At 34.7% G+C, this 72,089-nt stretch overlaps 2 protein-coding genes across 2 annotated transcripts; one reads left to right on the top strand and one right to left on the bottom strand.

Moving 5' to 3' along the window:
• The first annotated feature begins 23,765 nt into the window (after window positions 1-23,765).
• On the top strand, window positions 23,766-24,239 carry LOC120075904 (secreted RxLR effector protein 161-like). The gene has a single exon (XM_039029649.1). The coding sequence runs from the start codon at window positions 23,766-23,768 to the stop codon at window positions 24,237-24,239; it is 474 nt and encodes a 157-aa protein (XP_038885577.1).
• A 1,782-nt stretch (window positions 24,240-26,021) lies between these two features.
• LOC120074442 (endoribonuclease Dicer homolog 1) lies at window positions 26,022-60,216 on the bottom strand. Its single transcript, XM_039027565.1, has 20 exons — window positions 58,441-60,216; window positions 58,227-58,340; window positions 51,729-51,939; window positions 51,216-51,610; window positions 50,907-51,138; window positions 32,991-33,163; window positions 32,783-32,905; window positions 32,536-32,696; window positions 32,014-32,247; window positions 31,780-31,930; window positions 31,511-31,693; window positions 31,087-31,248; window positions 30,897-30,992; window positions 30,167-30,795; window positions 29,820-29,920; window positions 29,531-29,730; window positions 28,529-29,449; window positions 27,008-27,172; window positions 26,513-26,886; window positions 26,022-26,429 (listed from the first exon to the last, which is right to left on the bottom strand). Exons 1-20 carry the CDS (start codon window positions 59,608-59,610, stop codon window positions 26,252-26,254), a joined length of 5,973 nt encoding a protein of 1,990 aa, XP_038883493.1. The 5' UTR covers window positions 59,611-60,216; the 3' UTR covers window positions 26,022-26,251.
• Window positions 60,217-72,089: the final 11,873 nt, after the last annotated feature.

Genomic DNA, 72,089 nt, shown 5'->3' with positions numbered 1-72,089 from the left:
TCAAATCTCAATATATCCTTTAAGTGAGAAAACCTACTATACCAATCTTGATATTTTTCTCAAAAAAAAATGTCAATGTTATTCATTCTATCTCCCTCAAATCATCTCCTAAACAAGACTCATAGATATGACACTACTTAAATGATGGATCATACAATGTTAAGAATGGTTATCGTTTAGCCTACAACAACAAATTTCCTGCATCTTCTTCCAACCATTTTACCCATTTCATCTTGGAACCATTTATGGAAGATCAATATTCATAATAAAATAATGCTCTCCATGTGGAAAGCTCTCAGAAACTGTTTACCTACTAGATATCGGCTTTGTTGGGTTGTATGTCCTAAAACTCGCAGTTTGTAGAATTGAACATTTTCTATTATCAATAAAGATGTTATTCAACATTTATTCAATAAAGTTGTTATTGAATTTGTAAATTGCACTTGTAAAGATTAAATCCAATAAACTAGGATCCATTCCTATTATATGAATACTTGAACTTTATGTGGAGACATAAAAGTAGATCAGGTTTGAGTAAATAGTCAAAATGATCTATAGTATACGAATAAGGTTGGGTGCCTTATTTTGGTAACACTATCGGATGCGGCCCACTCTATAGTTGTTACAATTTGTTGTGAGGTACTATAAACAAAGTGATCCTAATTCGTTCATGTATTGACATGAGAAATGGGGGCATCCTATGCAAGGAGTTTACGTAAGATCAAAACTAGAAATAAGTCACTCTTACTTTATAACGTTGTTCACTGTTTAAGACTGATTATTTCGCTTAGATGATCTAGATAATACGATCTTAATCCTAAACTAACTATGAACTCCAGTTTATTAGGGATTATTCTTAGATTTGCATAGGTGAGGGTTGGCTCAACAGCGTCGACTCAATAAGTCTCTATTTCAAGGGTAAGACCGGATAGATAGCTGGGGACATAGGATGCAAGACAAAATTCATGCCTACCCAATTGAGGGATAGGAGAAAGATTGTTCTTTTAAATGCTGAATTCGGGTCTTGAATAAGAGGTCCCACCCTCTCATTAGCCTGAGAGGAATCTGAATTAGTGATTAGATCACAAATTAATTGTTCATTAGAGAATCAGTGGAACTTAGGGAGTAAGACGTAATTTCGGGAGTAAAACAGCATTTGACTCAACCGTTATTATGAACAACTTGTGAAGGATCAACTTACTGATTATGATTAAATTAAGTGGATACAAGTATATCTACAGTGAGGAGAGTGCAACTGTCGAGTTATAGTGGTGTGAATTGATAGTTAACGAATTCTGGTTGATTTGGTCTAAAGAGTTTTAGCTAATTAATCTTTAATCGTTAGAGCTCATGAACTGTAGGTCCATAAAGTTCCTCTACTAGCTCGTAAAACATGAACACCTTGAATTAATGAATTGAGTGAATTTGGAATGATATCAATTTGAATTGTACAAATTGTATTTCAATTTGAAAATTTTCAAATTGAAAATAGGTTTGAATTTGAATAAATTCACATTCAAAAATTAGGGTTTGCATAATTATATTTGATATAATTATTTAACGTTTAATTTATCGAAATTAAACGAAATTGGAGAGTTAATAATATTTAAATATTGATTTAAATATTAATTATATGAATAAGATTCATGTTTAAAATTAGGTGTGCGATTAATTTAATATTTGATATTAAATTATTATTTAATTAATTAAATATATTTAATTAATTAAAATTAAATTAATTTTCAATTTCATTTCAATTTGAGAAATTGGTTTTTGATAATTAATTTTGAATTAATTAAAACCAAATTAAGTTGGAAATTAATGGTTGTAGTGAAAATTTCCATCAAAGTTGGAAATTTGATGTGTTTTGTCAAAAACCATTCACTTAGCCCACTCCAATTGTTTCTTTGAGATGTCATTGAAAGCTTTTAGTGCATGCATGCATTTGGTGAATAAAAGCTTTGAAATTGGAGAGGAGGATTTTTCTAAGTTTTTAGAAAACTGTTGCAGAAATTCCTCCTCACCCAAAACCCACTTCAAGCCCTATTTAAATTCACTTCAATTTGAAGTTCCACCACTCAAATTCAAGACTGAGAATAGTAGAAAAAATCTCTTGGTGGTTCACTAAAGATTTGAAACTGAGAATACGTGAGGAGCGGCTTGGATCGGAGAGGAATTCTTCAAAGGCATGTGTTTCTTGAAACTATCTTATTACCCTATAAACATGCTTAGTTTTAGTGTCAAAATTAAGGAATTAGAATGCTTAATGATCTTGTTTTCTTCCGTTGCATGTTTCTGAATTCCAACAGGCTTATTGACAAAGGAGTATCCTACTAACCCATTTATCCCTGTTGTAATAAAAAGTCAGAATCAATTGTGCACGCTCTCATACTTTATTCTCAAACTAAGGAAATTTGGTCTTTTATCATTCCTAAAGCCTTTAATCTTCTCCTTTTCAGAAGCTTCATAATTGACATATGGGACTTTTGGTGCTCCATTCTTAGGTTTTCTGAACTCACATTAGCTTGTACAATATGCTGGGCTATTTTGAATGACAAAACCTCTGTTCTTCATGATAATGCAACTTCCCCTTTAACAATCAAACCAAGTTAGATTTCTTCTTACATTGAAGAATTTCAAAATTTTCATTCTCATCGTTCGTCTTCGGACCAAATTAAGGCCTCTCAGAAAAAAACTCTAACCTCTCGCTCTCTTCATCCACATGATTTTTATAAGCTCAATACTGATGGTGCTTGGTACCCTGACACATTGTCTTCTAGCTATGGAGCACGTTGAAATGCCTTAATTTATTTGTTGGCGCTTCAAATTTATGTGTAGTTATTTACGATTATGACCCTAGGGTTTAGAGTAGTGCACTATATAAACTCTCTAACCTAGAAGTGCCGTTTTGATGTAATTTCTAAAAACATTTTCTCTAATAATATTGTTCTCCCTCTGCCCATGGACATAGTAACACACTGTTAGTGAACTACGTATATCTGTGTGTCGATCTTCTCTATCTCTACGTTTCTTTTTGTATTCTTTAATTGTCGATTTCGTAATAGAGCACTTATATGTAACTCTAAATGCCCCATTATTGTTACTGCTTTCGGTCAAGAATTGCGTCCTCTTCAAAACCCTACCCACGTTGAATTTGCGACTGTTACCAACAATCTTTCAATGGCTTGTAAGCTTGGATTCCAAAATCTCATAATTGAATCAGACTCCTTGACAACTATTAATTCTATCCAATCTAAACTTGTGTTTAGAAATGAAATTGGTGTATGGATTGATGAAGCTCAAGCATCTGTTACTAAATTTTCTTCTTATGTTTTATCTCACACCACTAGAGTCTGTAACTTTCCATTTCTATTGATCGATTCCTTTACCTCCTGACTTTCTTCGTTAGCCAAAGAGGATATTTGTATTTTTTTTCTTTTTGTCTCATTATCTTCATAGAATCGGCTATTTCAAAAAAAATAATGTTAAATTAGGGCATTTAACATAAACATTAGTAAACTTTTGGGCACTCTAAAAACTATTTGTAAAATTGTTGTAGAACTTTTGTCCTTACCATCCAAAATTTGTGTTGGGTTGTGTCACTTCTTTTTCTAAAATAAAAAAATATATATATTTTCTTCAAATGATTTTTTCTTCTTTTTTTTTTTTTTTTTATATTTAAAATTTGAAATTTTTTTCTCAATTTTTCATCCATTTATGTTTTGTTTACTTATGGTGAAAAGTCACAACTTTTTTTTTTTGTTTTTCTTTAAGATAAATTAGTTTATTTTTGGGAAAAATATATTTTTGGCCCTAAGTTCTGGTCTAGTTTCTATTTCGTGCCTAGGTTTCAAAATGTTACACTTTTAATTCTTAAATTTTGAGTTTCATTTCAATTCAATCCCTAGATTTCAAAGTATTACAATTTTACCTTTGAAGTTTGAATTTTATTTCAATCTGATCTTTAAATTTCAAGATTTATATTTTAAACATCGATTCTTTTATTACATACTCACTTTCAATGTTGAATGTTCATGTCTATTAATTGATTTAAAAGAATTAAGAGAAATATAGGTCATGTTTGGTAATCATTTGGTTTTTTTGTTTTTGTTTTTGAAAATTAAGCATATTTCATCCACATTTCTTATAATGATTTGCATTTTTCTTAAGTACAATGGTTGAATTATTAGCCAAATTCTAAAGCAAAAATAATTTTTTGAAAGCTACTTTTTTAGTTCTCAAAGTTCGGCTTGGTTTTTTAAACCGTTGGTAAGAGTAGATAACAAAGGGAAGAAATTTGGAGGTGGAAGTAGTGTTCATAGACTTAATTTTCAAAAGAAAAAATAAAAAAATAAAAAAAAAAACAAAATGACTACCAAATGGCCATAGTTAATCAAGTTTCATTATTCTATAATCATTATTAAAATCAATTTTAGAATTTCACTTTATAATTGTTTAAAATTAATTAACAGGCATTGACGCCAAAGACTAAAAGTGAGTATTTAGTGAAAATTTGATGTTAAAAGTGTAAATCTTGAAGTCAATCTTCTTTATCTTCAAGACAAAATACAAGAACATTTTTTTATCTTAAAAGACAAACAAAACAAACAAACAAAAAATGTTGTGTCTAAGTTTTGGATCTAGGTTTTATTTCGTACTTAGATTTCAAAATGTTACACTTTTAGGGGTATTTGGGGTAAGAAGTAGAATAGTGAAAATTGAGAAGTTATGAAGTCTAAAAAATCGTAAGAAGTTAATAAAATATAAAATCGAATGTTTTTTTAGTCCTGAGATCCACCAATTTCTTGGACCAAATAAGGAGTGGAGTTCACAACTTTTACTTTCCAATTCTTACTTCCTAATTCTTTAGGTCAAATACACCCTTAGTCTTTTAAATTTTGAGTTTGATTTCCATTCAAATATTAAATAAAAAAAAATAACAAAAATAACGACTATTCGAAGAAAATAATGTTTTCAAAAGATATTGGATTGCATCAGGGCAACCAATCACGAATTTTATATTGTATGGGTCTTTTCAAAAGACTGGATTCAATTCAATACACTAATTTGGCAAAAAGTTTTCCAAGTGTTCGAACTTTTGCTAATATATATATATTTATTTGTCAAATATCCCATTTTAGCATTTAATTTAAGAAACAGGAAAGCTGGTGGTAAGTCGCAGCTTCTCTTTTTTCGAAGTCTGTCCCTAAACAAACATCATGCATATTTTTTCTGGCAGCTTACTTGTCTATTTGACTACGTGCCTCGTTGTGAAGAGAGGGACGATATCGATAAAATTGGAATTATATTGTAGTTTCGGGAAATATTTATGAAAATGTGATGCTTTTAAAAATATTTAGAAAAATATTATAGTTTTACAATAATTACATTCTCTCTTCTTTTCTCTCCCAATTTTCAATAATCTTCACTCATGACTCACGTTTTTTCTTTCTCTTTCTTCTTTTTCTTTTTTTTTCTTAAACCAATAGGTTAAATCAAAAATTCAAATTGAATCATTTCATTTATATATTTTTTCTTATATAATGGTAACTTATATACTTTCAAACATAATGTGAACACAATTAAAAATTATAGCAAAATCTAAAACTAATCAAATGTTGTAAATAAAGCAAAGGTTACGGTTTGATGCAATTAGAAATAAAAGCTAATATATAATTCAATAATTACTAACTATTAAATTAAATTGGTATCACTTATACTTATACACATAAAAGCTCAAATTAATAATATTATAATTTTACATTTAAGATTTGAGTTTTGTTTCAATTTGGTCTCTAGACTAAATGATTTACATTTTTAATCACAATTAATTTTAAATGATTATGACGTGAAGTTTTAAATTCAATTTTAAAAGTGATGAAAAATAGTGAAAGTTGATTAATTGTAATTCGTTTAATTAATTAAATTCATTAACATACATTAACACTAAAGACGAAAAATAAGTATTCAATGGAAATGTTAAAAATATAAATTTTGAAAACTAAGGACCAAATTGAAAGAAAACTCAAATGTCAAAGGTAAAATTGTAATATTTTGAAACCTATAGACTTATTTATTTTTTTTTATTTCAATAAATTTTCAAACTTTAATTTTAACCAAAATATCATTATTTACTTTCAATGATAAAACAAAGTATTTAATATGGTATTTTTTAAAAAAAACTTATTTAATAGTTTAAATGTGAAATTACCTACGATCTCCCTATATCCACCGTCAACTAAAAGGGGTAAGAGAGGAAATCAAATGAATGGTAACCCTATAATCAATCACTAAAATAGGCTAAAAGAGAAATCTAATGTTTCTTCTCCATAGCCTCTTTTAGATAGCATAGATAGATAAAATAGATTATTATTATTTTATTTCCTATAGAATAAGAAAAAAAAATGCAATGTTAATTAAAATGTATTATCAATACAATAACTTAATGTTTCCCAATGGTTCAGGTTGGTGTGGGTTATTTGAACTAAACCCATAAAGTTTTCATCTAATTTAATTAATAATTTCATTTAAATCATATTTAGATGAGCATCTCTCACATAACCTATAGTTTTAATTCAATTAAATAAAATTAAAGTAATAATGAATTAATCTTTCGATTAATTAATTACTAAATTAAATATCACAATTTAATTTAACCTACATATGAGTCATATTCAATTATATTTATTAGGTAGATATTTTAGTATATAAAACATTGAGTCTCTATTTGTTCATCGGTTTATTTATACAAAAAAAAATCTGATTAAATCTTAATACTAATTTCTACGATAGGGACTAAACTATTACAAAATTTAATATACAAGAAACTAAACTGTTACATAGTAAAGTTTAGGACCTAAAACGTTACAAACCAAAGTCTATTGACTAAATTATTACTTTTACAAGAGTTTATAGATTAAAAATGGTTTTTAATCTTTTGTAAAATTTGGAGATCTATTAAATATAAACTTAACTGCTTTATATATTTATTTGATACAAATATAAAAGTTGAGAGTGTAATACATATTGCTTGAAACCAAAAAATAAATAAAGTTTTTTATGGTTGAAATTAAGTTAAAATATAGTTATCATAAACGACAAAGAAAATAAGGATATTTAGGTCATTTCATTCATCAAGGTTTCCACACATGAACCTCATCCAAAAATTTATAAATAAATTTAAAAATTAAAAAAATTAAAAAAAAAAAAAAAAAAGAGGTAGGTCGCAAGTTCAACTTGCGCTCTATGCAGCAACCAGTTTTTTTTTTTTTTTTTTTCAGATCTCTCTTATCAAGAAAAATATCCATATTTTCATAAATATTTTGTAAATAACTATATTTTTCTAAATATTTTTTTGAAGTACAATATTTTTAAAAAAGATCTGACAATCAAACTCTAATATAAATTCTACTAAAGCTTACTTTTTTTTTTCTTTTTCCTTTTAGATTAAAATATCATCTTAATTTCTGTAATTTAGAATTTGTTGCATCTAGATCTTACTCCTCAAATTTTCAATTGTTCAATCTTAATTCTTATCTTTTCGATAAATATTAAATATAGTCCCTCAAAATTAATATTTACTGAAATGGTTAAAGAATAATAATAATTTTCATTTAAAAAAATACGATACGTGAGTATGTTTCTAAAATTTATAGTCAAAATGCTAATATATAACAAAAAGGTTTTTAAAAAATAAAAAATAAAAAATAAACTTGTAATGAAACTAAATTTAGGATTTATTTAAAGTATGAGACTAAAATTAGATTATTAAAAGTATATGGACTAAAATGAACAAGTATATAACTAAAATGGTATTTACCTTTCTTTTCCTTCAAAAGCTAAACTTTGAATGTATTACCTTCTAATTCCCACTTTGTCGATTAATAGGTGGCCCAATCTTATTCACTTCAAATCCACTCTCCTTCCTACCGGAAGAGATATTGTTAAAACCATTCTGTTGATAGCTTGATTAGTAACAACAATTGAAATGGCAAAAAGATTGTGGATCTTTTCTTACAGGAGGATGCAACATTAATTTTGAGCATTCTTTTAGCTCACACTCCCTTCGTGGATTGTTTTTTCTGACACTATGATTAGAAAGTGGATACAAGTTAGTTTAAGATCTTGCTTATGGGGATTCTACATCAACGGAGCATCATAGTAGAAAAATGTGATGTCTATTCCGTCCCTTCAAAAACAAAAGTCTTCTATGGTGTGCTTGTATTCGAGCCCTTCTTACTAAGGTAAATCTATTTGAGAAACGCTCTTGAAATAGAGCTCCATGTTATCTGGGATTGTAAACAAATTAACGAGGGAAGTTTGGAGAAGTTGGTTCCTAGTGCTATTATATATGAACATAAAATATGCTAGCTTTGCTTCTAGCTCCTTTTTATAAGTTCTCAAAGACACAGTCCAATGGAAATGTGGATCATTGCATTGGCTATTGTTGTCATCTAGAACAAGCATAGCTCAATTGTGTTTGAAATGGCCAATGATAGGCAGTTTTGTTGAAAAATAAAAGTAGCTTTCATACCACTATTGAAAAAATCAAAGAAAATGAAATTGATGGAAAAAATAAATATTTGTGGAAGCAAATGAATGTCTCAATATTTGTTAAACAAAGAGAATAAAAATGAAAAATGAGAGTGAAATTCAAACTTTTTGATTGAAGGAGGAAAAAGATTGGTGATAAATAAAATGTGATACCAAAAATTATGATACACCGAATGTTGTATAAGAAATGTGATACAATAAATATAATAGTCAAAATGATGATATACAAATTGTGGTACTCAAATTGTTGTACACAAAATTGTGATACTCAAAGTATGGTATACAACGTTGTGATACATATTTTGCATGAGACATCACCCTTTTGTAGGGACAAAGGGTAAACTTAATAACTTACAAATTAAAGGCATATTAAAAGCAAAAACTTAAAAACTTAAAAATAAATAAAACAATAAATTAAATAACTTCAAGCATTAAAATCTGAAACTAAAGGTGAAAAAGAAAAAAACTCATAATTCAACACTCCTCCTTGAGGATTTTCTTTGTCACAACCAACTTTTGGTGTGGAAACATGTTGAGTCTTGTATGCGAAATAAAGCCCAAGAACTTGAAGAAATCTAATCCAGTTTGTTTGAGAGTTTGGTAAAATGTAAGGACGAGAGAAGTCCATGTTAATGTGAAGAGAGGATGGCACGTGCGTTGGTTTTACACATCAAGCGTTAATTTGTCGATCTCAAATTTTGCTGACATCTGCGAACAACACTAAGAATGAAAAAGGGTGATTAATAACAGAAACGAGAGGAGAATCGAAGCGATTAGCTAGGATCCTTTACCTAGCAAATGCTCTGATAAAAATTTTGAAACAAATTGAAAACAGAATGAACATGAAAAGAAGTAGAGAAGAGAGAAAATGCACAATATTTATAGTGGTTTGACGATTCCATCTACATCCACTTTATCAAATGATAAAATCAAAGAGGGAGAATATTTCATTATTAAATACAATTTGAAGATTACAAGAGAGAGGCAAAATATTTATAGAGTCCCTAGCTCATAGCACTCATCAAAAAATCGTGTAAACCAAAACAAATCTTCAAAGAGGCTTCAAATTACAGCAATAACCCTGAATGAGAAAAGTAAAGTGAGGATAGGAATGTAAAATTGCAACAGATATGAAGTCACTTAAAATCCACAGGTACTGTTGAGCTCATCAAGGCTACTACTCTATTGAAGAAATTATTACAGTTGTAGAAGCAGGGATTTATCCTTTATGGGTTGTAACAAATTTGATGATTCTTTGGAACATATCTGAAGACCTGTCACATAAGTAAATAACCCTGGGTTAATGACATTAGCTCTCTTTTGAGTTTACTTACTTTATCTGACCTAATACTTTAGGCCTCCTTTTGAGTTTACCCTTAATATTAAGTAAGACTTGACACTCCTTAAGGACTCCACTTAACTTACCAATGCTTAGATTCCAAGACTAGGTGCAATGTTAGTCTTTGGTGAGCTAAGTACACTATGCATGCAGATGGGCACACGCACACCCTTAGGCGTTGGACACTTCCTCTACCACTCAACCTCGTACGTCTCGCCTATGCGGAGGTGTACACACACCCTAGCGCTAGCTCAACGCCCACCTTCAAGCTACCCGGTCAGTTTCTTGCTTCTTCAACCGTTTCAGCTGCCTACTTGTTTTCAGTGTATCAGAAAATAATAAAATAAGTCTACTATTGTGGTTTTTTCTCCCTGGCCTAAGATTTTTCACGTAAACATCTATGTTCTTTCTTCTTCCTTTTTCATCATGGTTTCAGAACATGGCGACGAAACCCTAGACATCAATGATGAGAATCAACCACAGTCTTCTTCAGAAGCCACGAGCGTCGATATTGCTACCACAATACAGGCAGCAGTTGAAACGTATCTCCAGAATGCCCAACCTCACCTTCTTCAGACGACTACAACAAGTGGAGCTACCCAGCAGATTGACTCAAGTCGCCCAAGCGAAGTCATCCAGACACTCCAGATCTATGCCGACTCAGCCCGCGTCGCCCACCAGATCGACGTCCATCCAACCATAGTACTCCCGCAGATCGACATCGATCCAACCGGTCGTTCATCCAGCTCGTGCCTGATCAGCTTCGTCCAGCCATAGACGCTCCAACCGCTAACCGCTGCACTTCCTCATATCGGCGTCGATCCAGTCGGTTCTTTCTGTAGCTCGCATCCGATCGATGTCGTCTAAACACAGATGCTCCAGTCGTCGACCTTCAGTCAACAGATTGGCCTTCCGACAGGCACAGCGGCAGGCGATTCCTCCAGCCGACCTACGCATGCCTCCAGCTGCACCGATTGAGTAGCCCTCCGTGCAACCCGAGCAGCTCAACCAATGGAAACTTTCTTCATTCGAGTCGTGGGGTCTTCCTCGACCAGCAAGGTCTTCCAGTCATGCCAAGAGGCAGTGGCGTAACTCACGGTCTTATCCCAGTGACTTCCAATGGCGGTGCAAGTACTAGTCAGTCAATGGACTTTGAGTGTGGGTAATCTTCTTCTCAGTTTCTTGGACAGAAGCTGGTTCCAGGGAATTAGGGCAGTGCAGGACCTGTCAAGTTTCTCCAAATGAGGTCCAACACGAATTTGCCCACCTTCAGCAGCAGATTGCAGCACTCAATGCAGTTCTTGGTATAAACCTACATCCAGTCCAACCAGATTTCTCTGCCAACCTACCGATGTATTCAAAGAATCTGATAAATTCCTTCCCTGCCTTACCCACAACAAATATTTTGTCTGAAGCAATGTGTAACTCTGCAAGGTTTATGATTAGAGCAAATCTAAATGGACAGAACTATTTTTTCTGCACCCAATCAGTCAGAATGGCCCTAGAAACACGTTATAAATTCAGATATTTAATGGGAGAGATACCGAAATCGAGGCCGGGGGACCCTCAAGAACGCATCTAGAAAGGAGAGGACTCTCTGTTGCGCTCGGTTCTGGTTAACAACATGGAGCCTCAGATTGGCAAGCAATTACTTTATGCTGCAACTGCCTGAGACATTTGAGATGTTGTGCAGAAGCTATATTCCAAAAAAACAAAATGCATCTCGATTGTACACATTACGCAAACAGGTCCATGAATGTAAACAGGGATCGATGGATGTGACATCCTACTTTAACAAATTATCCCTTCTGTGGCAGGAAATGAACTTGTGTCAAGAGGTGGTCTGGGATTGTCCCTGTGGGGGAGTCCAACACTTCAAGATTGAAGAAACGAATCGAGTGTATGATTTTTTAGTTGGGTTAAATTCGAAGTTCGATGTTGTTCGTGGTCGAAAATTGGGCCAACGCCCCATACCCTCCCTCATGGAGGTTTGTTCGGAGATACGTCTAGAAGATCAATCCAACGTAATGAACAATCCAGTGATCCCCTCAACAGATGTCACTGCTTTTGTTACGAAGTCTTTCGGGTCTGACAGTGATAAGCAAAGTATCAAACCCCATCCTTTCTGTGAACACTACAAGAAGCCATGCCATATGAAAGATCAGTATTAGAAGTTGCATGGGAAACCTCCAAATAGCAGACGGCGACAGTCACATAACAAGTCAAATCCTGGGCATGCCCTTGTAAATGACTCAACAGGTGGCAACACTTAGACTCAACCTCCAGCAGATGGTCAGAATAATTCACGTGTCGTTGGTGTCAATGCAATTGTACAGTCAGGTACGTTTCAGTCCTTTGGCCTTATTAGTGTCAATGGTAAAAAACCATGGATTGTCAATTCGGGAGCCACGAACCATCTAATCGGCTCATCTGATCAGTTCATTTCCTACTTTCCGATTTCATTTCCTACTATTTGGATTCCAAGAACATATTGTTCTTCTCCCAAATCTTTCATTTGAAATTGTGAAGTCAGTAATCTCTTAACATCAGCTAGATATTCTACCTCATTCCCAATTAGTAGAATATCATCAACATACAACACCAGAAAAGTGACAATTTTGTTAATGATTTTATTGTATACACAGGGTTCGTCAACATTTTGTTCAAAGCCATAAGATTTGATCACAACGTCAAATCTCATATTCCAGGATCTAGAAGCTTGTTTTAATCCATAAATAGATCGATTAAGCTTGCAAACATTTTCCTCTTGACCCTGCTATATAAACCATTCTGGTTGAGACATATAGATACTCTCTTCAAGATAGCCATTCAGAAAAGTTGTCTTGACATCCATTTGTCATATTTCATAATCATAAAATGTGGCTATGGACAAGAGTATTCTAATAGACTTTATCATGGTAACAGGAGAGAAGGTTTCTTCAAAATCTAACCCCTCTCTTTGGGTAGACCTTTTTGCCACAAGTCTAGCTTTGTAGGTATGTATCTTACTAGCTTGGTCTCATTTTCTCTTGTAGATCTATTTGCAACCGATGGGTTTTACCCCATCATATTGATCTACAAGATCCCAGACAGAATTGAAATACATAGATTCCATTTCAAGGTCTATGGCTTTAATCCATTGGTCTTTGTCCACATCGTTCATTGCTTGATTAAAAGACAATGGATTCTCTAAACCATCATCTGGTATGATGACTTGAGTTTCAATTAAATCCATGTACCGGTTAGGCTGTTGCACAACCCTCTCACTACGACGAGGCATTCTCAACTCTTGAGAAGGATGTGAAATATCAGTTTCATCAACAACTCTTGTTGACGAACCTGCTCTATTAACAACTCTTGTTGAAGTGTTTTTCACTAGACATTTTTTCTATTACTAGCTTACTGCGAGGTTGATGGTTCTTTATATAATCTTCTTCCAGGAAGGTTGCATTTGTCGATACAAATACTTTATCTTCCTGAAGATCATAAAAGAGACCACCTTTAGTTTCTTTTGGATAGCTTACAAATAAGCATAATTTTGAACGGTGTTCCAATTTTTTAGGATTTTGCACCAACACATGTGCTGGACAACCCCAAATCCTTAAGTGATATAAATTTCCTTTACGTCCTCTCTAGAGCTCGTAAGGTGTTGCAGAAACACTTTTCGAAGAAACCATGTTCAAAATATATACTGCAGTCTCAACTGCGTGTCCCCAAAAATAAATTTGGTAACTGAGCATAATTCATAATGGAACGAACCATGTTCAACAAGGTTCCGTTTCTCCTTTCTACCACATCGTTCTGCTGATATGTGCTAGGGGCTGTGAGTTGAGACTGAATTCCATGTTCTATCAAATAGTTCTGAAATTCTATGTCCATGTACTCACCACCTCGATCCGATCAAAATGTTTTAATCTTTTTACCTAATTGGTTCTCAACTTGTCTTATACTCTTTAAACTTTTCAAAAGTTTCAGACTTTTGGTGCATTAGATAAACATGCCCATACCTGGAATAATCATCCATAAAACTGATGAAATATTCATACCTTCCTCTTGCTCTAACATTTAGAGGCCCACAAAGGTCTGAGTGAATCAGCTCTAGGGTTTTTTTTTTGCTCTAAGACCTTTTCCAGAAAAAGATTTTTTTGTCATTTTACCCTAGACAGGACTCACATGGTGGTAATGAAATGTCTTCCAAATTGTTTAGAAAACTGTCCTTAACCACTCTCTCAATCATGTTGAGATTTATGTGACCCAATCTCAAGTGCCAAAGATAGGCACTTGGAGAAATCTTCCTCTTCTTATAAGTCTCATCTCTATGTTAAAAACAACTTTTACCTAGTTGGTTTTAACATGTACAAGTTATTTTCTAATTTTGCAGGGCAAATCTGTTTCTTTCCCATTTTGATGAACACTTCACCATTTTCAAAATAAACTTTATAATTTTGTTTTAGCAAACAAGAGACAAAAATTAGATTCCTTTTCATAGAAGGAATATAATATACATTTTTCAAATAAATGTACTTATCTCCTATAAATAACTTCATATCTCTCATTGCTTTAACTGAAACAATCTCCCCAGTCCCTACCTTAAAGATTGTTTCACCTTCTGTCAACTGTCTCTAGGAACTTGTTTCTTGTGAGATAGTACATACATGATTATCGGCACCTGAATCAATTATCCTAATTTTATCGTTTTCCACTAAACATGCTTTGATAACAAGTAAATCATATTTATCACGTTGTTCGAATTCAGCAATCTCATCTACATAATTCATAATTTTAGATGAGCTGGGAGATAGAGGATAATCCTTTGTTAAAACTCTTTTGGTGCAATTAACCGCTAGTAATTTATTTGTTGATTTGATTTTATTGTTATGTACATCAGAAGTGAGTATTCTAGAATTTGACATGCTAATAAAATTCAAATAAATTCTAATTAACAAATTGTAACTAAATCCAAAATCAAGTTTTTTCAATAAAGTAATAATGTACCCATAACCATTATTTATTTGCAACGATATTTTAGTGAGTCAAAATATGTGCTACCGAGAGGCAGTCAGATACTCTTTCATAAAACAAACAATTTTGACCAAACACTATCCCCAGAATAACTCTTATTCTTATAGTCATTTAATTATCGTTTTTGGTCAAGATTTTTACTAACAACTTAGTAATTCTTGTAAGTGTGACCCGCCATTTTCAGATCTTATAGAACGGTATGAACTTACCTCCGAAATTGAAGACAATATCCAAGACAAAACTATAAAACCCTATTCATTTTACTGAAGCCTAGGTTATTCCAAATCCTATGTTACAACCCTCCGTAGAGATAGTCGTCGTTAAACGACTAGCAAAGGGCCACTTAAAGCTAACCAGCAGGCGCAACATAGGAATCTCACGGTTCAGAGTAATAGAGAAGACCATAGAATATATTGACACATATCCTTCACCCACTTACTATGAACTACTTCCTTCGTTTACTTTGATATTGACTCATACAAAATACTTTCCGAATGGAGGTCACTCCCAAGGTGACACGAAGCGTCGTATGAATCTCACAATGTAAACTATGTGGAGACGTGGCAGTTGAAATCTATATATCGTATAAAAGACTTATATTTGAAAACTTCCTCTTATTCACCGAAATCTAGATTTAAGATAAAAAAAAATACTTTCTGAATGGAGGTCACTCCCAGGGTGACACGAAGTACTGCTTAAATCTGGATTGTGAACTCTTAGAGACGTGGGAGCTAAAATTAACGTATCGTATATGTTATTAATCTCCTACTGAAGTTTTCTAATAACTCTATCATATAGAAGTTATTAAACTGCCACTGAAGTGTTCTATTCGGTAGATTTATACTTGGTAGATTAATCTATCAAAGAATCCAATTTCTAATAACTCTATCAAAGATAGGCTTTTGGAGAAATCTTCCTCTTCTTATGAGTCCCATCTCTATGTTCAAAACAGCTTTGACCTCAGTTGGTTTTAACATGTACAAGTTATTTTCTAATTTTGTAGAGCAAATCTGTTTATTTCCCATTTTGATGAACACTTCACCATTTTCGAAATAAACTTTATAATTTTATTCTAGCAAACAAGAGACAAAAATTATATTCCTTTTCATAGAAGGAATATAGTATACATTTTTTAAATAAATGTACTTATCTCCTATAAATAACTTCATATCTCCCACTGTTTTGGCTGAAACAATCTCTTCGGTCCCTACCTTAAATATTGTTTCACCTTCTGTCAACTGTTACCAGGAAATTGTTTCCAGTGAGATAGTACATACATGATTATCGGCACCTGAATCAATTATCCAGATTTTATCGTTTTCCACTAAACCTGCTTCGATAACTAGTAAATCATATTTCGTCTAATAAAACAATCTTAAGTCTATGCGGTTTATCCAAGTATAACTCTTATAATTGGATTTTAACCTATGATGTCTAGGTGATAAACCATTTTATTACCTCACATCACTCACGTATTCTCATAAAATCGGTTACTAATGCTTAATAATTCGGCCATAATCCCTATAGGAGATGTTCCGTAAACCGTCAACTTAAATACCCAACCTTAGACAGGATTATATATCGGTTGAGTTTATAACCAGGTTTTATAAGTTTTAACCATTAAAACAGGTAGTCAACCTTCGTGAGCATGCAGTTGTTATTTATGAATTTTAAATGTCTAACTCAATTTTATAATAACTTATAAAACTTTAGATATGCTAAACATCCATAACATACATAAGGCATTCAACATTTTAATATAACATTTATATTAAATACAAGAAACCTTAACATGCATATTATATATTATAACAATTATAACATACTTTTAATGCATGTAGCATGCTTCCTATGGTGGGATTTTAAATCTAAATGGCATACTATATGCACATACAAGATTTATTTAATTGTAATATACATCAAATGCATAAATAATTAAACACGGACTTATATGGTTTTAGTTTTGGCAAAAACAAGCAAATAGAAGTCTAACTATTACAATCAGCTTCAAAACCGTCTTTGAACCACTCGAACTGCTCCAAACCGAACCCAAACATCTTGAACCGGACTGGATGAGTCTAAATCAAACCATCAAAGTCTGAACCTGACCAGTCAAAAATACTTTAAGGCTAAATCGGATTGGACCTTGAGAAAACCAATCGAACCGGTTACTCTCGATCCAACCTCAAAGTCTTGCAAAGGTCGATCGTGTAGCGTTGAAGGCTATCATCTAGCTCCATCGCCTTGTGTTGTAAAAAGGCTACATGATCGCTTAGTGTTTGCCTCAACTAAACGATCGTTTAGCTTTATCGCATAAAACTAGATGATCGCTTAGTGTCTGCTGAAGATAAACGATCGCTTACCTCTATCGTATAGAACTACATGATCGTTCAACTTCATCGTTTAGCTACCGCTTAGCTATCGCATAACTATCATTTAGTTCTATTGTATAGAACTAAACGATCGCTTAACACCATTGTCTAGCGCTTCATGTCATAATGATCACTTAGCTCCATCGTATAGAACATCATCGCGTCGTTCAGCATCGTAGGTAAGCGATCGTTTAGTTCCATCGCATAGAAACTTCAATGTATCGCTTAACACATCGTCTACACGATCGTTTATCTCCGCATCTAAATGATCACTTAGTACTATCGCGTAGCACTTCATCGCATCGCTTAACGGGCATCGTTCCTAGATGATCGTGTAGTACCATCGTATAGTAAATTCAACATATCGTTTAGTTCCCACGCCAAAACTAAATGATCGATTAACGCTATCATATAGCAAATTGAACGCATTGTTTAGCTCCTACAGGTACACGATCGTCTAGCGTTCAACATCACAATGACCAATGCTCATTGCTATATGATCGTCTAGCTTTTCTTCACATCGTGTAGCGTTTAGAACTAGACGATCGCTTAGCAACTGGAACCTCAACAACGAATTTGAGCAGAAGCTGAAAAACTAGAACAGCAGCTCGACCTCCTTCGCTTGTTTCTTCAATTACATCTTAATTTCAACTCTAATGACTCCAAATAAATTACAGACTCTTGTAACACATAAAAGCTCATCAAACAAGAGCCAATTACAAATTTAAATGAGAAATTAAAGATAATTAAAATGTCAAAACTCAGAAAACCATATCAGTGCATCAGTTTCATATTTCTCATATAAAACACCCACCAAACAAAAATTAAACCAAATTGAATACTTATTTGATGCTATAATACCAATTGTAGGATTGTATCAGTAACAACAGAAACACAAGGATCATATAAGCATTCAAATTCACTAATTTTGGCAAAATATTAAGCATGCTCTTGCAGAAATACGAGTTTCAAGACATACCTCTTGTAGAACTTCTTCAAAGCTTCTTCTCCAACTGCTATCTTCTACAAATCTTGTTGTAGACCACCTTAAGATCTTCCCTACTATTCTCTTGGTGCTCTAGATTGAATTGTGGGACTCAAAACAAGCTTGAATCAAGGGATGAAGGAGAAATGCTCAATGCAGTAATCTTGTTGAAGAACTCTTTCTTCAACCCGAATTTTCACTGAATTTCTCTATAGATTGCATCATCGATTTTCACTCCAATCTATTCATTATATTGCATATCAACATGCAAAGGAGAGACCTGCATGAGTTGCAACTCATGCTTGGAGAAGACAAGGCCAAAAAGATGCATTATGTGTGAGCTACTTCAAAGATGGATAATGGAAAATCTTCATTTTCCATTTATGTGTTTTGTTTTCTAATTTTCAAATTTTATTTCAAAAATAAAATTTTGATTTTATAAAATCCATTTTGATTTTAAAAATGAAAATTTTAATTAATTTCAAAAATTAATTATTAAATAAAACTTAATTAATTTAATATCAAATATTAAATTAATTTTAATACATATCCATCTTTATATATATAAATCATATTTAAATATATATAAATTCTCCTATTCCATTTAATTCTCAAATTAAACATGTAATTATATTTCATGTAATTACTAATTCCCTTCATTCTAATTTGAACGTTTCAAATTAATTTATCACGCTATTCTAGAGCTAATCCGTTACGAGATGGTAGGGGACCTCGCGGACCTACAGATCATGGGCTCCAACGATCCGAAATTAATTAGCTAAACTCATTAGACCAGATTAATCTCCATTCATTAACTAATGGGTCATTCCACTAAAGCCCATAGTTGCACTCTCCCTCACTGTAGATATATTATGTCCACATGATTTAACCATAATCAGCAAGTCGACCCTTCACAGATTGTTCGTAATAACGGTTGGGTCAAATATCTGTTTTACCCCCGAGATTATGTTTTATTCCTCAAGTCCCTACTGATCCTCTAATGAACAACTGGTTTGTAATTCAATCACTAAATCAAACTCTCTCAGCCCAGTGAGAGGGTAAGGCCCCTTGTTCAAGACATGGATTCAATACTTAAGTGAATAACCTTTCTCCTATCCCTAAATCGGGTAGGTGTTAACTCCTTCTTACACCCTATGTCCCCAGCTATCTATCTGGTCTTACCCCTGAAATGGGAGTTTTATTGAGCCGGTGCTGTTGAGTCAACCTTCAACTATGCAAATCTAAGGGCAATCCCGAATAAACAGGAGTTCATAGTTAACTCAGGATTAAGATCAAGTTACCTAGGTCATCTAGGTGAAATAGTCAGTCTTATATAATAAACAGCGTTATAAAGTAAGAGTGACTTATTTCTTTTATTTCTTGGTCCTGATCTTAAGCAAACTCATTGCATAGGACGCCCCCACTCCTCATGTCATAACATGTACAAATTAGGATCACATCATATGTAGCACTTTACAACTCTTTGTAACAACTACAGAGTAGGTCGCATCTAATGGTGTTACCAGAATAAGGTACCCAACCTTATTCATGTACCATAGATCATTTTGACTATTTACTCGAACCCGATCCACTCTTATGTCTCCACATAAAGTTCAAGTACTCATACAATAGTCATAGGTCTTAGTTAATTGGATTTAGACTTTCATACAATTTATGAAATCAATAACAAGTATATTGATACTAGAAAATGTTTATTATTTTACAAACTGCGAGTTTTTAGGACATAAAACCCAACATACTATCGCCTATCTAATTAATCGCATGCCCTCTCGTGTTTTAAACTTCCATAATCCCCTTGACTGCTTCAAAGAGTCGTAATCAACCACCCGCCTTATCCCTGATGTACCCCTCCGGGTCTTCGACTGTGTTGCCTTTGTTCATACCCATGGTCCTAATCGCACAAAGTTCATTCCTCGTGCTCAGAAATGTGTGTTTATTGGGTATCCTCTCCATCAACGTAGGTATAAATGTTATCACCCTCCTTCTCAAAAATACTTCGTTTCCATGGATGTAACTTTTCTTGAGAATCAACCGTTTTTCCCTATTAGTCATCTTCAGGGGGAGAGTTCTAATGAAGAGACTAATTGGTCCACATTTTCAATACCCTTAGAGTTGTCACCTGAACCTAAGCCTGTCATAAGCAGTCATAACACGGTCCTTCCTACCAATCAAATCCTGTGGATAACATACTATAGGAAAAATCTTAGGAAGGAAACAGTGCCACCTGTTGCTACTCCGGCTCCGGTCCATAAGTCTGACCCAGTGTCAACTCCAGGTAGTATTCCTACCTCAAATGATACTAGGACTTGTGCTGAGAATAATGCTTGCAGTATGGGTTATTACGAAGAGATTGCCGACGGCTATGCCAAGAACACTATAGGCTATGCAGAAACAGTTGAAAACAACAGTGTTGAGGAAACAACTCTAGAAGGTGAAAATGTTACAAGGGAGGATGAATGTGTGAAAGACCCTTCAGAAGATGAAACTCTGGGACAAGCTATCAAATGTGGTGAGAAGCAAACAAGGTAAGGAGTCATGATGTTTCTCTTGGCCTTCCTATTGCCCTGAGGAAAGGCACTAGGTCCTGTACAAAATACCTTATGCATAGTTACATGACCTACAGTAACCTATCACCCGAGTTCAAGGCTCTAACTACAAGCCTAGATACAACAATGATACCGAGTAGCATACATGTGGCAATGGAAGTTCCTGAGTGGGAAGCTGCAGTTATAGAGGAAATGAGAGCTCTTGAGAAGAACGGAACATGGGATCAGGTCGCCCTTCCCAAAGGACACAAGATGGTTAGATGCAAATGGGTCTTTACCATCAAATACAAGTCTGATGGGATGATTGACAGATACAAGACTAAATTGGTTGCCAAAGGTTTTACTCAGACCTTTGGAATAGACTACTCATCTCCCCAGTGGTCAAGCCTAATACCGTCCTAGTGTTATTATCAGTAGTAGTGAACAAAGATTGGCCTCTTCATCAACTTGATGTAAAAAACGTGTTTCTTAATGGGGAATTAGAAGAGGAAGTCTACATGAGTCCTCCCCCTAGTTTCGAAAGTCAGTTTAAGCACCGAGTTTGCAGACTGAGGAAGTTTCTGTATGGGTTGAAATAGTCTCCGAGAGCTTAGTTTGACAGATTTACTACCTTTGTTAAATCCCAAGGGCATAATTGATGACAAAAATTAAATGAGCACAATATGCAATGCATGTCTTAAGGTTATGCGTTGATACTCATGTGTCGGTGGTCATGCGTTGGAATGAAACTATACGTTAACGAATGTATGCGATGACCATGCGTTCCCGTCACAAGTTTTCTTGCGCTCACGCCAAGTATAACGCGAACGCAAGTTTCTCGGGTGATCCGAGGTCGAACTCAAGGACTTGTAGCTAAACGTATGCGGTAATGTGTATGCGACAGATGAATAAAAGAATGATGAGGGGTATAAGCTGATAACTACTCCTACTCCTAACTGACAGACAAAGCATTGGAAGTATGAATGAGAGGTAGAGACACAACAACTGTTGACACGTAGTAAATGCATGGAAAAATAGATAAAATGTGAAGATGTCTTCATCGCAACCCTAAGCTTGACCGCAAGGGCAACCTCAGCCAACGCCAACTAATGCGTTCATACCATACACGCCCGCCGCAAATGCACATGATTTGTATTAGCAAACGGAACTTATTCCTAAGTCCCCATTCTTGCTTATGCGATCTTAATCTAGCTCTCCCGAGCATCGATTTTAACCTAGCTTTCCCGAGTCTTAGGTTCTTTCTTTAGACTATCTCCTGAGTAGCTCTAAAGGTGTGATTGACGCATACATAAGACAAGGTCGCAAAAGCCTGGTTGACGTAAGATTATTCCTATCTCTAGCGAACACTTGCTTACACAACTTAATGTGATCAACCACTTACCCTCCCAGGCAGTTAGTTGTTGTTGATTTTACTCATAGACAAGCATTGCTCCATTTATAGACAAGCGTTGCTACAACTTCATACTAAGCAAATAAGGTTTTCTCACACACTCATGCAACGCACACCTCCCGGTGGTTTGCTACATGCTTCATATTCCTATGCCACATGATTAAGTATGTGATACTCTAGCAATCTCACTAAGTGATGCGATGAAAGTTAAGGATGCTAAGTAAAGAAAGATGGAGATGGAATCGAAGGAAATATAGAAATGCATAGAACACCCAATGTATTAATTTCTTAATCCAAAATGTAATACAATACAATATAAGAAAAGAAGAGAAAATGAAAGGGCCAGCTGGAAGCAATGTCTTGCTTCCAGCAGATGTGTGTCAAGGCTACCAGTGGTGCCATGGAAGGGCGGTGGAGCTGACTCTCTCGAGATCTAACTCTGACCAAGCCTCCTGTCGTCACTCGGAATGGATGAAGGAGATGAAAAACTCTCAAGCTTTCTTCTAACGTGTTCGTCTGGATCACAAGGATCCGCCCTAAGGCGAGCCTCAGGCGAAAAACCTTGGATGGAAACCTTGGATGGTTTGAAGTTATGCTCGGCGGCTTCTATTTATAGAGCTTGATCGCTGACAGCATTAATGGACCTGCTCTGATTTTGACATTAGTGGTGCATTGGTTCTTTTCTGAATCTCGGCTGCTAACGGCATGGTAGGTGAAATGTCAACATCATCTTTTGATTTTCCCGAGATATGCGTTGATGCTTCCATTCCACCAACCTTGTGGTAATCCTGCTATTATGGTTATCATCGTGTAGCCGCAATCTTGAAATGACCGCATTCGCTTGGTTACCGCAACTTCTACACGATGACCGCAATCGCTTGACGATCGCAACTCCTATACGATGGACCCATGCAGTTGATTACCGTAACACCCATGCATTGAACGTATGCGTTTGCGTTTGCGATAGAGAAATTCTCCGCATACGGTCGTCTTTGCGATAGCTTGGCTTCCGCATCTGCGTCTGATTCCTGCGTTAGCTACAAAAATAGACAATTGAACGCATAATACCGTATAATAGTGGGTTAGCCGAGATTCTTAATGTTGAACGACGCAAACTTATTTTATCATGAATTCCTAACATAATTGTCGCATATTCTGCTTAACAGCCTTCATAATTCTAAATAAACGGCCTAAGATGACGTGCATTTCTGCATGTCATCAATAATCAAGGGCACTCAGATCATACGTTGTTTTCCAAGAAGTTTATGTCAGGGAAGATTGTGGTCCTCATTATCTATGTTGATGACATAGTACTATTTGGTGATGATGCAACTGAGATAATGAGACTTAAAAGGGAAAATGCCCGAAGAGTTCGAGTTTAAAGACCTCGAAAAATTGAGATATTATCTCGAGATGGAAGTTGCAAAGAGGATATTTCAGTTTCTCAACGAAAATACACTCTAAACTTGCTTAAAGAGACAGGTATGACTAGATGTAAGCTGACACACTTGTGGAGTACAATGCAAAGCTTAGCATTATGAATAGCAGAGTTTCAATCAACAAAAAGAGATATCAATGGCTAGTTGGGAAATTAATTTACTTACCCCATACTAGACCTGATATATCTTATGCAGTAAGTGTTGTTAGTCAGTTCATGCAAGCTCCTTATGAAGAGCATATGACAGCTGTTGAGCGCATTTCGAGATATTTGAAGACAGCTCTTGGTAAGGGCTTGATGTTCAAAAAGTCTGATAAACGTTGTATTGAAGCTTACACCGATTCCGATTGGGCAGGTTGTGTTGTTGACAGAAAGTCGATGTCTGGGTATTGCACCTTTGTCTGGGGTAATCTAGTTACTTGGAGGAGTAAAAAACAAGGGGTTATAGGCAGAAGTAGCGTTGAAGATGAGTATAGAGTCATGAGCCTAGGGATATATGAAGAGATTTGGTTGAAGAAAGTGTTGACGGATCTTTATCAAGACAGTGAACTACCGATGAAATTTTTTTTGTGACAATAAAGCAACGATAAGTATTGCGAATAATCCTGTTCAGCATGAAATTTTTTTTTTTTATCATGGCTCTCCTTTTCCAGTGCTCTCTAAATTCTATTGCTCTCTAAATTCCATTGCTCTCTAAATTCTATGAAAGTGTTGGAGACCACCCAAATTCACCCGAGAGCTCCCTTTCCTATTCTTAGAATATCTTATTCCACACTTAAGCTTAGCTCTTCCGCATCAAAGCTTAGCTAGTTAGATGATTTTCCTTCTTTTAAACTTGGCTACTTCCTTCAAATCTTAACTAATTAAGCTAACTTGTTTACCATACTTTTTAAATCAATAGATAACAAGGCAAACTTCCAAACATAGATATTTAGGAATTTAAGTTTATGGGTTTACAATATTTGTAATAGATAACAAAATAAGGGAAAAAATCTAAAAATATAATATCTCTTTAAAATATTTACAAATATGAAAGTGTTGACCAGTCAACTTTTGGTTTTTATTCTAATTTCCAATTTTACCGTCCCTTATTTTATTGTATGCCTTCTTCTTCTCTTTCTTCTTTTTTTATTTTTTATTTTTTTTCCATTTCTTCAGATTTTTCCTTTCCTTTCTTCCTTTTCATTTTCTCCCATATCTCTTTGATTTCTTTCCTTTCTTCGTTTTTTTATTATTTTTATTTTCTTTCCTTCCTCCATTTTTTTTCTTTTCTTTCCCACTAGAAACATAAAAAAAAAAAGGGAAAAAAAAAGAATTATGATGTCCATTTCAAATCCAAGACCCTGAAAATACCTAATTCATTAGTGACTTAATACCAACAAGTCAACCATCAAGTTTGATTATTGTAGCTAAACGTTAAATATAAATAGTAAATGAAAACATGTTTGAAAAAAAAAACTTCTTTTAGTCCTCAAATTTATACCATTTTTAGAAACATTTATTAAAAGTTTAAAATAAGAAACGATAAGAGTTATTGAACAAGCTTATTTCTCAAAAAAAAAATAAGAAATAAAAAAGTTATCAAACATACTAATAATTTTTTTTCATTTTATAGAACTTCAAAGAGTATAAAATCTATCTATCAGTAATAAACTTGAAAAATGGCATAGATAATCCAAAATGAAGAACACAAATTAAAACATGTGTATTTATGTATTGGTAATATCAATTTTTAGTGATTAGTGATAGAACCAACATAGATATAAATCATATTCATGTATTAGTATATCAAACTTGGATAGATATCAATAATAGAAATTTATTAATGATTAAAGTCTATGATTGATGATCAATATAAAAGATTCTATGATAATCTATGATGAAAGTCTATCATTGGTAGTCACTAATATTCCTATCATTGATGATCAATATAAAAGATTCTCATTAATAACTATTCACAACTTTGAGTGATGTTTCAAAATTGATAATCTATGATGAAAGTCTATCATTGGTAGTCACTAATATTCCTATCATTGATAGCTTAATCTTTGATGATTTAATAGTCAATTTAGTGAATTTAATTAATTAATAAAATTAAATCTTGAATTAAAGTGTGAGTGAAATACCTAGAAGTTATCACTAATAACATATTATCAATGATAGAAGCCATCAAAAAAGAATTGTAACCACTCAGTTCAATTGATCACATCCACAAGCTCAAATAAAAGGAAGGTCCACGGATTTAAAAGTAAAAGTACCTTTTAGGCAGATGATCTCTTTTATCTTCTCTCGTACTTGGTGGCAATGACCATCCCGAAAGGCATAAAAGTGCCGGTTGAAGCAGCCCGATAAGGATAAGAACAAATGAAACTCACATTCAATGTAGCATGGTTGTATAAATCGGATAATAGGCGAGCTTAACTCGGCTTTTCAGTGGTGCTGATTGAAAATTTCACCATAAAATATTACAAACCACGAATATAATGAGATGTGTTGTCATTCAGTTGGCCCTCCAAAATCAATCCAAGAGGTTAAAATTTCTACACATTTTTACACAATTTATGTCCACATTGGCACCGGTGGAATCATGAGTACAATTTATTCAGTAGCTCCAGCAACAGAACTGCAGCAGAGTCCTTGGCCTTTTTGACACTAGGCATAGGCTCTCCCACGCATTCATCGGTCCATCCCTTGTCTGTAGTATTCACCCGCACGGCAAAGGTAAACCTCTTTGCATGTGCAGGGCCACCCTCATTCACACACCTATACATGCAAAACCAATCGCTGTTAGCAATATTGTACTGTACTTAATAGACAGGAGTTAATTACAGAGAAAATTTCGTCACCTATAGAAAGGCATGGGCCAATTTCTACGTAGACAGATATCATTCAAGGTCTGTCTAGTGAATGTTTGATTGCCATTCTTCTTCTTTTTCCCATTGTCTTCAATTTTTTCCTTGGCTTCATCCATTTCCTTCTCCTTTAAAACAGCAAGTGCATTCCTCGCAGCTAGTTTCTGTGCCATCTTCTTCTGAGGATTCTGAGCAACTCCAATCTGGACCCCATCAATGAAAACTTCAACTGTAGCTAAATTGCCATTGCGAGTTGCTTTGTACTCCAGACCTTCTGCCTGTTGTTGGCATCGCTCTTGCAGCTCACGAACCGGATGCATTGGAAGTGTCTCAGGAGTAACCATTGGATGCAACAGTGGTTGAAATACCTACAACATATAATATTTAGTAAAAAGGAAAAGATAGTATTGGCAATTTGCCTTTTTTTTTTTTTACCTAGAAAATAATATTTAAATTGAGAAGTCCCGGGGGAAAGAGAGAGAGACTAACCCTCCAGACAACAGCAGTGTCACGTCCACTATCAAGAAAAATAGCACCAGCAATGGATTCAACAATATCACCAAGAACTTTTGGAGCTTTACAGTCTCCCAAGCCAAAGGAGTTGAAACCAGGTTTCAGTACTTCATCTTGAACTTCCTTCACGAAGTCCCTAATCTGCATACATGGGTCGGTCATACTTGATGGTTTGCTAACCACAACCAATACAAGTCGATGTTTATGGAAACCATTCTCTTTCCCTTTTAAGCACTTAAAGCATTTTTTTTATTTTGTTTTACAATTTAAATATATATATCTTCTTATTCATTCAGGCTGGAAATGCTGCATAGTTTCAAACATTGAGATAGCATTTCCTTTTGTGAGATGTGATTTAGAATGACTCATTTTGTATTAGATAAAAGAAAGTTAATTGAAAATGGATTGAACTCGTAGAATTTGTAGTGAAGAGATAGAACATAATAGCAATTCCTCTTTTAAGATAAAATAAGTTTCTGAGCCAATTCTGACCCTCATAAAAAAGTGACATGTGACCTTGCATATTAACAATAGTAAGTTAAAATATCATTTTGATCCTTGTACTTTAGGTTTCATTTCATTGTAGTCTTTTCACCATCAAATATCAAATTTTGGTCCCTATACTTTTGATAAAAGCTTAAAATTTATCCCTGCAGTTAGTTTAGTGTTGATAGTTTTCAAAACATGTTAGAATTCAATTATTTGTGATTCATTTTGTGTATAAATTTTAAATATTAAATATTTATCCTTTATTACCTTTATTCTCATTATTTGTAACTTGTAAGAGGACTTTCTCCTATATAAGAAGACCTAAATGGCACATATTCAAAACAAAGAATAATTTTATTCCTTCAAATTTAACAAAATATTTGGTCTCCATCAGCCTTGTATGAATCTTGGAAATATGCTCACCTTGTATCTTTTCTTGCAAGAAAATAACTAACTTCAAACTAACAAATAGAGACTAATTTTAAAGATTTATTGAAAGTATAGGAACTATCTAAACTTGGCTTTATTGGATATGTGAACTTGGAGATATACTCAGGAGCCTCAGAGCCTGTGGAGGAAACTTTTGGTTGGTCTTTACCTTTTCCCAACAATACTTCACACCTCCTGAAAAATATTTCGGCCGGTTAACCTTTTCATGGCATTAAAAGGATATTTGGCTCGCTTTCAATCGTATTTTCTTCTAGATTCTATGGGGTGCTAGGAATGGTCGTCTCTTCGGAGAGGTTTCCTACTCTTTTTTTTATCATTTTTTGGAACTTCTACTGCTTTTTTCTGGTGCAAGAACAAGCAACCATTTACTCTTTATAGCTTTTCCTACTTAATCTCCAGTCTCCACTAGTAGAGCTTTTTTTATTTCACCTATAGGTGTTTGGAGTTTTAATTCTTTATTTCTTTCATCAATGAAATTATTTCTTTATTAATAAAAAGAATCGAATGATACCCAAAGTACAAGAAGCAAACCAAATAAAAAAGGATTACGTATGATACCTGCTTTTCAAGAGCGCTTGAGCCATGCCTAAGATGAATATGGAGATTGTGTTTAACAGCAACTCGTGCAAAATTTTCATTGTTTACAGCAGCTGCTCGCAAGTCAGTTAAGCGGCCTGGGGGTAGATCTGTGTATGTAAAGAACAAGTGCCTAGTAATCAGATGATCTAAGACTGCATCACCAACAAATTCCAACCGCTGATAACATGAAACGCCACAAGATGGTCGGGAAGCATGAGTGATAGCCTCTACCAGCAAACCACGATCTTCAAACTTGATGTTCAGGGCACCCTCCAATGCATCAAAATCAACACTTCGAAGTATGCTCTCTGGAAGGTTTGATCGTTTTGTTCCACACTCAACCTCATCAGCATCAAACTCGACCTTAATCCCTATCCATCTCATAAGGTGATTTGCAGCAGTCTTTCCCCCTTCAACATAATAAACTCCAATGAGCGCTTCCACAACATCTGCAAGAGTTTTGCTAGAAAGGACTCTGTAAGAACTAGAGTCACTTTCCACCTCTCTGTCCTCCACCTCACCATCTTCAAAAACATCAAGATGGTGATCCATCTCGCTAATACCATCAGAACTTGATTTGTCCTGATCAAAGAAGGATGATTCCCCATCCTTCGTATCCTCATCATAGACGGGAAGCACACCAGGAGCAGCCCATCGAGATGGAGCAAAACGATCGGCTTGTATATAAGATTGAAGTTTTTTGCTCAATGCATATTGATACAAGACCATGTTACTGACCATTTGTTGCCTCATTCTAGTAAGCTGGCCCTCATGTTTTCTAGGGTATTTAAGAAAAAGGAATCGACTAACCACCCATTTCAGATAAGCATCTCCCAGCAGTTCTGCTCTTTCATAGCAGAACGTCTCCTGGCATGAGGCAGCAGTTAAAGCTTCCAAGATCTGCAGTTAATAGAATACAAATGTCAAGTGGTTGGTAAAAAAAAACAAGTGCAGGATCCTTTTTTTTTTTTTTAATATTACCTTAGAGGAAGGAACAGGGTAGTTTATCATATGTTTTAACTGAATAGCAAGCAGCATGCTTTCAACTCTTCTCATGATAGATGGTAATCTCTGTGCACCACGAACGAGTGATCCAGGCAGTGGATGTACCAGACACAGCTCAGGGGGGAGATAAACGTAGTATGTTTTGTCCAGAGTTTCTTCAGATTCATCTTCGTGACCTGATCAGACAAGGTGCTTCATCAGCCCAATACTACAAGCAAATAAATAGGAAACATTGAGAAAGTATAGTGAAAAAATGACAGCATACTTTCCGCATGTTCGAACCGAGGGGACAGGAGATTCTTGCAATACGAGACACCACGTCCTCTTATTAAAGGCTGATGCTTATATACTAATTCAACTCCATACCTGAATAAAAAAGACATAATAGCCAAATGCAACCCTTTTGTTGTGCAAGTAGAAAAGAAAGCTCTTCCAATCTGTAAAAAACTTCCACAATATTACATTCTTCCAATGCAGATTAGAATAACTTCTCTCTCCAGCACAACATTAGCATTGCATTATGGCTATCAGGTCCATGCAAAAAAGAACGGCTTAAGATACAAGAAAGTTAGGCCAACCACAAGGCAATTCAAAACTGGAATTGTCTTATACTTTTGCTTGTAATAATCAGCATATGAGCTGTATTCCAGGGGACCAAGATACCCTTCCTTCCTCGGAAAGGAATTCTCTGCAGTCATATCATAACGTATCGAATCCACGTAAAACCTTTTCCCTGAGTGAGCAGCCGTTACAATCCTCCCTACCAAATCTTCTGCAGCCATAGAAGTATCAGCCATCAAAAGTTTGCCTTTGGGTAGATCTGGGTGCCTTTGCAATTCAACAGCCCCACGGTCAGGTACCAGACCAGATGCCTTCACAACATCAAACTGTGCCACTGCTCCTCTTATACCATAGGTAGGATGAGATTTCTGTCCGAAAGCCATACCATGACGCAGTTTTCCAAATCCATATTCCCTTCTGTCCCCACCTAATGCTCGCTCATTTGTGCCAAGATAGACATCTGGCCGAGCACGCTGAAGGGGATTGGTCCAGACATCCGTCTGAATTATTCTTTTAACCATATCCCAATCAATTTCTTTCACTGGATCTTCAGACTTATCACCAACAACAGGGACGAATAAATAAGCCTTTGCAGGATCCCAAGGAGTGGTAGTAGGTTCCACATCCACGTCCAGCACAATGCTCATTAATCTTACATGAAAGCTCTTGAGAGATACCAACTGTACAATGCCACATTTCAAATTTTTCTCATGGATCAATAGCAAAAGCCAACAGAAAATAAAATATACCGTTCAATGCAGTGAGAAAATTGATGACTAACCTGGCTTTCAGTAATATGACATAAACCCCTGAAGACAAGAGATGCCTTGGTAGTGATAGTTCGAGCAATAAAAAGATCCATCGACATCGATAACACCTGTTAAAAGTAAATGATGTGAATAAGTGCATACACATGATTGTGTGCGAGAGTGAGAGATGCTTATAGACTAGAATTGAAAAATAGAAACCACCTCTGCATCCAGCTCATTGCCAAAAAGTACTGCAAAATTGGAAACTTGAGTCAAGAACGGATCTTTAGAAGAGCCAAGGTTGACACACTGAACAGTGTACATATAAAGATGGAGCAATTTGGAATCATTGAAAGTATCTCTCCCAGTTAATATCCATTCTCCCTATAAATGAAACCATCCACCCTCCATTAAATAGTAAACGACTTGAGAAAAACCCTTCAAATTAATAGTTATAACAAAGTGACAAACATAAAGTAAATCAAACAAAGAAAACTTCTCATTGCTATCCTGCACATAAACAACACTGCAAAAAGTTCTAATTTCAAAGTTTAATTATCAACAAAAAGGGTTGCTCTTCTAGTCACCTACATAGTAAAAGAATTGGAAAGTATCCTGGACCAAATTACGTTGAAAGGAAACAAACCTGGAGAATATTAGCTACACCTTCAGGATAAAACTCTCTGTGCCTAGCAGTACCAGGAAGTGGATCTCCATCATCATTCTGTTCAACCTTTTCCTTCTCCTCTCCGCTTCCTTTGTCTGGCAAGAGCATGTCAGTAAATGCTCCCATTTCATGGAGCTTTTTGCAAGCAGCCAAACAAACAGCCTGCTAAATAGAGATGTTTAAGGTCATGCTATAGGCCTATAAAGATAAACCTGGAATAAAAAATTTTGGATAAAATGATAACATGCCTGTTGTGCGAGGCGCATTGAGCTGCAAATTGGACCTTCCAGATCCTCAAATGGTGCATTACAAGGAAGTTGAAGCTTGCAAGAGTACTCAGTTGGACCACCTGGTCTATCGTGCCTCACCATCACAAACTCAGGTCGAAGAATGGAATACCTAGTAGGATAAAAATATATATTTAATTATCATCTAATAATACAAAAATGGGGAAACCAGTTTGTATAATACAAAAACAGAACCTGTCACTAGGCAGCTGCGAGCAGTAGAAATGGACAAGACCAACAGCAGAATTTAAGCTAACGACAGCACCAGTTGACTCAACTTGATACACAGTACCTGGTGCTGTGTCCATGGAAATCAACCTTGAAGTATCCTCAAGATGACTAAGGTCAGTTCTCTCCACTGCTTCTTTACGCAGGGTCTCCTCGCTATTTCTAGCATTCCTTAAAAATGCTGCATGAGACAAATTTCCCCTGTACAACTTACAAAAACCTCAGTCTATTGACATCTACAAATATTTGAAACATCATAAACAGACAGCCAATAAAGATACCTTACCAACAGATAATCATCTAAAAGAGGATATCAAACATGGGAACCTTTTCTATTCATCAACATAGAGGAATATACAACTGGAAATCTCAGAACCATTATCATTAATCCGAGGATTTATAGCCACAAGAGAATTAGATGCATATGAGACTTACAAATATTTACGACCTTAAAAGCCAGAAAGTTGGACATGCAAGTAAATGAAGTACCTCTCGACCATCAAAATATAATCTGAACCCGGCTTTCTGGCACGACCTCTAGATTGAATATATGCCAAGACTGTTTTTGCAAGGTCGAAGCGCATCACAACATTACATTGTCGAATATCAAGTCCTTCTTCAGCAACACTAGTAGCAACTAATAGTGTCACCTGAAAGATGTACAATGTCTACAATTATGAGTCCAATAAAAAAATCCACATTTTTCAATGGAAGAGTGATCTATAATTGCACATACACGACCATCCCGGAATTTGGATATAGTGTCCTGCATTTGACATGTCCGCATATCTTGACTATTGTTGTGACCAATCAAGCTTGCACTTTTTATAAAACTTAGAGACGGAAGCTCTGCAAAGACCTGCAAAATGAACATGATATCACATATTGAAATAAGATGATGAGAAGGTGCTAAATCAAGAGAATTATTTGATGAAATAATCCACCTTTGGAAGAACTAAGGCAGACACAACCCTCTCAACAAAGATTATGGCACGAAAATCTTCAGTGTGTTGATACTTGAGCAGGATTTTAACGAGTGATTGCACCTTCGGAGTCACTTTTCCATCAGCCACAGCAGCTCCTATTATCTCATCTACATGCTCCCCACCGGAGACAACTGTTGGGTACAAAATAAAGCAAAATTTAAGAACATCAAACAATTACCATCAAATTCTGATACGACAGTGTGTTTGTGATGCATCTGTTATGTACACAAGGGCCAAACTTCTGTACGCAAGGGATGATGTAGTAATAGTAGGATTGGGATAAATTCATATTAATCTTGTCTTAATCCTTGATTAATCATTTTCAACTTCCTATTTGGATTTTAGTTCTCCTTTTCAGCTTCCTTTTAGAATTTTATTCTCTATAAATAGAAAACCTCTGATGTAGCCTAGAAGATAAAAGAAGCGAAATATCGAATAATAAAATCAAAGTCTTTATTATGAATCAAAAGTTATCAATACAAGAAGACAAATCTCTCTATTCATAGAGAATTGGAAAGCAAACTAACCCTAATTCTAATTAATCAAAGAAACTAATCCTAATCCTAATTAGTCAGAGAAACATAATCCTAATAAACCAAGGAAACTAATCCTAATTCTAATCAACCATGGAAACTAATCTCAATCCTAATCAATTAAGGATTTGACCATAATACCCTAACTTATCCTAATCCTACTGCATCATTCTATCCCTCCCAAAAAAAACTCGTCCTCGAGTTTTAAAACGAAAATGAATATAAAAATAAAAAAGTAAGTCACTCGAACTGACGCATCTCTAAACGAAAATGGTGGTCAAGGCTAATTTCTGCTATATTCTCTTGCAGTGGAGGTAATTGTGGTTGATTCTGTGGCTCAGTTAATTTATCTGACCAAATGGACAATTTTTCCAGTGCCTTCATGTTCACCAACACCTCCATCGTTGATTTCATCGATTAATAGTTCCTCATCATCTAGTTCGAATTGAGCAACCTCCGTGTTAGTCCCATCGATTTTTTCTTCTTCCAACGTAGACTCCTCTTTGATCTTTGTACCTTTCTTATTCAACTCGTCTTCAATAGATTTTTTCTTTTCTTCTACTCCTTTCATGTTTTGCACAATTTCACAACCCATTTGGATGAGTTTTTTACCTTCTTGAGTGACTAAATGTGATTCTTGATGGTTTCTAGAAAAATCTTGAAGATTATAATTATGTCTTTCTTGAATTTTTTCCAAAAGAACCCGAATTTCATTCATTCTCTTTTGAAAGTCCTCTTGATAGATATTTTCATTTGAATATTTCTATTTTCTTGAAAATATTTCGACCTCCAAATTTGTGTTGGAATGATTCATGGGTGTTCTTTCATGTCTATGATAATAATTTCTTTCACACTCTGAATCATTTTCTGAATCATCTAACTCCCAATTCTTTCGTCGATTTCTTGAGAAACTGGTTTGATTAGATCGTCGGCCTATTTGTTGATAATGTCGCCTTGTTATTCCGTTCAAAACTGCTTTAGAATCTTCATCGGAATCACTAGAATCACTATAATCAAATTTCAAATGTGGATAATGATAGGTTCTTTAAGAAAATTGAGCATGGGCGAAATTATTATGTTGGAATTCTTCTTTTAAATCACTTGAATCATAATTCCAACACTGCTTTTGGGAGGAAATTTGACTTTCTTGCCTATACCAACTGCTATAATTTTTCTTCGCCGTCTTCCTTGATCGGTAATAGTCCATTCTTGCAAAATCTTGAAAAAAAAAATCTCGGCATCTTTTTTTTTTTTTCTAAAATTTAAAGGGTTCCCCGATATAGATGTGAATTGTTCAACAACGAGCACAGCTCACGAAACTCCCTCTTGCGATCTACGTCGTCAAGAGTCTCCCGATCTTCCACTAATAGCAGTCAACGTTGGCCCAAATGGTTGCTTTGATACCAAATTGATGTAGCCTAGGAGATAAAAGAAGAGAAATCTCCAATAATAAAATCAAAGTTTTTATTATGAATCGAAAGTTGTCAATACAAGAAGACAATCTCTCTGTTTATAGAGAATTGGAAAGCAAACTAATCCTAATTCTAATTAACCAAAGAAACTAATCCCAATCCTAAATTAGTCAAAGAAACTAATCCTAATCCTAATAAACCAACGAAATTAATCCTAATTAATCAATCATGGAAACTAATCTCAATCCTAAGTTCCTAACCAATTAAGGATTTGACCATAATACCCTAACTTATCTTAATCCTACTACATCAACCTTTCTCATGTATTCAATCGTTATAATATGAATTTGTAATACTATGAATATTATGTATAGTAATCCTTTATTGTAATTATATGTTTCCTAGATTAAGGTTTCTTGCTTGCCTATATATATGTATCTTTATTCTGAATAAAATAAGATAGAATATTCTCCAAAAGTATAGAGTACATGGTATCAGAGCCTCCTAGAGTTTTCTTTTTTTCTTTACTGCTACGTTAAGGTTTGCGTTTCTCACAAAGTTAATAGTTATATCAACCTTCTTCACTTCCTTTAAATCCATACACTTATAACAGGATTCATTCCTCCAAGACCAAATGTTGTATTTACCAAAAATGTTTTGTCCTCTACCATTACTAAGGCGTCTAACTCCACTCAATCTGATCATAATGGGAATTCAAGTTTTGCAGATATGAGGTTAGTATGAGTAGTGAGGAGGTCGATGAGCAATTAGCTAATACTCAGTTATATGATCTTCCTAATGAAGACTCTCACGGAAGCTTTTGATAATCTCTTCTCAATTGATAGTTCGAATAAGACTTTACTTACAATAGCATCAGTGAAAAAGTATCCCTTAACTCCTTCCTCAATCCCATCCAAATTTCATTCCTTAATAGAGGAGTGTGGTTCACAGATGATAAAGATCAGGCCTCAAGTCACCACAAATTAAGATTGAACTCAAGATTTCGAGTATGAATTTAAGTTGATTTATTGTTCTTCAGCTTTTTGTCATCAGAAGCTCCTCCGTTGGAATTTCCTTTGAAGCCTTCCGGTGAATCTTTCTATGGGTGTTGTAGCTTTCGACGTTGTTTCTCCTTTCTTCACTTCCAGCAGCTCGTTCAAAATGGAGCACATATGAAACAAGAGTTTTACTCTAAGGAAACAAGAGTTTCTCCTTTCTCCTTTCTTTCTATTTCTGAATGTTGCCTTTTTTGTCAAAGTTACGCAAAAATATCAATAATCTATATCTATAATGTACATAAATAGAGCAATAAGGGAGAATTTTTACATTTCCTTTTGGCCCTTAAATTTTTCACAATTCTCATTTTACCCTCACATCCCCTAATTCCTATTTTCCCTCACATAAGGGTACACCTTGCCAATAGATAAATAAGTAATCACCCCTTTTCGGATTCCGTGAAATTCTCTTGATGCATCCCTTCACATAATAACTAAAATTCATATAGACACATCCCTTACAAATAAGTACACAACCCTTCACATAATAATTAAATACTTTACAAAGAATCAATGCAAACTTTCCTACAGACCTTCCTGTTTTTCTTTGGCATGATAGAAAGAATTATAGAATTATAGAATGATAATTGAAGTTTTTGTTCTTCATAAAAAAATAAAAAAATAAAAAATATTTAAAAAAAAAATACTGGTCATGCCAAAATGAATCCTTGGTAATCCATGAACATATTTTCTTTAACGAAAAGGTATAATGGTTATCTTCATATTTAAATTTTGTTTAATTATTGTTCATTAGCAGAAATTTTGTTGATTAGTAGATTTGTTTTTAAACACTAACAATGTTTGGGTATTTTCAAATTTTAATTCTGATTACGTAGAACATTGTTGTTGACCATGTAGTTTTTGTTAGTTCGTGAAATTTTATATTATTATTATTTTATTATTTTCCGTTAGATCTTAGATCTTAGATTAGATTTCTCTGGTTTCGACTTTATCACAATCTTAGATACCTTATTTATCTACTTGAACCAAAAGTTTTACCATTTTTTCTTGTGCTTGAGTTTGAGTTTAACATTTTTATTCAGTGTTAGAACTACACATGGCAACAATAGTGATGAGCAACATAATCAAGTTTGATAGATTCAAAAGATCTAAAACAAAGGTATTAGCATATATATTCCTTATTTGGATTTATTATCAAATTTACTCTAATAACATCGTTTGTGCTATTTATGTAGGAGGGAAATAAATCCTTTTGAATCACAAGCCAGCAAAACCAATAATTATCAAAGATTTTTCATGGGTTAGTTAATGATTTATATTGTTTTTTTAATGGAAACAGAACTTCTCGTTGATAAAATGAAAAGAGACCAATGCTCAAATTACAAAGAAACAAAGTGAAGAGCCAGAAAACTTAAAAAGAACAAACCCAGAAAACCATGCATTACAATGAAGAAATAAAAGCACTCCAATTAAACCAGAGATTTGGAGATAAAATACACATAAATCATAGAACGAGGACATCAATAAGAACCGAAGAATCTTTGAACTTTAAAAAGAACGATAAAAAGAGCAAGCCAAAGGAACACTGAAAACCCAACGCAGATGGAAAATTGACTAAAGCTTCAAACAAAATAATAGAATAATGGCCTGATGGAAGGAGAGATGAACTTTTGGGACAAAATAACTTTAAAAGGCCTTTGAAAATTTCTTTTTCCATAAAACCAGTTGCTGCCAAATGAAGAAAGGGACGGGATAAATAACCCCAGCTTTGAACTTGAATGAACAAGAAGCAACTGCTGAAAATCCACAAATCTACAACTTCAATGCCTTCCAAAATAAATTAGCCCATGTCATTGATTCTCCAACCCAAAAATAAGCAACCGTTCCCAAAGACTCAAACCATTCTGACCAACCAACAAACATAAGAAAAGAACTTTTCTATTGTAAGCCTTGGATCATTTTCCTCCAACTAGAATCTGAGACATGAATTAATCTCCAACCGCAAAAAACAAGAAGAGACAATCAATTATTGTAAGCCACCCTGACCAAGACCACCAACTTTAGATGAAAAAACCCCAAGACCTCTTCTAGATCATTATATAAATTTCAGAATTTCCTATTCTCCAACAAAATTATATTGATTAGTGATGAATGACCGTACCGAGTTTCAAACCATAGGCTTCAATAAGGGAGGAGAACTTAGAAGGAATTTGATGAGACTTAATTAAGGAAAGCTTACATGAGGATAACTGAGGTGACTTTTTGAGTGGTGGAGTTTGAAAGAGATTTGCTACTTCTTTCCCAAAACAAATGTCTTCCTGATCTGAGGCCGAATTTGGAACCAAAATATTCGTTTCTTCACTAGTAACACTTACCAAAGATTCATCATCAGACTCTTCCTCAATCAAATGACTTTTTGGACTTGAAATGGATGGAACATCTTTAACTAGATTGAAATTGGAACAAACATTCTTGTAACAGTATGGTCTGAGCATTTACCTCTAATATCGGGATGTTCTCTAATTAATGTTCGAACTTGGGCAAGAGTGCAATATGCTTCAATCACATCTGAGTTGAAATCAGCACCGTTTGATACTACTTAGGCCCCACGTTTACAAGAATAAAATTTTTAAAAGAAGGAAAGAAGCTAGGCCTTTCAATTTTATGTTGAGGAATTTTGAAAGCATGGGAATCTGACCCTTCCATTTCCTCCAATGGATTTCTAAAGTTGTTTGCCACCGAATTAGATGTTGATGATAAATCTACTCCTTTAATATCAGGGGAAATAGGTGGCTGCACTGTCTGATCATTAATATCATGCGGGAGAAATTTATATTCCAATAAAACCCTTGGGGTGCCCTCGTTCTTGGAAATTTGCTCGACTATTGGAGAGAGATGTTGAGGGTTTTCAACTTTCTCTTTGTCCTTTGCTAAATCTGAAAAGGAAGGAATTAAGTCCTCCTTGGAAATTGATGAGAGAGAAGCAACATTAACTGCAAGGTGGGGGAGAAATTGGAAGGTTGACAACTATAATTTCAGAATCGGCATTAAAATCCTCAATTCCAGCACAATGCTTTGGAAGGGAGAAGAAATCAGATCGTTGAGCATCCAAAATAATTAATGCAGGGGAGAGAGAAATCTGCTGTTGAGATCCAAGACTTTATCTTCACAGTTCAGCCCTTTCCATGCAATAATGTAATGTTTGAACTGCCCAACACCACTGGAAACTTTTCCATATCCTTGAGAATTAAATCAGCTCGGGAAATATCTAAGGGGTTCGAGAAATTTTCAAATCCAAAATTTTCAAAACTGGAAATTTCTGACCTTTGGGCTTCTTCAAAATAGGAATCTTCAAAGCTAATAGAGAAGGCACCAAGAATAAGATCTTGAATACTCATAGAAGCTGGAATGAAACCACACAAATTCTTTTCAATCTTTATTAATGTTGAAGAATAATCAAGATTCAAGGCCATGAAGAGTTTGAGAAAAAATGGCTAATAAAACTCCTAATTGTTTGCCAATAGCTTCAAATACTGATTTTCCAATATGGTAATGGGAGGTTTTTTATCTTTATCGAGCCACCATAACACTTGATAACTTCCAATTTGAAGTGAAGGTAATTGGACCAACTTTCAATTTTAAGGTGCAAATCATCAAATACATTCCATTTTCCTATGAAGATATGAGACTGGATCTTTGGATCCCTTGATCAAAACCTTATCATCCATAAATGGATTAATTGATAAAGGAGTCTGAAAAAAGTCTTCAAGAACCAATTTTATCTTCATCCAAGAGTAATGTGCTTTCATTCTAGTAACTACCAATATGGAATCAAGCTGTAAATTCACCACCTCTTTCTCCTTTCGAACCCAAACTAAGAATTTTTAACACACGACTTTTCCAATGCAACTCTTGCAGTAGATGAAATAAGATTGTAGGACTGGAAGGATCCTTTGAAACGACTTCAGCAAAGCTTCTCTTGTCCAATCTTTCAACACTCAGGTTAGGCTGAACAAACTCTCAACACTTTTGATCATATCTTAGCTTGAAAACTTCCAAAAGAAGTGAGAAAATCTCTTAACATTTCCCAGAATACAAGCCAACCCCTTTTGTTAAAACCAGCTGGAACATGTAAGTTTGATCTCCCTCCAGTAGCAGGCCGTAAAGCACACTCCAAAAACCAGCCCTTTGCAGTACGAAATTTTGCTAGCTGAATCACTTCTAACTCATTTCTAACTCATTTCTATCTGTTAAAAATAGGGTTATTAACCTAGAGACGTTTATGTAATTGTGTAGACCCCTAGGGTTTCCTACTATCTATTTATACAGTGTGTCCCTATGTATTTCGTGTATCAGATTAAAATAATAAGAAAAGACTCTATATCGTAGTTTTTCTCCTTGTACTAAGGTTTCCACGAAACTATGTTGTTATTCTCTTCCCTACTCTTTTATTTTTAACATGGTATTAAAGCTAGGCGACGAAACCCTAGCCGTTATGGAAGAGAATCAAGCACAATCATCTTCTGCTGATGGAACTTCGAGTTTTGACATGAAGGCTGCTATTCGAGCGGCCGTAAAAGAGTGTTTTCAAGCAGCCCTACTGGAGTTACTTTCTGTCGTCCAACTGCAATCGACAGAGACCCGCCGTCCATGGGAGCCGCCGCACCAGACAGAAGCTCCATGTGAGGATCATATGACAGTAGTTGAACATATCCACCAGTACCTAAAAGGAACTCCTGGCAAAGGTCTAATGTTCAGAAAGACCGATAAACGATCTGTTGAAGCCTACACTGATTCCGACTGGGTAGGGTCTGTTGTTGATAGAAAATCGACGTCTGGGTACTGTACGTTTGTCTGGGATAATCTAGTCACCTGGAGAAGTAAGAAACAAGGAGTTGTTGCTAGAAGTAGTGCTGAGGCTGAGTATAGGGTCATGAGTCTGGGGATTTGTGAAGAAATTTGGTTGAAGCAAGTGTTATCAGATCTCCAACAAGATAATGAGCTTCCGATGAAATTGTTTTGTGACAATAAAACTACCATCAGTATTGCAAATAACCCGGTTCAACATGACAGAACTAAACACATAGAGATTGACAGACATTTCATTAAAGGAGAGGTTGGACAGTGGAAACATACGCATCCCTTATATTCCTTCAAATCAACAAGTTGTTGATGTGCTTACAAAAGGGTTACTGAGACAAAGCTTCGATTATTGTGTAAGCAAGTTGGGCCTTGTTGATATTTATGCTCCAACTTGAGGGGAGTGTTGGAAATAGGGTTATTAACCTAGGGACGTTTATGTAATTGTGTAGACCCCTAGGGTTTCCTACTGTCTATTTATAGAGTGTGTCCCTATGTATTCAGTGTATCAGATAAAAATAATAAGAAAAGACTCTATATTGTGGTTTTTCTCCCTGTACTAGAGTTTCCACATAATTGGGTTGTTATTCTCTTCCCTACTCTTTTATTTTTAACACTATCTTTCTTTTGAAAGAATTCCTTGATGGGAGACTGAAGCATTTCCACTAACCTTTCTTCAAACCATTGCAAAGATAGAGAAATCTCTCTCAAAAGTCGAATCTTCTAAGATAAAATTGTTGTCCTCATGCCAAATATCGAAATAAATATTCCTAATGCAACTACTTTTGATTTCCATATTCTTTAAACAAAAAAAAAAAAATCTTCTTATTAATATAATTAAACGAGACTAATGCTCAAAGTACAAGGGATATATATAAAGAGCATAAAGCATAATACTTAAGGATCAAGAGACGCACCCAAGCATCTCGACTAGGTTGACACCCTCTTAGCGCCCTCATCATATCCTACAAATTAATCTCAATGTAAAAGTGTTCACTTTTGATTTCCATATTCAACAATAACTCTGAAGACTTTGAATGAAAACTTGGGAAAACGTGAGGAATTAGGTGAGAATGAAATCTGGATGGCAATGGAGGTTGACAAGAGGGGAGGCTAACAGGAGGAAGGTGGGGAGGAAGAAGAGAAAGAGAAAGGAGAGGGGGGAGAGGCCATGATTCACCTAAGTATCTATCAAATTCTGGAAAGATGTATAATTCTCAAGTATTTTGATAATATACTATTGATGATATAGCCACTCCATCACAAATAAAAAAAAGAATGATATTCGAAGCGGCAATCCTTGTCCATTGGGATATAACTATGAAACATGGACACTCTATGAAAAAGAATGTCTATGGAATTAGTTACAAAAGATCTTCAAAATCAAAACCCACAAAGAAACGTGATAGCGAACAAGGGACAAAATCTCACTAGGGTCCCTATCCCTCCCTCTAAAAGTCCTGTCATTCCGCTCGCCCCACAAAGTCCATAAAATAGCACACATCCAGCATGTCGTAAAAAACGACCCTTCTCCCCTCGCGGCGAATGGATAAGGAACTACTCAATCTACGAGTACCCCTCTGACGAGACAGAGAGATGCCAAACATCTGGAAAAACAGCTCCCAAACTGAACTAGCATACTCACACTGCCAAAGGATATGATCCAAGTCTTCCTCCGCCTTCCAACAAAGAAAACAGCAGAACGGCCCAACAAGCGAAGGTAATTTCCTCATCAGCCAATTCATCGTATTAGCACCACCATGAAGAACTTTCCAGGTAAAGAACCTTACTTTCCTGGGGATCTTAATCCTCCAAAAAACCAAGAAGACCGAGACACCTATAGGAGCATAGACACTATATTCTTGGCAAATTGTAGATGTGGGACACATTTCCCACATGTAAAAAAGAAGTGTATATATTCTTATTTCATCACTTTCTAATTTCATGCCAAAAAATTTACAATTTATACTCCCATGAAATGTTTACTGATTCAAAATTTATTTCACCATCAAAATTTATGTTCCAAGTGTTACAAAGATTCTCAAACACGCGCAAGTCATTTTATATTTGTTGTGAGTTAACCTAAAATAAGATCATATATAGTTTTAGCCATTAGATATTTTATTATTTTTAATTCTTATGTCATATATTTATTATTTAAACTTAATGAAATCTATATTCATTAGTTATAGAAAAATTACCAACAAAATTAATATTCTAAAGACTTCTAGCCACGTGCATCGCATGTGTTTTATAGCTAGTTTTAACAAAAGATCTTATGTTTGTCAAACTTCTAAAGGTCAATCTCAAAACACTTGTTTGTGTACACCTTGACTGTCCCACCTATTATTTGGGAAGATCATTCAATAGATTTCATCCTCGGCTTACCAAGGACTCAACTAGGATATGGTTCTATCTTTGCGGTCATGGATGCATTCTGTAAAATGGCCCATTTTATTGCTTGCACAAAAAAAAACGGTGGATGCCTTATATTGTTAACCTTTCTTCAAGGAAATTGTTAGATTACACGACATTCCTAAAACCATTGTTTCAGATAGAGATCAAATTTATGAATTACTTTTGGAAGAACCTTTGGAATAAATTTGGAACAAGCTTGAAATTTAGCAAAACTAGCAACCCTCGAATTGACGGCTAGACGGAGGTTACAAATAGAATCCTTGGCAACCTCCTACGATACCTTAGTGGTGAAAACCCTTGAAAAATGGGATATTTGCCCTGCTCAGGCCAAAGTTTCCTACGACAGTAAGCAAAATAAATCTACAAGGAACTGTCCATTTGAGGTTGTATATACTAAAAACTCCCATGTCACAGTTAGCGATCTCATTAACCTTCCCTCTACCATTGATCGTAGTAAGGAAGCTGAGCAAATAGCTAAAAGAACTCAACAATTTCACTAAGAGGTCATGGAACACTTGGAAGCAATTATTGAATCCTATAAAGCTCAAGCAGATGCTCACAATTGCAAGCAATCGTTTCAATTGGGAGATTTGGTGATCGTTTGCTTAAGGAAGTCAAGGCTACCGGTGGGAACTTACAAACAAACGACTTGACCCATATCAAGTCATAAGCAAAATTGGCGAGAATGCCTATCAGGCGGACCTTCCACCTTCTTTCACATTAGCTCTACCTTCAATATTGTTGACTTACCACCCTATTATGCTCCTGATGAATTCCATTTAGCCTCTTGACTCAAGGTCGAGTTTTTTTGGTGGGGAAGAATTGATGTAGGAGTATTTTTAAGAATTATTATTAGTTTATATGTTGGGAAGTCTTTTTTTATTTGTTCGTTTGGTTGGACTATTTTACAACGATAGTTTCTAGTTGTTTACCTTTCCAATAGGTAGCCAGTCATGTTTTGCCTATTTAAAAAGCTTTTCTATTCAACTTTATATTCATTATTAATAACATCATTCTTTCAAGATTGTCTCCGGGACTCTTATCTTCATCATTTGTGGTTTGTCTTCATCATTTCTCGAAGACTCTTGTCTTCATCATTGGTGTTTTGGGTTAATTGCTTCTCACTTATTGATTCGAGGCTTCATTCTATTTTTCTCCCAAGTAGCTCTTCCTTTTGGGCTCAGCTCGTCCAAAACTTTTGGTTCTCAAGAGCATTTTTTACTCAATTTTTAAATGGAAACCATAAGTGTGAGATTGATCTTTCGGTCTTTCTTTTTACTAGCTTCTTTTTGTTTGGTTTGACCAGTGTTTTTCGTTGTGAAAGTTTTTTTTTTTTTTGTATAGTAGTGGTTCCTTTCGTGTTCTATAAGGTTCAATTTTTCACTCCCTGCAAAGTTTGTATCATTGAAGTTTGAGCATTAGTCTCTTTTCATTTATTCATTTACATAATGAGAAAGAGAAGGAGAAACATAAGGATAATTTGAAGCATGAACTACTCCTTTAGTATCCAATTGTGAGAAGAACATGTTTATTATTGATGACTCAAGAAATAATCAGAAGATATTCCTTTCAATCTCTCATTTCGGTTGGTTTGAACTAGCCTTGGTTAAGTTATTATAGGATTCGATTCATGGATTCTTCTCCAGGAAAGGCTGGAACAACTATAGATTCATTCGTTTGGCTAAGTTTAAATCGTTCAACGAAAGGTATTCTAAATCTGCTATTTTGGCCCCCTACTGGTGGCAAGAAAAATCTGCATGTTTCTGTTGGTTTCTTGAAGAAAGGATGAATGGTTTTCTGGGAGATGATTAGAGATTTTCTTAACAAAGTGAAGTCATGTTGGTTCTCCTCCCCTCGGTTTGGGGTTGGTCAGATTAGATTTGGTGAGTCTTTAGTTTCAACTTTCTCATATGATTTGAAGGTCCCCAAAAACTTTCAGGACGTTTCTAGCAGGTTTTTAATAATTTTTCAAGTAGTACTCCATCTGACATTGATTTCGCATTTTGGTTTAGGAAATATCGGGAAGTGTTGAGTATGAACTTCGACAATCAATTTCTAGTTTTAAATTGTTTGCCTCCTATTCATGGAAAGATATTTGCCTCTTTTTGGAAGATCATTTTCAATCTAAAGTTCTAATCAATTCTTTTGATGTTGATAAGGCATTGATAAAACTTGATGAAAATTTCGCTGATATGGACTTTGATGGCAAATGACGGGAAATTGGTAACTTCCATTTGAAAGTAGAAAATTGGTCTTATAATGCACATTCTCATCCGAAGTTCATTGTGAGTAATAGAGGTTGGCTTTCGATAAAAATAAAAAAAACTTACCTTTTCCTTTTCGGACACGTCCTACATTTGAAGCCATTGGGGAAAACCTTGGGGATTTGGTTAGTAGTTCTTCTCAAACCCTGAATTTTTTGGATTGCTCTGAAGCTTGTATTGAAGTTAAGAAATTTGTGTGTTTTTCTTCCTGCTGAAATAGAAATTAAAGATCAAACTAACTCCAACTTTCATCTTAGATTTGGTCATATTTCTCTACTAGACCCTCCAAATTTCCTTCAAGGTGAGTTATTTTCCAAAGATTTTTCAAACTCTTTGGAAATTGCAAGATTCGTTGAAGTTAAGTGAGATGAAGATGTGTTTGAGGTAACTGATTTAATTGAAGATTCTATTCCCGTTCAGTTACACAAGGAAACTCATATTGTTTTAACTCGGAATGAGGCAGTTCAGCTTCCCAAAGGGAATCAAAATTTTCCTTTGGAAGTTTCTGTTAACACTTCATAGTCTGTTGATTTAAAGAGCGGTAAGAGGTTATGGACATTGAAAGATCTCCCTATCAATTTAACCTCTTTTTACCTGTTGAAGAAAGAAGCAGCTATCTACAAAGAAACATTTAGAGTACAATTCAGATGCTCTTGAGGAGTCTTGTGCAGGTCTCTTAATAGCAAATTCACAGCTAGTAGACATTCTACATTCATTGCGTCCTGGTATGAATTTCAGTCAATCAGTCATCAATATCCCGAGATCAAATATTTCTTTTGTTAAAGGAGTTTAGTCATTCCCCTCCTAAAGACAATCTTTCTATTTATGATTCTGATGTAGAATCCGCTGTTGGTGTAAGCAGGGAGCATATTATGAACTCTCAGATACAAGTAGATTTTATTGTTGATGCTAATTCAGGGGCTTACTTCGCAGATGGTTTTGGTACCTTGTTTCAGAATGGTGAAAATGTTCAAGCAGAAAAACCACCCATAATCTCTATCAAATTATGTGTTTTAATTGAAAAATGTAGTTTGCAATTGAAATCAATTCCACCTTGTTCTCCTTTTGTTGAAGTCTAGCTAGGTGGTTTGGTCTAGGGCTGGAACTAATATTGTGAAATTCCCGTGAGCTTGAGACTAAGCCTTACTGTTTTGCTTTGAAGAAGTTGTGATATTTTTCCTTGCAGTTTGCAAGCTTGGAAGCAGCCATTTAGAAGTTGGGTTGTTTTACAGTTTGCAGCTCTCACCTTTGGTCTTCATGGACCTTTTTCCCCGTCTCCTCGCGGGTCTTCAGTTGGCATTGGCTTTAAAGTTATTATGATCTATGGCTTTGGGTTTCTTTTTGATGTTGGTTTGTTAGGTTATAAGAGTTCTTTTTTTTGTGTGTGTGTGTGTGTTTTTTCCTTTCATTGTATCTCAATAGTATTGTCTACTTTTTGTTTTTATCAGTTTCTCTCATCTCTTAAGGGTGTGTTTGGCCCAAGGAGTTTGTGGTCCCACTACTAAAAAACATCAATTTTATACCTTATCAACTGCTTACACTGTGAGCCCCAAGAGTTCACAACTCCCAAGACTTCATAACTACTTGGAGCTCACTATTTCACTCCTTGCTCCAAACACCCACTAAAGGTTAGTGTATCTTTGAGCATCAGTCTCTTTGCATTTATTCAATTCAATGAAATATTTTGGCTTTTATTAAAAAATTATATAATATAATAAAATTCCTAGTAACCAAAAGAAACCCACCAAGACTACGAAACAGAATAAGTGGATTGGAGAGTATCCAAATCTTCATACATCAATCAATTATGACAAGTTGAATAATAGCCATGGTGTAGATGGATAGCATTCCCAAATGATTATCATCTCATGGAATGTTAGGGGGTTTGATTTAAGGAAGAAAACAACTCTTCTGAAAGATTTCATTCGTAGGCACAATTCCACCCTTGTGATTGTGTTACAGTCCCCATCCCTAGTCCACTTTCCTTTTTGCATTTCCACAAACTCGCCCTCTCCTCCTTAAAAGACTCATTTCGCCCCTCCCCACCTCCAAACTTTCAAGGTGCTGCAGTTGCTTCTTAATTCTAAAGTTCCAAAAACCTCCAAATCCAAGAGCTCAATACCCATTTAATGGCCCGTAACGTAACTTTCCTATAAAGCAATAACCCTCCCATGATGAAGCTTAAAGGAATAAATGAGAGAAATCTCTAAGAATAAAATCAAAGTCTTTATTATGAATAAAAAGTTATCAATACATGAAGACAATTCCTCTATTTATAAAGAATTAGAAAGCAAACTAATCCTAATCTTGATTTATTTTTTTATTTTTTTTTTTTTTGAAATGGAAACGAGACTATTTTGATATAATGAAAGAGTCTAATGCTCAAAGTACATGAGAGGAAACAAAGAAGAAACTTCAAGCATGCAATACAAGGCTAGGACCAAATTACATCATAAAGATAAACTCTAGAGAAAAAATAAAACAATCCAATTAAACACATAACTCAAGAGAAACCCAAATTCCAGAAAACCTAAACTCGAAAAAGCCCGAAACAAATAGAAGAAAAACTTCCACCACAATATCTTGCAAATGTTGAACTTGTGATTAATGGCGAGCCCACTAAGCATGATTCAAACTTTGAGAACAATAAACAGCTCCAAATATCATCACCAAAATTGAATATTTACTCTTCTAGGACAACTTGATTTCCACAAGGCTTTAAATAACTAATCAAAGAAACTAATTCTAATCCTAATAAACCAAGAAAACTAATCCTAATCAATTAAGGATTTGACCAAGATACCCTAATTTACTCTAACCTACTACATATTTCTATCCCTCCCATAAAAAACTTGTCCTCAAGTTTTAGAAAGAAAATGAGTACTATTAAAAATAATAATAATAATAATAAACATCCTCGACATCAAAAAACGTCGTAAAACGTGGAAGATATTCATCTTCCAAGCTAATTGAATGCAAGTAATAGTGTGCTTTGAAGAGAAAATTGTTGACTTTAACAAAAGAAGCTCTCATATATCCAAAGTTAAAAATGGGTTGACTTAATTGTGTAAAAAGAATGGGCTCTGATGTTTTGTAATCAGCCTTGGACGGATTAAGGAAAAGAAAAGAAGAAAGCAAAAGTTTGGTCAGATTGCACGGGTCATGGGGCCAAAATCGAGGGAGTTACGTTGGAATACGTAGATTGTGGGTCGAAAAGAAAAATACCAAAACAAGTCGGGCCAGGTTGGATAAGTATTTGGTTGAAAGCAGTCGCATATTCTTCCTTGAACTGCAAATAGGGTTTTAGGTACCATCATCCCATCATCCCATCTTGTTTCTTGCTCGCAATTTTGTCAATACATAGGTTGTGCAACTTTGAGTATGGGTTTTCTTTTTCAATTGATTTTTCTTCTTCGCCATCCACAACATCCTTCACACTCAGAGTCCTAAATCTCAACGTGTTTGCTTACCACTCCTTCACACTCAAGCCTCAAATCTCCTAAATTCTGTTTCATTTTTTGCTTGCACAGTTTTATAGCTCCGGCTAGGTTCTTGAATTTCATGAGTGTTACAATATTTGCAATTCAAATTTCATGTGTTACTCACAGTATTTGCAATTCTAACCTTTTCGAATTCTTGTTGTCTTCTTGAAAGTTCTAAATTCTGCATCATTTTACAAAATACCACGAACATTGGTCTCTCTTTTTGAATTTCTTCTAGTGCTTTGGGATTGACTTATGATACGCCAACTACTTTGCTAGGTTCAGGATAATTGTAGTAGGAAGTGACAGAAGCTCTTCAATAGGCTTCCACCCTTCTTCGTCGTTTTACATAACCAACAGAGTATTTTTTGGACTTCTGCATTCTACTAGCATTGTAGAACTCCATTCTTGAATGATTCTTCAAATTTGTTCTTGCTCTTCTTGAATTTAAAGGGTTCTCTCTAATTAGGTGTGCGTTGTTTCGCAACGAGAACAGCTCACAAAATTCACTCTTTCAATTTGCGTCGCCAAGAGTTTCTCGGTCTTCCACCGATGGCAGCCAATATTGGCTTAAAACGTTAGCTCGGATGCCAAATTGATGTAGCCTAAAGGAATAGAGGAGAGAAATCTCCAACAATAAAATCAAAGTCTTTATTATAAATCAAAGGTTATCAATACAATAAGATAATTCCTCTAAAAGCAAACTAATTCTAATCTTAACTAATCAAAGAAAGTAATCTTAATTCTAATAAACCAAGGAAACTAATCGTAAACCTAAACAATCAAGAAAACCAATCATAATCCTAATTAATTACGGATTTGATCTACATATCTTAATTTACTCTAATCCAACTACATTTTCCCATCTTCCCAAAGCCCCTCAATCTGCCACCCCTAACTTTGTGGGATTCCTCCCTTTTTTTTTTTTTTTTTGGGAAATGTAACTTTCTGTGATTCCTCTCCCTCTATGCTTCCCTCTGTTTCCTAGCTGTGGAAGACTAACATTCCAAATAAAAACATTTTTTTTTGTTTGGCAAGTTTGCTCATGAGGGTGAAAACCTTGGACTATTGTACCCTAGTAGAACACTCTTTATAATAGTACGCCTTTTGGAGCATCAATTTGCCTAGTCAATATGGGATTTTTTTTCCCACTTGTTTGATGTTTGTTTGGCTAGAAATGTAGAGTGTGATTCTTTGTAGTCCTCTATGGCCTTTGGCTTGAAAAGAAACAATAGGATTCTTTCTTTTGGCATTTGGAGAGATTTTTAGAGGATGTTTGATCACTTCTTAGGTACATTGCTTCCCTTTGAGGATTGATTTCAGAATTTTTGTAATTATTCACTACGTCTGATCATTTTGGCTTGAAGCTTTTTTTGTCCAATTAGTAGTTTGCCTTTTTTCTCTAAGATGCCTTTTTGTATGCCTCTTTGTTTGTACTTTTGTATTCTTTCATTTTTCTTGATGAAAACTTGATTTCATAAAAATAAACAAATAAAAGTATATCAACATAATAGGAATGAGGTCATGTCCCCTGAGCGATTGATGAAACCCCCTTGCCCGTTCCAAATCTGTTTTGTCAAACTAATGGCATTTAATTAGCAATCTAATGCAACATAATTAGAATAGCATTATGAACTACTGATATTCACGGAGTACTCTGCCAAGATATGTTCTTGGAGAGTAGTTTTCATCCATTACTACTCTCTTTTCTTCTCTTTCCTCTTTTTATCTTTCTTTCATTTTTTATGTAGAGCAAGGAGGGGATAAAAATAAACATTTTTTTCTTTTTCCAGTGATCACGCCTTCAACCTGCCAAGTCGCTGACTGAGAGCACGTGGCCTAGTTAGCATGCAAGTCCAAACAGCAAAAAGAAGTTCTATCATACACACCGTGGCTGTCAAGAAGTTCCCCCTCCTCGATCTCATCATGATTTGATCTGTTATTAGCGACATCTTCCTCATAAATTGAAGCTTTACCATCTTTGTCAGAAACAGCTCCTTCTGATAGCTGGCATTGTAAGAGAGCGACAACTTTGTTCAAATAGGATTCCTGAAACTTGACGTCCAGTTGATAATTAGCCCTCTCATCATTCTGTAAAGCTGTCAAAAAGGACTGTGCAACCTGCCAAAATGCTAGATGGGATTATTCGGCGAACAAGTTAAGACTATATCTTGTCAGACATACTTATAAACCCAAACCTTGTAAGCACACCACTGACCCAGCTCCCCAAGTGCATAATTGATCGCTCTCAACTTCTGTATTAGATTAGCAGCACCATCACTTTCTGTTCTCTCAGAAACACCATAAACTTGGCGCAGCTCTTCCCTAGCACCAGCATCCCTAGCTCCCATAAGTTGCCATTTACTCCTCCTAGAACTTGATTTTGCAGCTTCCTCAACTTCCACTTCCATTTGCTTTATCTGTTCATGAAGGGACCACAAAGTGGCAGCTTTGTCATACTCCACAACAACTTCCGATGGCATTGGAACATGTTTTTCCAACTCCTTGCGGTCTTTTATTGTGCAGACTGTGGAATCTAATTTACTTTCAAGGTTACGGATCTTAATTGCACAGTCTATTTGGTTCGAAACACCTGTGTATGGCATATTTAAAGCAATAATCACAACAAAAAAATTAACTATTACTAACTCCAAGATATTGGACTTCAACATGTAAACTAGAGTTGGAAGAAGAAGCCCAAAGTCGCGCACCCTTTAAATTAACAGGCGAAGCAGTCATTCCAAATACAGATGGTCTCTTCTCCTTTGGTGTGGTATGATAAAACTCAGACATAACTAGGGAATAGGGGTGCTTCTTAACAGCATGATGGCACTCATCCAAAATCAGCAGATTGATTGCTTCCATTTTTATTATGCTGTGCCTCAAAATGTTCAACAGTATCTGTGCCGTCATAACCAGAACCTGCATTTGAAGTAAAGTTATATTGCATGACACCACGTTGATCAGTGGACCATAACATGAATGGTTAAATAGAATTTCATGTATGTCACGCATTTTAAAGCAACAAAACTCCCAATTTTTTATTCTTATTCTTACCATTGAAGTGTTCTAATAATCAAAAAGTATGTTTTAGCAAAATTCTTAAAGCTACAGAACAAACAAGAAACAGAGCATGTTTACACAAGGATTGACAAGTGATAAAAGCAACCCAGATAAACCTTTGCTTCCAAGAAAGATAAGGCACCAGTACATATAATCCCTTTTTTAAATAAGAAACACCACTTTCATTTTGAGAGACATGAATGAAAACAAAAGAACAAAAACTGCACAAAAAAACAACCCAAGAAAAGGAGAAACAAAGCCAATGCATACATAAAAGAAATCAAATCTAAAAGAATAAGACCTAGCAAATAGTTACAGAATTCTTTTTTCAATTTCAATAAGTGAGGGTGAAATGACTCAAACCTTTGACCACTTGGTCGAGAGCATATGCTTTAACCAGTTAAGCTATACTTAAGTTGTCAAATAGTTGCATAACTCTTTTTTAAAAAAGGTAAAAATTTAAAATAATAATAATAATAATAATAATAATCATTGATATAATGAAAAACATACTAATGCTCAAAACACAAGAACCATTAAAAGGGAATATAAAATCATACACTCAGAAATTACGACAGAAAGATAACATTCCAATTAAGACAAAGATCTTGAATAGCACTGGAGGATTAAGTGGATTATGGGGTGTGTTAAGAACCCTAGATATTCAGGCTTCATTAATGGTAGACCAAGGGGATGAAGTTTTGCATCAAGGGGAATTAGGCAAGGTGATCCCCTTTGGCGTTTCCTCTTTCTTCTAGTTAGTCAAGTCTTGGGAGTTCTAGTGGATAACCTTCATCGAAATGGGTCTTTTTGAAGACTTTGTAGTGGGAAAAGAGAAGATCCATGTTTCCATCCTTCCATTTGCAAATGACACCTTGATATTTTGTAAGTATGACAATAATATGCTAGTGAATTTAAAGGAATCTCTTGAATTGTTCGTTCAGATCAGAAGATTAATTGGGAAATATCTGCCTTGTGTGGTGTTAATGTGGATGACAATGAGCTGCTGTCCACTGCTGCTAGTTTGAATTGTGAAGCTGTTCATATGCCTTTCCTCTACCTTGGTTTATCGTTGGGAGGCTACCCTAAACAGGTTTCTCTTTGGCAACCGGTAATAGACAAAATCATGCCAACCTGTCCAGTGGAGGGAGAGCTACTTTATGTAAATCAGTGTTGTCTAATCTTCCAACTTACTACATGTCAACTTTCTTGAGGCCAGAAACTGTTATTTCAAACTTAGAAAGAATATTGCGAAATTTCTTTTGGGAATGTCACAATGGTAGCAAGGTTAACCATCTAGTGAAATGGAGCCTAGTCAATAGATCTCTAGCAGATGGAGGTCTCGGTTTGGGAGGCTTTAAGGCAAAAAACTTGGCTCTTTTAGCAAAGTGGGATTGGAGATATATGGAAGAAGAAAATTCACTATGGTGCCAGGTTGTTAGAAGCATCCATGGTAAAGACTCTTATAATTGGCATGCGGCAAGTAAAGATGGAAGAAGTTTGAGAAGTCCTTGGATAAGCATTTCTAGGACTTGGCTGAAAGTGGATGTTCTAGCTAAGTATAATCTTGTAAATGGCAGCCAGATTGCTTTTTGGGTGGATGCTTGGGATGGCATGGTTCCTTTCAATATTTTGTACCCAAGACTTAAGGGATTATTCTTTGGCTTCCTGGTCAATTATCTTTCGTCGCTTGCTTAAAGAGGAGGAAATTATTGAGTATCAGAGTCTGCTTGGGCAAATTTCAGATAGAAAAGTGACAGAAAACTTTGATAAAAGATCTTGGAAACTAGAAGGGAGTAGGATTTTTTCCATGAAATCTCTTTCGGCACATCTATCTCCATCTTCCCCTTTGGACAAATCAATCTATCAGGCATTATGGAAGTCAAATTGTCCAAGACGTGTCAACATCTTGTGTGGATAATGGTCTTTGGTCTACCAAACGTCTCCCTAATTATGCATCGCAAGCTGTCTTCTAGTTGCTTGTCTCCTTCCATGTGCTTACAATGCAGAAGATCTATGACATCTCTTTTTCACTTGCCCATATTCAGCTAAGTGTTGGTGGAAACTATTCAATTTTTTCAATACTCATGGGTGCTTAGCAATGATTTTAGAGATAATGTACGGCAGATATTAATTGGTCCTCATTTTTTTTAAAAAAAAGGAAACAAGCCTTTTTATTTATTTATAAAAAGAAAGTACAGGAGTTGTGTACTTGAAGCAAAAAGACAAAGAACTAAGGATCAGGAGGCGCACCCGGACATCTCAACTAGGTTGACACCCCCTAAGCACCCTCGTCACATCCAAACCAACTAACTCAAAGAAAAAAGTTAAAAGAAAACCTTACAAAGCAACAAAAGAGATACTAAATACAACCATCGACAAACACAATACAAAGGAAATCAACAACAAAATCCTAAGAGGCAAGACCACACTAAGCTCTAAAACAGAGTCCACCAACTTCCTGCTTCTGTCAGTCCATATGGATGAAAGCCTGCCAATTTAAACATATATCTTGTAGAGAGTAGGCTGCAAATGCTTTAGAAAGAGAGCAAGTCCATATGGATGAAAGCCTGCCAATTTAAACATATATCTTGTAGAGAGTAGGCTGCAAATGCTTTAGAAAGAGAGCACCATAGTGAAGTATTAAGTTTAGCAGCCTCAAACCGAGCAAACCAAGGGGTTTCCTTATCTTGGAACACTCTTTGATTTCTTTCAAACCAAAGTTCAACGAGCAAAGCTTTTACAGCATTAGTCCACAACAGAATTGAAGATTTTTTTAAGAAAGGCCCAACAAGGATCTGCTGCACATTATCCCTGAAAACGTTATCAAAGACCCAACAAATGGTGAAGCATTCAAAAAGAGCTCTCCAACAATTGTTGGCATAAGCACAGTCAAAGAAAATGTGTTGGAGATCTCCCCTTCTGATTTACATAAAGCACACCAATTGAGAGAAAGAAAATGGGAAGGCAACTTCTGTTGTAAAACTCGAGCAATTAAGGGCTACAAAAAGCCTGATCCAAACTGTAATATTTACTCTCCAAGGGCTATTGGACTTCCATAATGCTTTCTGAAGGCAAATAGCGAGTGGTGAAGCCAAAGAAAGATGTTTGACCAGTGATTTTACTGAGAAGGAGCCACTAGCTTCTAGGGACCATGTGCGAGAGTCTTGACAATTCATTAATTCTTTCTTGGACCAAGAATAGCAAATTCTGGAACTCTAAAATCTCTTCTTCCTTTAAGAGCCTTCTGAAAGTGATGGACCACGAAGATGTTTGAGGATCCCAATGATTCGAAACTGAACCATTTGGGTTGGTAGCTATTCCAAACAAGGATGGGAAGTTGTTTTTAAGGGGAATATTGTCTACCCAGGGGTCATGCCAAAAAGCTATTATGCTGCCATTTCCTAACTTAAAAGCTGCCAACACTTCCACTTTCAACCATGATCTTGAGATGCTTATCCAAGGACTACGAAGGCTACACTTTACCTTTCCGGAAGTGTGCCAATCAAAAATACATCTTCCATGGATACTCTTAACAACTTGTCTCCAAAGAGAGGTGTTTTCGTGCATAAAACACCATCCCCACTTAGCTAAAAACACCAAGTAAAGTTTCTAGCCTTCAAGCCTCCTAACACAAGTCCTACATCTTCTTGCTTTCTAGAGACAAGCTCCCATTTTACCAAGTGATTTGTCTTACCACCTTTGTGGCCCTCCCAAAAGAAGTTCCTTATGATCTCTTTAATTGGTCCTCATTTAAAGAGAAAGCCTCGTTTGATTTGGATCAATGCTTTCTAGAGACGAGCTCCCATTTTACCAAGTGATTTGTCTGACCACCTTTGTGGCCCTCCCAAAAAAAGTTCCTTATGATCAATGCTTTGGATCAATGCTTTTAAGCCTTCAAGCCTCCTAACGCAAGTCCTCCATCTTCTTGCTTTCTAGAGACAAGCTCCCATTTTACCAAGTGATTTGTCTTACCATCTTTGTGGCCCTCCCAAAAGAAGTTCCTTATGATCTCTTTAATTGGTCCTCAGTTAAAGAGAAAGCTTCATTTGATTTGGATCAATGCAGGCTTTGTTGGCTGAATTGTGGTTTGAGAGAAACCAAAGGGTGTTTCATGATAAAATCCTTGGATGGTCAGAACGTTTTGAAGTCGCCCGACGGAATGCTTCTTTGTGGTGTATTCAATCCAAGCATTTTGAGGCCTATTCCATTCAAGATTTTTGTTTAAGCTGGCAGGCGTTTATCTTTACAGCATATTTGCTCTTGCTTTTAGGCTGTTTGCTTTTTGGTGTTTTGTTGTAGTACTTTTGTTTGGAAGCTGTCTTTCTTGTATCTTTATTCCTTCTTTGCAAGGGCTGTGTTTTAGCCTTGAATCCTTTTATATAGTGATTAGTTTGTAGGATATGATATGGGCGCTAAGTATGAGGTTCCAAAATTTTAAGATAATTTTACAATTTGAGTATCTTATGTGAATTGGGTTTTTTTTTTTTTTGTATTTTGATTTTTTTTTATTTGGAATTTATTTTGGGTGGAGGAAAAATAGATTAATGTTTATTTTGATAAAGGATGTTGAAGATTTGAATTTAAGTTTGAAAGTTTGTTTGGTTGAGGGATTTAAGGAGATTTCCTTGTTGGAATGGAAAAGGGAAATTGCCATGAGAAGCGTGCCAGAGGAAAAATTTTCATCTTCTCTTTCTCTTCCAGCCGCACAACGCCGACTTCCCCTCCTTTCTGTTTTCGTTCACGCCACCACCCACAGCCGCGTCTCTCCGTTCGATCACACCGCCAGCCTCAATACTAAATACAATCTCTCATCAACTTCATTAGCTTTTAACTCAAGGATGAGCTATTTTAAGGTAAGAGGACATCTAGCACCATATTTTCTCAGCCAAATCAGCTCCATTAGCCCTCACGAAGATGGAGGAATTTTGGCCTCCAAGTTGGGCAACAATCCATGAAGGTTCAAGCCCAAACTAGGTCAATTTTTTACTCTCCACATAAACATAGGTGGTCTAAAGAAGGCTCTTTTACATCCATTTCTCCCCTCAAATTTATGTTGGTGGTCTTTTGGCCACCAAGTTGGGCAACCTAATCCATGAAGGTTCATGCCCAAACGAGGTCAATTTTTTACTCTCCACATAAACATAGGTAAGGTCTAAAGAAGGCTCCTTTACATCCATTTCTCCCCTCAAATTTGTGTTGGTGGTTTAAAGACAGAAAGGCTGTTTTGGTCAAACACCTCGAGAACTCTTCTGTGTATATTTGGATGGAAATGAACTCTATAATTTTTCAAATAAGTATAGATTTTCTAACTATACTTAGTTATGACCATGTATAGTTTGCACAAGTTTTTTTATAACTACTCTACTAATATGATCAACTTAGATTGAAGGGCTTCTTTTGTATGATCTTTTGTTTTGCAAAAAAAAACCTTGTCCATTTGTCATTTACGTTTTTACCCTTTTTTGTACGGCTCGAAGCCATTCAAATGGTATTTCCTTACTCATATCCAACAAAAACATAATTGAAAAACATTAAAAGGTATTGGTAGAATTACAAAGAAAAATTATAAGCAAAGACTTAAGGGGGTAACTACACTTTGGCTTCATTCTGACGTGATTGATTTCTATTAGATCAAATGGATTAACATAACCGAATATTCATTGAATATGATAAAATGGAGTAACAAATCGTATAGAAATAAAAGACCTACTTTTTGTGTGAAGCGTAGGTTCAAAAGTTCCAGACTCGGATAGAGGGAAAATGTCAATTTTGGCCCTAATTTTTTTTGGAAAAAAAAAAATCAACTGCATCTAACGAATATGAAGCACGTATCTAGTACAAGATTAATGAAGCTTTAAAGAAAAACGACATGATTTTTGTTTAAATTTGTGAGTTTTGAAATATCTATTCAAATGTCGATCTTATGCATTAATTGCACTTCCTTTTGCGTAAGGTTTGGTTTTTATCAAAATAAGTAAGTTTTGAGAGATACTTTTGTTAATTTTAGTGGGTGAATTAAGTGAAAATTAAACATTTGTTTAAAAATGGCAACATATTTTTAAGTTTAGGGTTCGATTTGATGAAATTAAAAGTTCAAGGAGCTATACAGGATGAATAATATGCTTTCAAAGAGGAGCTCTTACCTGTTTGGTTTCAAATTCACGCTGCCACCTTCTAGCATCCCAAAAATCTTGACCCATTTCACCACAGTAATGACCTACTTGATAGCCAGTTCTCTCACGTATAACCTCAGCTTGCTGAAATTACAGAGAAATATAATACAGTCAATTCCTTACACAATGAACAGCTACCGGAGGCAATATTACTCTATTGAACATTAGTTACTTGTTTTTTAACCTGATAGACAAGTGGAACTTTGGGAACTAAAAATACAGCAAGCATCTTCTTGTTTCGAGTTTGTAAATCATTATAAATACTTTTAATGAGAAGAACAGCAATAAGTGTCTTCCCAGCACCAGTTTCGAGAAAAGCAATAGTATTTTTCTTCTTAGCTTGTTCAAGAACATCCAACTGATACTGACGAGCTTGTTCCTCAGGATTTTTTTCTTTAATCTCCTCGGAACTTTTCTCCGCAGTTCCCTGGAATTCCAGGTTTTTGTCATTATCAGTCATTGTTTCTCTGTTACGATCCGCTTCCCACATCCCTGAGTGAAAAACCATGTCATTTGACCCTGATTTGTCCCTCTCCCAATAACCTTTTTGTTCCCGCTCCCCCAAATCCCTATCTCTTGAATCCCTTCCACTTGTACAATAATGCTCTCTCCTCCTAAAATAACCTTTTTCCCTTCTACCTATCTCGTCTCGGTCACGCAACCTCTTCCTAGTGTGAAACTTTTCTCTATCCCTAGATGGACACTGTCCCCTGTTTGCATAATGCCTCTCATTGTTGCCATTGCTAATACGAGGTCTCTTATTGCTTCTCTCCTCATTATCACAACCCCAATCTCTCAACGGCACATCATTACTCCCCTCATGTTTTTGAATTCCATTTCTCCTAGGGATTTCAACAACTCTGAGCCCTTCATATCGATTTGGTTGCTGGAACCCATCATCAGATTCATAGCGCTCGCAGATATGACGACCATTATCAAGATTATCCTTGCTCAGCCCATTACATTGAAGAATTTCTATCTGTACACCATTGGACTGCACAGTTGAGCTATCAACCGGCATACCACGAACCCCAGATGCCTCATTCTCAATGAAAAAGCCTTCCCCCACGGTGCAATCACGATCGCCATTACAAGTTACCGGAGAGAGGCTTCCCCCGTTCTTGATACTGTCAAGAATGTGATCAATTCCACCAAAAAAATCGTTGGCCAGGTTCTGTTGATCGGAAGTGTGTTCAGCTGAGGATCCGGGGGCAATAGACGCGTGGAAATCCACAAAATCATTGATGATGTCGCAGGAGATATCCTCACAGGCATCAAGCCAGAAAGAAGAAACCCCCAGTGAACATGTTGGCTCGCTGCTAAAACTTCCCGGAACCCTAGTCTCATCCTCCATAGCAGACTAGTATAACAGATAAATTAGAAGCGAACAAGAACTAAGAAATTTCAATTTCTGGAACTTGAATAAAAAAAGTAAAAGGCATAAAAGAAAATCGAATTGAAGACAAAATCTCTACAAAAAGATAGAAAACTCAATAAAGATAGAAAAATGCTCGGCAGTGAATGGTTGACGCAGATGGAGCGGAAGCTGGGGAATGAAGGAATGGAGAGAGAGACGCAGAGAGAGCGAGAGAGAGAAGGAGAATAAGTTGCAGAAAGTTGGGAGAGTGATAGACCGTACGAAGCACGCAAAAGTTAAGGATTTTGGGGTTGGAAGTAGGGGGTGGAGAAACCCTAAACACCCATAAACTTTGAGCGTGATTCTTTGAGATTCCACGGCCTATCAAACGCCTTATTCTGCCTCTGTTAAATACTTGTTTGAATTTGACCCCACGCACTTTCGTCTTCCCCTCTCTCTCTCATGTCTCTGTCCCTCAGATTTTGCTTCTGCAACTTCCCCTGCTTCCTCACTTTCTCTCAAGCTCCTGCTGCTATACCCCAAACTAAGCTCCGAAGCACCCAGACACATTCCCTGTCGCGGTTTTCTTTTTTCCACTACGAGAAATACAATTTTCATTATTAATTATCCCTCTATTATGAATATTATGATAATACTAATTGACAAGGTTGTCATGTCTCTATTTTCAAGGTGTTGTTTATGCATCTCAAATATTACATATTATTAATATTTATACAATTTACTTTTTACTTATCAAATTGTCTATAAATAGTGAAATTTAGTGGATTTTGTAAGATACATATTGGACAAAAATAAAAAAAATTTGAGAAATTTAAGAAATCCATTTTTTTTCTTTATTTAATTTTGTTATTTATTTATTTCATATATTTATGTTTTACGTTTAATTTATTTTAATATTTATTTATTTTATTTTATTATTATATTACATTATTTTAATATTATATTTTAATGGTATCTGTAGTCGTATTGTACTCCTTAATTTCACAACACATCATCAACACGAGCTCTTATCGTTTTCCTCGCTAAAGATAAGTCCTAAAGATATGCCGGTTTTTCTCTTTTCATTATAATTAATAGATTAAATATTTTTTTACATATCTAATATATATTAAATTTCTAATATAAATATAATATTTTTTTTATATTGTTACTATAAAAATATTATAAACCTAGAATTTGTAGTATTTTATATTAATGGTAATAATTATTTGTAATTATTGCTTGATGCCAAGATTCACGTGGATGCCATAAAAATGTGATGTTTGGAAAATAATTCTTTTTCCGTAAATCTGTAAATGGATGCATTTGAAGTTCCAAAATTTTAAATCAATATGTTAGAGAAGATATTTTTTTATATTTCGGATATGCTCCTACAGTAGCAATATCGAGATAAAGGTTTTAAACAGAACTAATTTAATGTTTTCTTGTGGCTGAACAAAATAACGAGTTATTGATGAAAAATCATAAATCTTGACCAACTGGAACGACACCATTCCCTGAAGTGAATGTTGGGAATGTTAATAATCGTAGTCGATGTCGTGATCGTGACAGAGGAATAAATATTTATTATTTTCGTGGTGGTCGTTCTAGTCATTCAAATTATATATAAAACAAAAAAAAAAAAAAAAAACAAAAGAAAATGATGATCACAACAGAGGAAAAAACCTCCACAAAAGTATTGAAAATAAATGCTTCCGATATGGAATGACTAAGCATTGGTCACATACCCGTCGTACATCAAAACACTTAGTTGATCTCTATTAAGTCTCCCTGAAAGAAAAAGGAAAAAATGTAGTAGCAAATTTTGCATACAAGGATAATGACATATTTGACTCATCTCATATAACAAATTTGGATGTGGCAGACTTCTTTGAATATTGTGAAGAGAAAATCATCAGAATTGATGGAACATTAAACATTTTCTTTGACTTTGGAAATATCTAGACTTAATGTTGTTTTTTAATCCATCTCCATGTTTTTTTTTTCCTCTTAGTAGATGTTCACCTTTGTATATTCCAAATGTTGTTTTTCTTATTGTAATTATTTTCTTTTAATGGAGAAATTTGGATCATTTTCATATGTTGGGTGACTCAAAATAAGTAAATAAGATATATGTCTAGCAGACAGTGCAACTACACATACAATAGTTACAAATAGAAAATATTTTTCCAAACTAACAATGTTGGAAGCAAAAGTCAATACGATATCATGTTCTGCAAACCTGATTGAAGGCTTTGGAAAAACAAATATTATTTTTCCTAGAGGAACAAAACTTACAATGAACAATGCATTGTTCTCTAGTCAATCAAAAAGAAAACTACTTAGTTTTAAAGATATACGTTGCAATGGTTATCATATTGTGACTAATAAAAAGAATAATATGGAGTATCTTCATATCATATCTACTGTCTCATAAGAAAAACATATACTGGAAGAGTTGTTTACTTTATCTTTTGTATTATATTATACTCATATATTAGTAATTGAAACATATGTAACAATGAACATGAAGTTCATGAATTCAGACATATTTACAATTTGGCATGATAGATTAAGTCATCCAGGGTCTACAATGATGAGGAGAATTGTTGAGAATTCAAATGAACACCCATTGAAGAGCTAGAAGATCATTAAATCTAATGAATTATCATGTGATGCTTGCTCTAAAGAAAAAATAATCATTAAACCATCACCAGTCAGAGTGGGCACTGAATCACCTACATTTTTATAATGAATTCATTGTGATATATGTGGACCTATTAACCCACCAAGTGGGTCCATTTAAATATTTTATGGTATTGATAGACGCATCTATTGCTTAGTAGTTAATTGTTAGACCATTGCTTATGAGAGCTAAGCTCTCTACATCTATATGAGGACATGCTAATTTTCATGCAGTGTCACTTATACATGTTACGTCAATAGCTTATCATAAGTACTTGTCATTACAATTAGCTTATGGCCATGAGACAAATATTTCCCAGCTGAAAATTTTTGGATGTGCAGTATATGTTCCAATTGTTCCACCATACTAAGATGAGTCCTCGAAGGAGGTTAAGAATATATGTTAGATATGATTCCCCATCAATTATTAAATATCTCGAACCCCCGGCGGGTGATGTATTTACTGCACGATTTGCCTGTTGTCATTTTAATGAGACAGGGGAGGAATTAAAAAGTTGGAAAAAGAAACTACAAGGAATGCATCATTTGTCTCATTTAGATCCCAGTTCAAAAGATATTTCATTTGCAAAATATAGCAAATCAGCTACCACATGCATTTATTAATTAAATAAAGTAACTAAATCATATATACCATTTGCAAATATTTCATAAAAAAATTGATATCCTAATACAGCAAATTGTCACTAATGAGTCTAGATACGTTAGAAGCGTGATAGACTAATGTTGGGTTTTATGTCCTAAAACTCGTGGTTTGTAAATAATAAACTCATTCTATAAATCGATAAATTTGTTAATGAAGATGTGAATTGCTTATTTAGTTTTAGAAATAAATCTAATAAACTAAAAGATCCACGACTATTACATGAGTACTTGAACTTTGTGTGGAGACATAAGAGCAGATCATATTCGAATAAATAGACAAAATATAGTATATGAATAAGGTTGGGTGCCTTATTCTAGTAACATTATCGGATGCGGCCCACTCTGTAGTTGTTAGAAGAAGTTGTAAAGTGCTACAAACGAAGTGATCCTAATTCGTTCACGTGGTGACATGAGGAGTGGGGACATCCTGTGTAATGAGTTTGCATAAGATCGGACCAAGAAATAAGTCACTCTTACTTTATAACGTTGTTTACTGTTTAAAACTGACTATTTCAAAACGATGACCTAAGTAACTTGACCCTAATCCTAAGCTAACTATGAACTTCTGTTTATTTGGGATTATCTTTAGATTTTCATGGGTGAGGGTTGGTTTAACAACGCCGGCTCAATAAGTCTCCCATTTCAGGGGTAAGACCGGGTAGATAGCTGGGGAAATTTGGTGCAAGATGTAATTCACTCCTACCCACTTTCAGGGATAATAGAAAGGTTGTTCCCTTAAGTATTGATTTCAGGTCTTGAATAAGGGGCTCCACCCTCTCATTAGCTGAGAGGGATTCTATTTGTTGATTGGATCACAAACAAATTGTTCATTAGATGATCAGTGGAACTTAAGGAACAAGAGGTAATCCCGGGGATAAAACAATCATTTGATCCAGCCCTTATTACAAACAACCTGTGAAGGGTTAACTTACTAATTATAGTTATATCGAGTGGACACAATATATCTACAGTGAGGAGAGTGTAACTAGTGGGCTTTAATGGAGTGACCCGATAGTTAACAAATGAGGGTTAATTCGGTGTAAAGAGTTAGCAATTAATCTTGGATCGTTGGAGCCCATGATCTGTAGGTCCATAGATCCCCTATTAGCTCACAGACGGAATTAGAAACAGCGTGATAAGTTGATTTGAAACGTTCAAATTTGAATTAAGGGAATTAGTAATTATATGTGATATAATTACACGTTTAATTTTGGAATTGAACATAATTGGATAATCAATTAATATATAAATATAATTTAAATATTAATTTCATGAATAGGGATTCATGGTAATAGAGTTGGTGATAAATTAAGTTAATATTTGATATTAAATTAATAGAATTAATTAATTAATTATTAATTATTACTTTTATTAGAAAAATTGATTATTGAATTAATTTTTGTAAAATTAATAAAATTTAAATTGTAATTAAAGAATTAAAATTGGAAAAAGTTTTTATTTTGAAAATCAATTTCAAACTCAAAAGGGAAATGCGGGATTTCCCCACTTTCAAGCAAGAAGGTTAGTCACCTTCTTATACATAATTCCATAATCAAATTCAAGGAGTAGCTGGAATCACTTCAAGTGATCAGTTTAGATGAAAATCATGTAATAAAACCACTCTTCATTAAAACAAAAAAGAAGATGCAATTGCTGAATTCTAAGGTTTTTAAGGTTAGAGAAGTTGTAATGGTGGTCCACAGCAAGAATTGGAAAATATTGCAGCTCCAATTTCCTTAAGCTCAACAATCTGAAAAACTAGAAAACCTCTCCTCCAATTTCCTTAAGTTCAAGCTTGTTTTGAGTCCCACAACTCAATCTATGGCTCCTAGAGAATGGTAGGGAAGCTCTAATGGTAATCCACAACAAGAATTGGAGAATATTGCAGCTCAAATATGTGTTTGAAAAGAATCTTCAAAGGTATGTAATGAACCCTTTTGATACCCCATGAGCATGCTTAATTTGATGTCAAAATTAAAGAATTGGAATGTTTAATGATTCTGTTTTCTTCCACTGCATGTTTTTGTAAACCAACAACTAGTGGGTTTCAAAGATAAAAATCCTCGAAAAAGAAAAATAATTAATAGTCAATAACACTTGATTTTGAGGATGTAAATACCCTTGAAGAAATTATTGACACGACTAGTGAAGAAAGTGAAATACCTATAGATAATAATGAGATTTCAATAAATTATGTCATGACAGAAAATAGATGGAACCGAACTAATGTAGTTATCAACAATATTTTTTCATATAATGTGACTCTTGATATTATATATGAAAGTGAGGATCCTGAACCAAAATCTGTTGAATAATGTAGACATGGAAAAGATTGGCTTCAGTGGAAATAAGCAATTGAGGCAGAATTAAACTCATTTGCAAAATGTCCGATTTTTTTTACCAGAAGGTGTTAAACCTGTGGGATACAAATGGGTATTTGTGAGAAAAAAAAATGAAAATAATGTGGTCACAAGATATAAAGCAAGACTAGTTGCACAAGATTTCTCACAAATACCTGGTATTGATTATGAGGAGACGTATTCTCTGGTGGTGGATGCAATTATATTAAGATATTTAATTGGTCTGATTGTGTATGAAAATCCTGACATGTAGTCACAACATGTTTATATGGATTTCTTGATAATGATATTTATATGAGAATCCCATGATGATTTAAGGTACCTAAAACATATAAATCAAAATTTTGAGACTTATATTCAATAAAGTTACAAAGATCGCTATATGGATTGAATCAATCAAGACGAATGTGGTACAATTACCTAAGTGGATATTTGTTGAAAGAATGATATCAAAACAATCAAATATGTCCATGTATTTTTATAAAGAAATCACAGTCAATATTTTTTATCGTAACTATATATGTTGGCTTAAATATAAATGGGACTCATGAAGAGATTTCAAAGACCATAGAATTTCTGAAGAAAAAAATTTGAGATGATAAATTTTACTTTAGCTTGCAAATAAAGCATAAAGCAAATGGAATTGCATCAATTTATACATCAAAGATCTTTTGTGGATTATTTACATCATTGAATACTCTTGTGGTGATTCTTTCACTCGGTGTGAAAAGAATATGTCATCTGATCTCAGAAAGATGATGAAGAATGTTGTGTTCTAAAGAACAATAAATTTTGAGAAATAAGTGCACTTATATAATTTGACTAGTTTATGCATTGCACTTTGTAGTATTTTTCAGTAATTTCGTTACATATATATGAAATTCCTCCAAAATGAGGATATTGGAATAGAGTTAAACATATAGTACGTTTTATTCGAGAAACTGATTTATTTTATTCTAATAAGTCTAATTACGACCTAGATGGTTGTGAATATGCAGGTTAGTTATCTAATTCATACAAGCTAGATCTTAAACAGGTTACTTGGTACATGGAGAAGAATTTTTGTATTATGACGATCAGTGAAACAGACCACAATGGCTACTTCCTTAAATCATGTTGAAATTTTTATAATTCATAAGGTTAGTCGAGAATGTGTATGGCTAAGATTAATGACTCAAGGCATTCGTGGAACATGTGGTTTATCTTCTAGTAAAAATCTGGCAACAATATTATACAAAGGTAACACGACATGCTTATCTCAAATCAAATGAAGATATATTAAATGAGATAGAACAAAACATATTTCACAAAAGCTTTCCCACACTCATGATCTTGAAGAAAATTACGATATCACTGAACAAAAAAATTGTTTGAAAGATAACCTGGCTGACTTATTTACAAATGCATTACCACAATCTTTGAAAAACTAGTGCATTGTTGGGTTATATGTCTTAAAACCCGCAGTTTGTAAACTTTAAACATATTTCCATTTACAATAAAGATGTTATTGAGATTGTTTCAATAAAGTTGTTATTGAATATATAAGTTGCATTTATAGATTCCTAAATCCAATAAACTAACGAACTCATGACTATAATATGAATAATTAAACTTTATATAGAGACATAAAAGATGATTAAGTTTTAGTATATAGCCAAAACGGTCTATAAGTATATGGACAGGGTTGAGGTACCTTATCTCGTGGACACTATGGATGCGGTCCACTTTATATATTGATACAAACGATGTGATCTCAAAGTCGTTCATGTGGAGACATGCGAGTGAGGCATCTTATGCAAAACATGTTTGCATAAGATTGGACCACGAAATAGTCACTTTTCTTTATAACGATCGTTTGCTGTTAAAATTGACTATTTTAATTCAATGACCTAAGGTAACTCGATCTCAATCCTGAGTTAACTATGAACTCCTGTTTATTTGGTGTTATCATTTAGTCTGCATGGGTGAGAGTGGCTCAACGTCGCCGCTCAACAAGCCTCTCATTTCAAGGGTAAGACTGGATAGGTAGTTCGGAATATAGTCCTATAGGATGGAATTCACTCCTACCCATTTTAGGGTTAGCAGATAGGTTGTTCCCTTAAGTACGGACTCTTAGTCTTGAAAAAAGGGACCCTGCTCTCTCTATGGCTGGGAGGGACTCGATTTACTAGTAGAACCACAAACCAATTGTTCATTAGAGAATCAGTGGAGACCTAAGAAGCAAGATGTATTACAGGGATAAAACAGTTAATTTTGACCTAGCTGTAAATATAAATAATCTGTGAAGGATCGACTTACTGATTATGGTTAAATCTAGTGGACAGAAATATATCTACAGTAAGAAGAGTGCAACTACTGAGCTACAGTGGCGTGTCTCGGTAGTTAACTAATATTGATTAATTTGGTTTAAAAAGCTTAACCAAACAATCTCAGATCGTTGGAGCTCATGATCTGTAGGTCCATTGGGTTCCTCTACTAGCTCATTAAAGGATTGGACCTTAGAATAACGTGTTAAGAGGATTTGAAATATTCAAATTCAATTTAGGGTTTGAATTATTATATTCGATATAATATACGCTTGACTAACAAATTAAATGGTTTTGGAGAGTTGAAAATATTTAAATATGATTTAAATACCAAATACATGAGTAGTGATTCATGTTTGGATTAAGTGTTTTATTAATTTAATATTTAATATTAAATTAATTAATTAACAATTTATTTATTTAAATTTTGAATTTATGAAATTCGAAACATAAAATTGAGTTAGTTTGATTAAATTAATTAAACTACAAATAAATAAAATAAGAGTAACTTTCATTTATTATGAAATTTCATATAATGTTAACATAAATGAAATTAGTGGGAAAAGTTGGATTTTCTCACTAACTGACACACCCAATCTACTTATTAAGTGGAATGTCGAGTGTCAATTTTCTGTTTGATCAAAATTGCATGTTTGATTTGGACAAATACTTGTTTCGTCTCACAGAATTTGTGCATGTAATCTAATTTTCTGAAGTATGCTTTCCTGTCAAAACTTTTCTCCAATTCTCCAACTTCACCCCAAAAAATCTCTCTCAATTTGGATCCCACAATCCAATCTAAAGTCTGAGAATAACAGAGAATGCTTTTGTGGTAGTCTACGTTAAGGTTTGAGGAAGAAACCGTTGGATCAACACCATCGCACAGCGGAAGAAATCAGGATCCATAAGCACTTTAGTTCATTAATTTTGGTTGAAAAGAAACATGTTAAAAATAGAGTATAATGGGTTTCATGAACATACCTTGGTCGAACCAACGAAATCTCTATTTCCAGCTACAAAATCCTCTGAATTCTTGTGTAGACCACCACAAGATCTTCCCTAATATTCTCTTGGTGCTCTAGATTGATTTGTGGGACTCAAAATAAGCTGGAATAAAAGGGAATATGGAGAAAACCCACTGAAGAAAATCCATTGAAGAACACCTTCTTCATCTGAATTTTTCAGCAAAAAATTTAGTCGGTTCACCTTCTTTTCTTCACTCCAATCTCATCAATATATTGCAGACTATCATGCAAAGAGAAGTGCTGCATGAGATGCAACTCATGCTTGGAGTAAATCAAGGAAGGGATGGTGGGTTCTTTGTAAGCAACTTGAAGATGAACCTGAAAAACCCACTTTCAAATTTTGTGTAATTTTCAATTTCCAAAAATTCATTTTGATTTTAAAATCATATTTTATTTCTAAAATCAAAATTTATTAATTTTACAAATTAATTTCAAAAATTAATTTTCTAATAAAATTAATAAATAATTCTAATTAATTTAATATCTAATATTAAATTAATTTTTACACAAATTCATGTTCATATATTTAAATCATATTTAAATATATTTTCTCCAATTCTGTTTGATTCTAATTTGAAAGTTTCAAATTAACTTATCACGCTACTCTAGAGCTATCCATTTTCGAGCTAGTAGGGGACCTCCAGATCATGGGCTCCAACGATCCGAGATTAATCGACTAAACTCATTAAATCGATCTAACCCTCATTCGTTAACTAATGGGTCACTCCACTAAAGTCCATAGTTGAACTCCCCTCACTGTAGATATATTATGTCCACTTGATATAATCATGATTAGTAAGTTAACCCTTCACTGGTTGTTTGTATTAACGACTGGGTCAAATCTCTGTTTTACCCTCGAAATTACCTCTTGTTCCTTAAGTCCCCACTGATCCCCTAATGAATAATTGTTTTGTGATCCAATCACAAAACCGAGTCCCTCTCATTCCAAATGAGAGGGTGGGATCCCTTGTTCAAGCCCTAGAATCAGCACTTAAGGGAACAACCTATCTACTATCCCTAAAGCGGGTAGGAGTGAATTTTCTCTTGCACCCTATGTCCCCAACTATCTATCCAGTCTCACCCCTGAAATGGCAGTCATATTGGGCCGGCGTTGTTGAGCCAACCCTCACCTATGCAAATCTAAAAGCAATCCCGAATAAACAGGAGTTCATAGTTAGCTCAGGATTAAGGTCAAGTTACCTAGGTCATTGCTTTGAAATAGTCGGTCTTAAACAGTAAACAATGTTATAAAGTAAGAGTGACTCATTTCGTGGTCCGATCTTGTACAAAATTTTTTGTACAAGGACACGCCCACTCCTCATGTCTAACATGAACGAATTAGGATCACTTCATTTGTAGCACTTTACAACTTATTGTAAAAACTACAGAGCAGGCTGTATTCATTAATGTTACCATAATAAGGTACCCAACCTTATCTATGTACTATAGATCATTTTGACTATTTACTCAAACTTGATCCACCTGTATGTCTCCACATAAAGTTCAAGTACTCATCCAATAGTCAAGGGACTTTTAGGTTTATTAGATTTCTATTCAAGTAATAGATCTTCAATAACACCTTTATTGAATTTTCAGAATAAGCTTCATTGTTTATATACCACGAGTTTTAGGACATAAAACCCAACATAAACCAATAGAGATTTGCAACAATAAAGTGAATTCCTCAAATGTTGTATTCTTGAAACCTTATTTCTGTTATTATCATGAACATGTGTGCTGATCCACTAAAATTGATGTCGTTAGAGTGCTTAAGATCCTAATAGCTTCTCTATATTGAATGTCAACTCCATCACGCACAACATTGGAATGTCGCGACTTAGAGATCTCAAGTGATGTTTCCATGAGGGCGAGTAAATATACTTTTTAAGAGTATAAATTATATGAAATATGTACTATTTTCCCTTCACTATGATTTTTTTTTCCAATTGAGTTTTTTTCCTAATAAGGTTTTAACAAATCATATTTCACATATATAATAATGGGCATCTAAGGGAGAGTATTATAAATATTATGATAATAAATGCTTATGCTTAATTTCCGTTGACCATGTGTCATGCGCTTATTTTCCAAAGTATCGCCCACGTGTCTCAACATTACACATTATTAGTGTCCATGTAATCCACCTCATATTGTCAAATTGCCTATAAATAGTGGCATTTGGTGGATTCTGGAAGACACACATATTGAGCAAAATCCAAAAGATTGGAGAAAGTGGAGGAATTTATCATTTTTATTTTATTTACTCTTGTTATTTATTTATTTCATATATTTATATATTATGTTTAATTTATTTTAATATTAATTTATTTTATTATTATATTATATTTATTTTAATATTATATTTTACTGGTATCCGTGTTCCTGTTGTGTTTCTCAAATTCACAACACCCTCCAATTATTTATTAATATCAATTCTTTTCTCTTTTCATTTTTCTTTTTTAGGAGTTTCCATAACTATACACAAATTCATTTTCCGTAAAAAACTTATGTCTCAATTCCTTTCTTGTCTTTTCCACCTTTTTTCTTTCTTTGAAATTTCCTTTCCCATCTTATTAATTGCTTTTTTATACATTTGTTATCTAATGGGCAGTTTGGGGTTTCAATTCGAAATAAATTCATGTTAACAATTTGTAATAAAAAATGGTGTATTGTGATTGGAATGATGGATAAATGATAATAGATCTCAATTGTAATCTTGTTTGAATTACTTTTGATCACGTTTATCTAGGCATTTTGGGAAGATAATTTAGTTATGTTTGAGGCTGTTTACTTTACAATTTTAATTGAATGAATAAAGTAATATTATATAACTACCCTCTACGTTTAATCAAATTTATACCCAACGATAAAACCCCTAGGTTCGCAAACATTTTGAAAATCTCTCAACTGTTTCACTCTCTTCTTCTTCTTCCTTCTTTAACATTCAAATGATACTTAGGGTTCATCATCTGATCATTCGATCATCAGTAAGCACACCATTTCTAGCTATTTTACTCCATAAATTGTTAATTTTGCACTTTAATCTTCCTCTAATTTTCTACTCATATTTGTTCGTTTAGGGCTCAAAAACACCGTTGTAATTCTTGCGGTTTTCTTGAATTTGTATTTCGATTTTGCATAGTGTTATGTCATTCGTTCATCCACTCATACTGTTCTATATCCTATGTATGTATGGCACTGTATGATATTGTTGTATTTATCAATTGCCTTATCAACATGAATTTATTGCTTATTTTACCAATTGATGTCGTATTGCTTGTTTTACCCATACTCTTTTTAATGTTTTTCCTGTAAACTTCTTGCAGATTTGAAATGGCAAGCCTCAATACAAGATTCCTTCAACTGAGTGGTTTCCTACTTAATTTACTAGTCTATCTCATATCAAGCATATGGTGAAAAACACTTGAAGAGTGTTT

This window comes from Benincasa hispida, chromosome 1, assembly GCF_009727055.1.
Source record: "Benincasa hispida cultivar B227 chromosome 1, ASM972705v1, whole genome shotgun sequence".
Taxonomy (NCBI): domain Eukaryota; kingdom Viridiplantae; phylum Streptophyta; class Magnoliopsida; order Cucurbitales; family Cucurbitaceae; genus Benincasa; species Benincasa hispida.
The sequence above is the reverse complement of the archived record's forward strand: the minus strand, read 5'-3'. Positions and strand labels throughout refer to the sequence as shown.

What these genes read in the sequence shown, in the direction of transcription:
- LOC120075904 (XM_039029649.1), top strand. Translation starts at nt 23,766, where the DNA reads ATGAATAGCAGAGTTTCAATCAACAAAAAGAGATATCAATGGCTAGTT.
- LOC120074442 (XM_039027565.1), bottom strand. Translation starts at nt 59,610, where the DNA reads ATGGAGGATGAGACTAGGGTTCCGGGAAGTTTTAGCAGCGAGCCAACA. An exon ending in CCAAATTCCGGGATGGTCGT is followed by an intron (nt 32,697 to 32,782) that starts GTATGTGCAATT and finishes TACATCTTTCAG; the next exon opens with GTGACACTATTAGTTGCTAC. An exon ending in CAAGCGCTCTTGAAAAGCAG is followed by an intron (nt 27,173 to 28,528) that starts GTATCATACGTA and finishes CCATGTATGCAG; the next exon opens with ATTAGGGACTTCGTGAAGGA.